The sequence below is a fragment of the Xiphophorus hellerii genome, chromosome 1 (assembly GCF_003331165.1).
Source record: "Xiphophorus hellerii strain 12219 chromosome 1, Xiphophorus_hellerii-4.1, whole genome shotgun sequence".
Taxonomy (NCBI): Eukaryota; Metazoa; Chordata; class Actinopteri; order Cyprinodontiformes; family Poeciliidae; genus Xiphophorus; species Xiphophorus hellerii.
Window position 1 is genome coordinate 11,246,743 of NC_045672.1, and position 62,935 is coordinate 11,309,677.

The 62,935-nt window shown below is 39.3% G+C and overlaps 2 protein-coding genes and 2 long non-coding RNA genes across 6 annotated transcripts; 1 reads left to right on the forward strand and 3 right to left on the reverse strand.

Moving 5' to 3' along the window:
• Positions 1 to 3,614: 3,614 nt before the first annotated feature.
• LOC116727907 (uncharacterized) lies at positions 3,615 to 11,194 on the forward strand. Its single transcript, XR_004340894.1, has 3 exons — positions 3,615 to 3,677; positions 10,994 to 11,059; positions 11,149 to 11,194. It is a non-coding gene; the product is annotated as an uncharacterized LOC116727907 (long non-coding RNA).
• On the reverse strand, positions 4,576 to 10,504 carry LOC116727899 (uncharacterized). 2 transcript variants are annotated; one of them, XR_004340892.1, is made up of 3 exons: positions 10,409 to 10,504; positions 4,751 to 5,272; positions 4,576 to 4,669 (listed from the first exon to the last, which is right to left on the reverse strand). It is a non-coding gene; the product is annotated as an uncharacterized LOC116727899 (long non-coding RNA). The 2 variants fall into 2 exon arrangements; XR_004340891.1 differs by having other exon boundaries at positions 4,576 to 5,272.
• A 4,139-nt stretch (positions 11,195 to 15,333) lies between the features above and the next one.
• On the reverse strand, positions 15,334 to 17,148 carry LOC116719798 (uncharacterized). Its single transcript, XM_032562505.1, has 4 exons — positions 17,134 to 17,148; positions 16,840 to 16,972; positions 15,959 to 16,143; positions 15,334 to 15,845 (listed from the first exon to the last, which is right to left on the reverse strand). The coding sequence occupies exons 1-4, from the start codon at positions 17,146 to 17,148 to the stop codon at positions 15,396 to 15,398; spliced, it is 783 nt and encodes a 260-aa protein (XP_032418396.1). The 3' UTR covers positions 15,334 to 15,395.
• On the reverse strand, positions 17,146 to 22,657 carry LOC116719202 (uncharacterized). 2 transcript variants are annotated; one of them, XR_004339141.1, is made up of 13 exons: positions 22,287 to 22,657; positions 22,063 to 22,168; positions 20,670 to 20,887; positions 20,306 to 20,437; positions 20,024 to 20,191; positions 19,668 to 19,804; positions 19,441 to 19,553; positions 19,286 to 19,366; positions 18,594 to 18,774; positions 18,423 to 18,512; positions 18,258 to 18,344; positions 17,518 to 17,578; positions 17,146 to 17,183 (listed from the first exon to the last, which is right to left on the reverse strand). XR_004339141.1 is itself a non-coding variant. In XM_032561665.1 (6 exons), the coding sequence occupies exons 1-6, from the start codon at positions 22,410 to 22,412 to the stop codon at positions 17,169 to 17,171; spliced, it is 597 nt and encodes a 198-aa protein (XP_032417556.1). In that variant the 5' UTR covers positions 22,413 to 22,655; the 3' UTR covers positions 17,146 to 17,168. The 2 variants fall into 2 exon arrangements, 1 of the variants encoding a protein (XP_032417556.1); XM_032561665.1 differs by lacking the exons at positions 18,258 to 18,344; positions 18,423 to 18,512; positions 18,594 to 18,774; ... (2 more) ...; positions 19,668 to 19,804; positions 20,024 to 20,191 and having other exon boundaries at positions 20,367 to 20,437; positions 22,287 to 22,655.
• Positions 22,658 to 62,935: the final 40,278 nt, after the last annotated feature.

The following is a 62,935-nucleotide window of genomic DNA, read 5'->3' on the forward strand; positions in this document are numbered from 1 at the left end:
TAAGGTCCTTGCCACTTGGCCAGTAGCTTACTGTCCTCTGAAGGCAGCATAACAAGCACTTTCTGGCCTGGCTCGAACCCTCTCTCCCGGGCTGCAGAGTCATACCAGGCCTTCTGGTTGCGTTGAGAAGTCTTCATGTGCTCCTGGGCCAGGATTGTCATCCTCTCTAGCTTCTCCCTCATCTGGAGCACATAAGATACAACATGTAAAGATTCCTTGTTAGTTTGTCCCCCCTCCCATAGTTCCTTTAGAACAGTCAGGGGTCCCCTCACTTCATGGCCAAATAATAACTCAAAGGGAGAAAACCCAGTGGAGGCCTGGGGAACTTCTCTGTATGCAAACAGAATGTATGGGAGCCATTGGTCCCAGTCAGAGCCTGTTTCACTCACAAATTTCCGTAGCATTTGTTTAAGTGTTTGATTAAACCGTTCAGTGAGGCCATCTGTTTGTGGATGATAAGGTGTTGTTCTCAGTCCTTTAATTCCCAGCAACTGATACACATCTTTAAGCAGCTTAGACATGAAATTGGTGCCCTGGTCAGTCAGTATTTCCTGAGGAAAGCCAACTCTAGAAAAAAATTGCACCAAACAGAATGCAACATTCTTTGCTTTGACAACTTTCAAGGGAAAAACCTCTGGATATTTAGTTGTGTAATCCACAATGACCAGCATAAACCGGTTACCTGCTTTACTCCTTTCAACCGGGCCCACTATGTCCATACCCAAGCGTTGAAATGGTGTACTCAGAACTGGAAGCAGTTGGAGAGGAGCTTTGCCAGGGAGTCTAGCCGATGTCATTTGGCATTCTGGACAGCTCCTGCAAAACTGCACAACATCTTTACGCAAGCCAGGCCAAAAAAACAGCGCTTTATACGGGCTAAGGTCTTATGCTTCCCCAGGTGGCCAGCCCAGGGAATTGAATGGCCCAACTTCAAAACAGTTTCTCTAACTGCTTTGGGAACCACAAGCTGTTTAATTGGCCATTTTGTCTACAAAGAATGTCATTTTGAATGACAAAATAATTTTTATTGACTTTGGCTTCTTTGAAGCATCTCACAAGACTTGAATCCTTGTGCTGCAGCTCCAATATATTACCAGGGATTTTGAAGTCTTGCTGTACCTCAGGCTCTGGTGCATCAGAAGGAACAACCACCGTCCCTTGAAACTTTTCCCTTCTCCGTAGTCTTTTGGATTTCCTGTCTTTAGTGTCCTCTGTGAAAAACTCCACATTGTGAAATGGTAAGGTACTGAGGTCGAAAACAATTTCCTCAGATTGCTTTGCTTGGGCTCGAGTTAGAGCAACATTACACTGAGGAGAATTCAACAGGTCAATCAGCACTGGCAGGTCATTGCCAAGAATTACTGGAAATGGCAAGTTATCTACTACCCCAACATTAAGCAGGTAAGTTTGTCTTTTTATAGTCACATAAACATCTGCTGTTGGATATAGTTTTCTGTCACCATGGACGCAGCAGATTGGAACGGTCTCACTGGTGCAAACAAGCTGGGGTGAGATGTACCTGCGCTGGACCAAAGTCCGTGTACTCCCTGTATCAATCAGGGCCCTCAGTGCCTGACCGTTGAGCTCCACAAAGGTCTCCATTAATTGATTCATTGCTCCAACATTCTGAGTCTCTTTCCTGGGCACAAAACACATCTGGGACAACTTGACAGCATTTTGAGGTCACATTGGTTTAGTATGACCCTCCTGTCCACATAAGTAACAAGTGGGTTTTTTCCATTGACCTTTTGAGCCAAATCTCTCTTTTTCAGGTAGCTTACCCACAGCTGAAACTGGTTGGGCTGGAGATTGATGGCGGCCATCTTTTTTCCAGCTTTGAAAAGCCCAAGAGTTCCTCCTCCTCACAGCCACAAACACATCTGCCAGTTCAGCAGCCTCCTTTGCAGTCTTTGGATTATGTTCTTTTATCCAAACCTGAAGTTCTGGTGACAACATTCTTAAATATTGTTCAAGAATCATTATTTCATTGATTTGTTCAACTGTCTTACCGTTAGGTTGCACCCATTTGATATACAACTCCTTCAGCCTTATGAAGAGCTCCTTTGGAGTTTCTTCTGGCTCCACCTGAAGCAAGCAGAATCTTTGCCTGTAGGTTTCACTGTTAATGTCATACTTCTGCAAAACAGCTAATTTAACTTGATCATAGTTCATAGACAAATCGACATCCATGTGCACAAAGGCACTTCTTTGCCTATTAGCAGAGGTATTAAATGGAAAGCCCAGTCAGTTTTTGGCCACCTGCAGGCAGAAGCTATTCTCTCAAAAGTAATGACAAAATGTTCAATGTCATCTTCTTCACTCAATTTTTGTAATTTAGGTGCATGAGAAACATACGCCTGTGAATATAGGTCACCTGATTGACTATGTTGAGGTGAAGCTGCCACTCCAGGATCTGGTGGTTGTGTAGGCCGCACTGGTGATGTCTGTGGAGCAGTGGGAGTGGTCTCAGGTCGGCTCTCCCTTTTAAACAATCTGAACTGTTGTTGTAGTTCCTCAAATTTCTGTTGTTGCTTAGCAGTTTCTCTGGTCCAGTGATCCTCTTTGGCCTTCTGATGTCCCATGTGGGCTCTGAGAAGGTTGGCCAAGTCTGCTAGTGTTGGTTCACTCCTCTCCTCTTCCATGTCAAACACTCCACCAACAGCTCCACCTTCCTCAACAGGCACTCTTTCATCCAGCTCAGAACCGGGTTCTCCTCTTGTTCGTCCTCTTCCCTTTCCAGGCATTTCGGAAAAAGAGACACTTCTGACACCAACTGTGAGGGACCAGACTCAAACGAGGACAAAAAAATGTTCAAAGTAGCAAAAATTCAATTTAATTATTCCAAAATAGCAAACAAAACATAAAGATTTAATGCAAAAATAAGTCAAAGAATAAATAACAATTTTGGGCCCAATTTAACTGAGGTCAACTGAATTCTAACTGAACACAAACAAAACTGACCTCCCAACAAAGAACAAAAGGCTGCTTAAATAGGGGTGGAGTAACCTAAATCTACCACATGAGGGAGGCACGACATAACAAAAGAACAAATAAATACAAAATTAACTAAAGCATTATATGAAATAAATAAAGCAAAACTAACTCTTACTTAGCAGAAATAATAGGTGAATATTTAAGTGACAAAATTAACTAAATAAAAACAACTTGAAACAAGTCTTCCCCCTTCAGTCTTTCAAAAACAAATGGTATGCTCCAGGTTTCCTCCTCCAGCTGGTTTGTCTCAGCAGCACCTCAAACAAAAGACAAGTGTAAATAAACCATTCAGACAGACATTAAATAAAGTGTGCACCCATTAGAAAATATATGTCTAAATGAGATAACTAACTTAAACGTGTAAACTGTAATATAATATAAAGAAAAAATACTAACACGATGTGGTGGTGGGAGGAGCATCCACCACAGTTGTGTTGATTAATATTAGCCTTAAGAAAACCTTTAATCGTTCACACTTCACAATGTGTACTTGAGAAATACTGTTTAAGCCATGTCCTGGATACTTGTACTTCAAGTTTTGATATTGCATTTTATTGTACTCATATTGAAGATATGTTTGAAAAACAATTTCAATAATTATATTTTATTCTTTGTATCAGACCCCGGAAGGAAAATTAGGACACCAACTGTGGAAGACATTTTGAATGCAATGTGTGCAAATGGTAAGTTCGTTGCATGTCTATCCTGAATGTCCTCCATTACAATGTTATGTATGTTATTACAAAGCGCACTACACCCTCGGTAACACAATATGTCTGGTCTTCCTTAGGAAAATATGTATTCCGGATAATTTATAGGTTTTCAGATACAAAAAGTGTGGGGAGTCCAGCTTTGTCTTTAGGTCACTCTGACGTACAACCAGATATGTTTAAGAAGTTATAAATATTCCATACTTAGATAAATCACATACGCTTTGGGGTACGTGTATTGGGTGATCTCATTAGTGAGGATGTAACACCTTTCAAAATGTTCTATATGGCTATTATGTATAGTGGGATTATAGCTGTACTGTCATGTGAATGTCTGCAAGATTCATCTCGGCATTGATATTGTGGTTGTACAAAAATTTATGTGTAATATAGTGCAAATGATGCGTTTCTCATGCTAAGACTGTTGAACAAATGTAGTTGTGACAATTAGCAAGTTGGCAAGTCTCACAACAGCTGATGTTCCCTCTGAACAATAGTCACATTCACAAATGCGGAATACAGAAATATTTTATTGTGAGCTGTTAAAAGTAATAGTTGCAGCTGGTGTCACAGCTGACATATTTCCGAATACTTTGCAGCACTATGTTTGGTTATGTTTTATTGCTTATTCAAACCACTTGAGGTGGAGACCATCAGTCACACAACAAAACACAGAAAACTCTCATTCCCTATGTACATCAACCACATTTCCAGCTTTAATTACACATGCAAACATTAAAGAAATTATTAAATTAGATGTACCACAAAATACAGTAGTACAGAACTAAAGCATAGATGCTTATCTTGCATCTGTCATGATGGGTTTGAGGTTTCTAGCCCACATGCAGAACACAAGACAGGAGAGTAGGAATCAGTTTAAGTGATTTATTAAGATTACACAATTATCAGAGTGTGGCAAGGTGGTCTGGTCCAGGGAATCAACGGTAACGGGCAGCAGTGGTTCACTGCGAGGGGAAAGAGCAGACTGGTGAGTTCAGGGGTCGTGGGAACATGGAAATCTCAGATCAAACGCAGGTTGTTCTTACTTGGTGGTGGTTGGATCTGAACCTTGGAGGGTAACTGAGTATGTCCAGAGTCTCGGACTCTCAGTGGGTCCAGGAACAACGGAGGAGTGCGGCGGAGAACGGACAGGTAGGCTCGGGTGCAACGGAGACACAGCGGAGTGGTTCGACCGCCAGCCGTGGGGTCCAGGAGATACTTGCAAAACAACGGAGAGGTGAGTCTGGGAACTCGGGCAACCAGTGGGTATTTTCCACGGCGTCACGAGGGAGGTTCTGAAACCAGGAAAACTGCCAGGGTCTAATCAGCGGGTCCAGAGTGTCAAAGGGATCACCTGAAGGCAACAGAGAAAACACAAAGAGAATCACTGGAAGGCTCAAGGCAACGAGGAACACAGAGACAGGGCTCAAGGGGGCTCAGAGGTACCGTGACTGGCAAACACTCAGGCGACGCTGGACTGGCGGTCAACTCCTTAAGTATGCTCCGCTGATGAGGGTAATTGATGACAGCTGTGGATGATGATGACACCACCGCACTCCAACCGGAACCTGTCGAGGGAAGCAGGGAGGTGGAGTGAAGATCGCAGCTGGAGGCCCGGTGGCTACTCTGACAGAGCGTGGTTCGGTCACGAGAAGCTAAGAAGTGGAAGAGCGGTTTAGAGGCATAATCTGGACTGTGAGTGAACTAAGATGGCTAGTAGTAGTGGAGGGTGCTCAGAGGATGAAGGAATGGAAACAAGTTGGTCGGTAGTAGAAAATAAGAAAGGTGGAGGAGGAAAAGATAAGGGCAAGAAAGGGATAAATACAGGAAAAAGATCTCTCGAAGATGAGGAGGAAAACGTCGAGACACGAAAGAAAGTAATGATGGAGGAGTTCAAGGTAATTTTGAAGTTCAGAGCTGGACAGGATTTGACAGGAGTGAGTCCAATCACTCTATCTATTGGTTTAAAGAAAGTAATTGGAGATGTGGAATTAGCTAAAGTGTTAAGAGATGGAAGCCTGTTGATTATCTGTAAAAATGCTGAACAAAAGAACAAAGCGTTAAAATTACAGTCGATTTGTAAAAGAGAAATAACGGAGAGGAAAATAATGGGAGAAGAGAGAGGAATAAAAGGGGTAATATCAGGGATTCCATTAGGAGAAAACTTAGATGAGTTGAAGAAAATCATTAAAGGAGAAGTGACAAATATCAGACGACTGCAGGCTTTTAGAAACGGAGAAAGAGTGGATAGCACTTCTGTGCTATTGGAGTTTAAAGGAACAGAAAAACCAGACAAAATAATGATTGGTTACTTGAGTTTCAGTGTTAGGAATTATATTCCTCCACCGATGAGATGCTACAAATGTCAGAGATATGGACATACAGCAAAAATATGTAATGGGAAGCAAAGATGTGGTAGGTGTGGAGGAGAACATTCTTATGGGGAATGTGGAGAGAAGCCGATAAGATGTTGCAACTGTGGAGGAGATCATACTGCAGCATATGCAGGGTGTATGGTGAGAAAAGAAGCAGCAGAAATTCAAAAAATAAAAACAGAGAAGAGAATGTCATATGCAGAAGCAGTAAAGGAGGTGAAAAGTGCAGGGGTAAGTCAAAGAGCTAAATTAGAAAAGAAGACGATAGATAAAGATCAAAATATTGTCACGCTAGAAAAGCTGATCCCGTTCTTAGCCTACATTATAAATTGTTCAGAACAAGCGAGGACTAAAACTGAAAAAATTAAAATCATAGTGAAAGCAGCAGTAAGATTTTTTAATGTTACAGACTTATCATGGGAAAGAATTCAGGATGAACTCAGACAAGGAGAGGGATCAGGTGAAAATGAAGCAAATCAAATAGTCATATAATTTTAATATTACAATGGAATGCTAGAAGTCTAATTGCTAATGGTCAAGAGTTTAAAGGTTTTATTAATAGATTAAAGGAGAAACCAGATGTAATCTGCATTCAAGAAACTTGGTTAAAACAAACATTACAGTTTAGTATTAGTGGGTATTCAACTATAAGAAGAGACAGAGGAAATGGAAATGGAGGAGGATGTGCTATATGTATAAAAGAAAAGATAAAATTTATTAAGATACAATTGGATACGGAATTAGAGATTAATGGAATTAAAATGTGGACAAAAAATGGAAGTATAGAAATTATAAATTATTATAATCCTTGTAAAAAAATAGATAAAGCAAAGTTAGAAAGTATAATTAAACACAGGGGAGAGAAGCTAATATGGTGTGGGGATTTTAATGCACACAGCACTTTATGGGGTGAGAAAGATGATTATAACGGGGGTATTTTAGAAGGAATAATTGAGGAAAAAGAATTGGTAGTATTAAATAATGGGGAAGGAACTCGGTTGGATGTGGTTAGTGGTAAGGAATCTGCTACTGATCTCACTCTAGTATCACAAGGTATGGCAGATAGTTGTAAATGGAAAATAAATAAAAATAGTACAATAGGCAGTGATCATTATCCAATATTTATTGAAGTTGAGTTAGATATGGAAAAAGAACAGGTAAATACTCAAGGAAGATGGAGGTTTAAAGACGCTGATTGGAGGAAATATGAAGATATGAGTGAGAATAGATTGATAAATATAGATATAAATAAATCAATAAACGAATTAAATTTAGAAGTTAGTAAGAGTATTATTGAAGTAGCAAAAGAAGCAATCCCAAAAGGTAAAGGGATTAAAAAGAAAAGAATAGTCCCCTGGTGGAATATAGAATGTACAATGGCAATTAAAGCAAGGAATAAGGCTTTTAAAACACTTAAAAAAGATGTTAGTTTCCAAAACCTAATTAGTTATAAGAGGAAACAAGCAGAAGTCAGGAGGAAGATTAGAAATGCGAAAAAGTTTTATTGGAGTAAGTATTGTGAATCATTAGGAAAAACTACAGCATTAGATAGAGTATGGAATACAATTAAGAAAATGTCAGGAAAGTCAAAGGAATATAAATTCTCAATACTGAAAAATAATGGAAATATGATTATAGAAGATAAAGATAAGGTAGAGTTATTAGTAAAAGTTTTAGCTAAAGTGCATAGTAATGAAAATCTTAGTAAAGAAGAGAAAGAAGGAAGAGAATTAACGATGAGAAAATATAATGAAAGGATAAATGAGGAAATGGTTGATAATGATAATATAAATATGAAGTTTTCAATGACAGAGTTAAAAAAAGCATTAAAGAATACAAAAAATTCAACACCAGGGGAGGACCAAATAAATTATGTTATGCTTAAAAACTTGAATGAAAGGAGTAAATTAGTTTTACTAAAACTATATAATAAGATATGGGAAGAAGGAACTTTGCCAGATAAATGGAAAGAATCAATTATTATTCCTATATGTAAACCAGGTAAGGATCCTCAGTTAACTGAAAGTTACAGGCCAATAGCGTTAACATCTTGTGTCGGGAAAGTAATGGAGAGAATGGTGAATAATAGATTAATTTACTTCTTAGAATCGAGAGAAAAAATAAAATATCAATATGGCTTCAGGAAAGGAAGAAGTACGATAGATCCTATGATACAGCTTGAACATGAAATCAGAAAAGCACAGGTGAATAAAGAGGTTTTAATGGCAGTGTTCTTGGATATTGAGAAGGCATATGATATGTTATGGAAGGAAGGTTTACTGATTAAAATTAGACAAATAGGGCTAAGCGGTAAAATTTATAATTGGATTAAAGATTTTTTAACTGATAGAAATATAAGAGTTAAAATAGGAAATGAAGTAAGTTCAAAATGTTTAACTGAAAATGGCACTCCTCAAGGTAGTATTATAAGTCCAATGTTATTTATAATAATGATTAATGATATTTTTAGTAAAATCGAAGGTAAGTTTGGAATGACTTTATTTGCGGATGATGGTCTTATTTGGAAACGGGGAAGAAATATAAAATTTATAAATGATAAAATGCAAGAAGCGTTAGGTAAGGTAGAAGATTGGGCGCTAGAATGGGGATTTCGAATTTCAAGTTCAAAATCTAAATTTGTTAACTTTACTAATAGGAAGGTAGGCACTAAGATAAAATTAAAAATGTATGATAAAGAAGTAGAAAGGGCAGATAATTTCAAATATTTAGGTTTATGGTTTGATAAAAAGCTTACATGGAAAATACATATTAGTAAAATAATAGAGAGAAGTAAAAAAATATTAAATATCATGAGGTGTTTAAGAGGTAAAGAATGGGGAGCAGGTAGGAAAACTTTGAAGATATTATATATTGGACTTATTAGATCGATAATAGATTATGGATGTGTGGTATATAATTCTGCCTCAAGTACCTTATTAAAAGAAATAGATAAAATACAATATCAAGCGTTAAGAATTTGCTGTGGAGCAATGAAGACAACACCAGTGTCAGCACTACAGGTAGAAATGGGGGAAATGCCATTGGAGTTAAGAAGGAAACAATTAGGAGTAGGGTTCTGGGCAAATGTAAAAGGGCATAAAAAAAGTTATCCTATAAATAATATATTACAACCATGTCAAGAAAATGTTAAGAATGTAAATGTAAATAGTTTTGGATGGATAATAAATAAAGAAATAAAGGAAATAGGATTAAATCAATGTTTAATTAGCCCGGTGGTGGATTTTTCATGTAATCCGCCTTGGATACAAAAAGAGATGAAAGTTGATTTAACATTGTTGGAAGAAGGAAGACAAACAGTAGAAGGAGAGGTGGAAAGATACATAAGAAGGGAATATGGAGAATACTTACAAATATACACAGATGCATCAAAAATGGTAAATGATAGAGTAGGGATAGCATTTATAATTCCAGATTTAAACATCATGGAAAATAAAAGATTAACGGATAGTTTGAATGTATACACAGGAGAGTTACTGGCTATTTCAATGGCGTTAAAATGGAGTGAAGAATTAAGTGACAAGAAAGTGTTAATTTGTTCTGATTCAAGTAGTGCATTAATAAGTATTATGGAACAAGAGTCGGAAGCAAGACAAGACATATTGATAGATATAAATAAATCAATACATAAAATGGGGATAAATAGATCTACTGTTAAATTTATTTGGATTCCGGCTCATATCGGAATAGTTGGAAATGAATTAGCAGATACATTTGCAAAGAGTGCGAGTAAGAGAAGTGAAATTGAATTGGAAGTTAAGTATAGTAAAAGTGAGATAAAGAGTATAAGTAAAATATATTACAAGAAGAAGTGGCAGGAACAATGGGAGGGTGAAAAGAAGGCAAGGTTTTATTATAGTATTCAAAAAAAAAGTGGGGGAGTGTAGAAAGGAAAATAGGAATAAACAAGAGGAAGATATTATATCTAGGTTAAGATTTGGACATGTAGGGCTAAATAGTACTTTGAAAATAATAAATAAACATAGTACGGGGTTATGTAATTTTTGTGGAAAGTTGGAAACAGTTATACATATTTTTATGGAATGTAATAAATATAATCTAGAAAGAGAGGAATTAGTAGAAGAGTTAAATAGGAATAAAGTTAAATTAAATGTTAGAGATCTGCTACAAAAATCTTCTGGAGATGTGGTTTTTAATTCCGTGTTTAGGTTTCTTAGGAAAACAGGTCTAATAGGGAGATTATAGGGATTCGGCATCTGGTTCATACTCCAGTCCAGAAGGTGGCGGTAATGCACCTGAAAGTTGTTTGCCAACCGCCATAAAACAAAAAGAAGAAGAAGAAGAAGGAACCTGTCGCCATCTGGTGGTAAGAGGTGGAAAAGGCGCACAGGAAAAAACGCCACCAAGAGAACCAGAGAAGCCCGGAACATAACAGCATCACTTGTTTAACTTTAAGGAAGTATAAGACATCTCAAATTACGGAACTAATGAATGAGCAGGCAATAATTTGTTTTCAACATTATAAAAATTGCAGAAATAATTACATACAAATCACACTAACCAATAGTTTAAAGTAGGGGTTCCCAAAATTGTTCCTCAATGGCCAGCACCTTGCATTTCTTAGTTCTGTTCCTGGTTTAATGCAAGGCCTATGAATAGGTTGACATGATGAAAAGTTTGTAACTTCCACCGGTGAGAGAACTAAAACATGCAGGATGCCCATCCTCAGGGCCCTAATTTTGACAACAATGAATAAAAATAAAAAGTATTAATAACAAAACTGTTTCAATATGTTTAAATATGCTGTTTACACAGAACTGATAGTAACGCTTGAGTTCAACATATTCCCGTATAAAGTATAATATGTTAAACGTTACTTGAAGGTATGACCTACCTTGAGATCACATTGCAACTAAACTGTTAATTCTTCTTTAGATGAGCGGAGCGTAACAGAGCCTATGGGTTTGACGGAAGTGCTGTCAAGAGAACCGACTACAGATGGTATGCATTTAAATAAATTAAGGCATTATGCGTCTTTTATGTTTTTTAAACTACATTTGTCAATAAATGACTTATTTTTCTTTATTTAGATACTACGGATGTTTGCAACATCTGCCACTGTCTGTTCAGTGATGAGAAAAAAAATGCCAAGAAGAAGTGGCGTGAGTGGCGACGTTGCAACACATGTGAGCAGTGGTCACACCTGGCGTGTGGATTCAAGAAAAATTTGTGTCGTCATTGTCAGACTCCCAGAAGTTGAGCCTTGTTATGTCTTTCAGAGCGAAGGTGAAACATTAACATGTTTAACGTTGAAAAATTGTCTTATAGTACTACTTGGTTCTTTGCTGGAATAATGACATGGTGTCTCACTGTCCAAAATGTTCAAATCTGTATGTTCGAAGATACTGTCTAACATATGATATAAGTAGTTTTTGGCTTTTTATAGCCATGGATCTCCATTGTGCAACATCTTCAGGTCTGTGAAATCATTCACTTCTGTTTTCAGCAAAAATGTAAAACAAGCTTTTATTGGAGATGTATTTTTTTGTTGTGCTATCTGTCATTAAACATGTTTTTTTCAAAATGTATTATGTATCACTGGGACTGCAAAAAAGACTCTTCTAATTTGGTCACAGTTGTGACATCTGTTTATCCGAAAGCTGTCAATGTTAGCATTTCCTGTAGTTTGTCTTAAACAATTGATAAATGTACAATGCATCAATAAAAGCTTTTGTATTGAAACGATATTCTGTCAAATGTGAGTGCTTTAAATAGTAACAAACATTTGGGTATCAAACGAACACATCAGTGAGCATGTTAGCTGAACTCATTACTATTGCACTGGAAAAATTTCCACATGGTAGCACAGATAATACCCTTTAGCAAAAGAATGAGTAAGATCTTTCCTTTTAAATAAACAAATTGACCAGGTTAGAAGACGACATGTTCAGGTAAAGGCACTTTCTCCCTTCGTGAAATCGTTAGGACAGGCATGTTGATAGGACACAGCTGGAGAAGATCCCAGTGTGGGATGCAGTAGTTCCACAACGTCACATGTCACTATTGGTTATAAATGGGTGACACGCCATGTGACCAGTTACACACTTTTTGCCGCTTAATGAAAACTATTAATACGATTTGACATTAGGATTTCACTCTGTCTGATAATTTCAATGTATGACTGGAAAATGTGATTTACTTACTTTAACAGAATTTGCTACCCACTCAGACTGGTGAGTTCAATCATGACATCGCCCCGTGTGTCAATGATGGGGCGCATTCCATTTCAAACACTGAACATGTGCCGCAACAATAAGACCCTGTGAGCTGTAAGTGCGAGGCTGTTATAAAGTAATGTATATGGTCATTGAGAGTGTAATTGTAGTGTGTAGTGTATTAAACTATGATCAGGGCTTCACTTTTTTCTCATATTTAGTTTAGCTGCACTATTACAGATAGTATGTGTTAACAAGGAGAAGCTGTATGGGAGAGTGATGCAAAAGAAGCCTTTTCAGCAATTACGCCTCAAACAGAGCCGCTTGAGGTCTGCAAAAGCACATTTGGACGAGCCAGCTTCATTTTGGAATAAGGTCCTGTGGACTGAAGAAACAAAGATTGAGTTGTTTGGTCATAAAAAAGGCATTATGCATGGCGGGGAAAAAAAAAAACAGCATTCCAAGAAAAACACTTGCTACCCACTGTAAAATTTGGTGGAGGTTCCATCATGCTTTGGGGCTGTGTGGCCAATGCTGGTACTGGGAATCTTGTTAAAGTTGAGGGTCACATGGATTCCACTCAATATCAACAGATTCTTGAGAATAATGTTCAAGAAGCTGATACGAAGTTGAAGTTATGCCGGGGATGGATATTTCAGCAAGACAATGATCCAAAACACCGCTCCAAATCTACTCAGGCATTCATGCAGAGGAACAATTGCAATGTTCTGGATGGCCATCCCAGTCCAGACCTGAATATCATTGAACATCTGGGATGATTTGAAGCGGGCTGTCCATGCTCGGCAACCATCACACTTAACTCAACTGGAATTGTTTTGTAAAGAGGAATGGTCAAAAATACCTTCATACAGGATCAAAGAACTCATTAAAAGCTACAGGAAGCAACTACAGGCTGTTATTTTTGCAAAAGGCAGATCTAATAAATATTAATGTCACTTTTCTGTTGAGGTGCCCATATTTTTGCACCTGTCAAATTTTCTGTTAATGCGTACTGCACATTTTCTGTTAGTCCAATAAACCTCATTTCAATACTGAAATATTACTGTGTCCATTAGATATATCAAACTGAAGTAGCTTTTGCAAACACCCAAATATTTATACATAAAAATGATTAAGATTAATAGGGGTGCCCAAACTTTTTCATATGACTGTATGTTGCCGCTTTCTCAGGTAGGTTACAAACAGTTATGTCATAATGCCCCAGCCGGCATACCTAGGTGGGCCCCATAAGGAAAAAAAGAGGGCAGACAGTATAGGTCCCAAAATGGTTTGTCACCATTTTCCATAGTGGCCCATATATTTTTTTATGTAAGCAGAGACAAATCACATAAGACTACATGTCAGAATTTTCTGACATACAGTTGGTGTTATTCAGACTCTCTGTCTTTATATTCCTGCCTGATCCGTCCCGCTGTGTGCTTAAATTTTAATGTAATATCTGGTGTGAAGGACGTCAATATTCGCGTTGCCCTCCTGAAAAACTCAAACATCAACACTAATATTAACTGCTCTATAACCTTTTAAACAACCAGGAATGTACATGTCCTTACAGTTGCAAAACTAAATGCAAATCTAACAGTAAGATAATTCTCACTAGTCTGTGCAGCCATCTGAGTGGTGGAGCAGTGGAAGGAGCGCTTAGACAGCAAACACTCAACCTGGATGCTGGTGTGAGGGGTCTCCTAAAAAAGTAGTCAATCATCCAACTGCAGATGATACATTATGGTGCTGCTGGCATTCTTACTAAAACCAGGAAGGTAAATCAAATCAACCAGTTTGTAAGTCCCTACACAGGCTACAAATAGTCCATATTGTAAGTTTTGAAATCTGTCTGAAATATCACAGAAACACTGACGTAGCTCTTAATGAATTTTTAATACAGAGTAGTGCCCTTCAAAATAATGTAATTCTTGGATAACAGTCAAATATTTCTCAAATATGAACATCACAAAATTTTTGTCCACTACGTTTTAGTTATTTCGTTGTTGTGCCCAAATTTAAAGATATTATGTAAAGCACATTATGCAGCATCTCAAAATTAAGAGTTAAATTCAAACTGTAAATGAAGTTTAGTCATTGTTGTGCAGATCTGCTCATTAGTTCAGATGTGGGTGCATGAAGAGACATTTGTGTGTGTGCACACATACACACATTAGTGTGCCACTCTGCAGCACTTCTCAGCAGGTGAAAGAAATCTGGCCCAATCAGCAGCACCCTCAACTCAGGTATATAAGGAATCCACTAACCACTTTACTGGTTTTGCAACAGAGCTGAGGAAGGCAAACACAGCCTCCAAAGCAGCATTTCATGGAAAAGGACTTATAAGGACTACCGGTAAGCCACTAACTGGGCTTAATTGAATGTAATTTGACTGTAGTTTTGCATTTGAGAAATGAAATGAAGAATTTATTGAAGTAACAGTTTGCATTGCTAGTTTTATAGTTTGGTTCCACTAAATGTATGTTAAACTCACAGCAACTAATATTTAATGGAAAACCTCATGTCCTAAGGAAAAGAAAAAAAATGTAATTCTAAAATGTGTGGATTTGTTTGATTCAAATTCAACCAGACATGAAATTTAATAATTTAATACTGTGAATTTATGGTTAAAATTGTAAGAGAAATGTATGTTTAAGGTTAAAAATGGAATTAGTCATTAAGATAAATTATTAACTTTGACCCAAATGTCTAAAAATGTATGTTAAAATATTTTGTATGTGTTTTGTAGGTTTTTCACCTGTTCTGTTCATTGGTTCTCACTCATTGGTGAAAATAAAAAAGATTGAGTGAATTCCTGAAGTCTTCAAGTCCTCCTTTTCAAGTGTAGGAAGCCATGAAATTATAGGACACTTGACAGTCATTAACAATGTCATACTGAACAAGAACATTAATAAATGTGAAAAAGAGTACAAAGCTGTAATGAGTAAAACTAAAATGCCCTTGATTATATATAGCTTGACTTAAAAAACAGATATGTCTCAACAATATCAAAAGCAATAAACTGAGATGTTAGAACAAAAAGCTTATATGAAAATCGTCAAACAATGAACTTTTTATACTGGAATATGTGCTCTTCACATAGGACAGTAAGTGGCCATAAATCATGAAGATGATTCACAATCTATGCTGTTCTCTCCTTCGTCAACATTGTCGTCATCATCCTCTTCATCCTCTCCATCGTCAATGCTTTCATCATAGTCTATGTAATGTAGATCTGGAGACATAAGTGCTTGAGAATAAGAGTTAAACTCTGGTAGGTGATGATTTGGAGGAGGGGCACCAACTTCGATAAACCTCTTGAACATGTTCATTGCACTGTACATTTTCTTTTCTAACATGATAATGTTTTGATGAAGTACAGCTTTTGAACCAGGACCTGCAGTATCATTTATAGCTGAACGTAAATGTCCATGTTGTTGATGAAGGTGAAGAATGACAGTGTTCATCTCTCTCTTAAGTAGAAGCTTTTCTTCAGCTGCTCTAGTCTTCAAATGCAGGGCTTCTATTGCTCGACTTTTTAGGTTCTTTGGAACAACACCATGATCTTCAATCTTTAAAATAAGAGAACAATTGCAAGTGGAACCTTGTTAAAGCGTAGTAGCAACATAAAGTGAATAACAGCATGTAGAAAGTTGAATAAAACCTTTAGATCAATTCTACTCACTTGTTCATCAAACAATGTGTACAGCTGGGAGGAGGCATCACACAATTCTCGAAATTCTAAATGTGATGGAAAGATGCCAGTTTGTGGAGGCCACTGCAGATTATTGTACTCTGTAACAATCTTCTTCAGTTTCCTGTTACAGGCATTCACTTGCTTGGACAGCCTTATCGCAACTCCCTGTCCATCTGTAAAGAAAGAAGAAATATAAATACTAGTAAAAATAATACAATCAATATGAAAACATGATACAATAGTCATTTATTGAAGTATGTTAAACATAATAAAAGGTCAACATCTGAAATAGTGTTTATCTCAATTTGGATTTTGTGAACACAAGTAGTGGCAGCCAATTCTACACAAGATATTCAACATGACACTAAAGTTCGCATAAGGAAATCTCAGTTTGTAGGTCAAAATCTATTACTGCCAATAATTGAATGATATTTTAATTGTACTCTTAAAAAAGTTATCCTCAGAATATAAAGACTGATAGTTCTTACAGTGACTTAATATCTGCAGTAATGCATAAGATCATTGAATGTCCATTAGAAAATGGATGTATTACAATACTCACTTATCTGTGCCTATTTACAACGGGCATTAGGTGAAAGACAGGATACACCCAAGAAACATATTCATACACCAAAGATAAATAACCATACACATCAAAAGCACATACCCATGACAAAGGACAAGTTGGAATAAACCAGTCACTTCTTACACTGCATAAAGAAGCTTAAGTGCCCAGAGTGAACATATGCATGGTGCAGGGATAACATAAAGATTAAATTTAGGTTTACCACATGCTGGGATTCAACCACAAGACCTTTGAGCTTCAATTTTGCTAATGACCATACAGTCAAGAAAAGAAGTAGCGTTACCATTATATCTTCTTTTCAGGTTGAGAAGAGTGGCCCTCTCCCTTGCTTCATTTTGTGCTCGTCGTATCAGCTGACCTCTAAGTTCCTGGTCAACATCTCTCAGTGTTCTCTGGAAAATGTCATCCGAAGGGAGCTACCTTCGTTTTACACCATGGTGTCTCTCAATTATTCGAAGATCCCTGTCCAGCCTAACCACAACAAAAAAAAAACAAAAAAAAAAACAACACACAGTTTCTTTACTTGAGGCGAGAACTGTTGTTCAAATATAGAAGAGTACAAATTTCTGTCACTTACTGTCTGTGCAGCCATCTTCAATGAGTGACTCCTGTTTATGTGATCCGGATCTAAAAATGAAAACAAAGACTTTATATTGGCATAGCTTGTATAATTAGCTGAACTTAATACCTTGTCATTAATGTGGCAACATTGTAAGTCTTGTGTAAGTATTTCACAATGTTTATACATTATCTTATGCATGTCTGAGGTTAGTGCCTAGTAGTGAGGCTGCTTCCCATAGGTGAGGTTAAGAACATGGAACAACCACCAAATCGAGATATTTGACTAATTTTTTTTGTATTTACTACATGTCTTGAAAACTGCAGACCTTTGCAGCGCCCTCATCATTACAGACACACCACCAATCTGCCTACTGATTTGGTATTCAAAAAAGGATCATACCTGAGCTGGTTGATTTCGGTCAGCTTCATCACATAGTTCCTCTTCCATCTTGGAACAATCTCTGTACATAAGTCAACAATGTATGTTATTGAACAATCCAATATCTCTTTGAATAATTGGAAATAATACGAATTACATCAAAATTTAATTTCCCTTTAGGATAAACATCCGTACATCTTCTTCCGCTTAGCAGCAGTCGGCCTATATGACTAAGGCACCCTGCGTAGAAAACTGTTTTCGGCCGCTTGGTGCATGGTTGAAAGCACGGCCAACAGGCTCACTGAAATGTGCCACACCTCCAGCTCTGGCAACAAAACGGGAACCAGGTGAACGGCGTCCATGCAAGGGAAGACTGTCTCCAGTGGTCATGCATAAGGGGTGTTATGGCTGCGCTTTGTCTGGTTCCTCTCCTAGGATCTGTCTGCCTTGGGTGACCCTACCAGGGGCATAAAGGCTCCGACAGCATAGCTCCTAGGATCATTGGGACACTCAAACCCCTCCACCACGTTAATGTGGCAGCCCATGGAGGGGTGCTACACAAAGCATTTTTGAATTTCAATGTAATATAGTTCAATTAATTTAAGAACCATAAACAATCCAGTTCATTACAAGTGTCATAGTCAAAAAAGATATTCAAACTCTGTTTAGATGTAGTCAAAGCAGCTTTGAAATGACATTCACAACATTGCCACTTGACACAAACAAAAAAACAAATGAAATAGAACAGAAAAAAAACATACCTTTGTCTCTAGTTTTTAAATGTGCAGCTTGGGCTACATGTCTCTGTGTTTCCATCCATTGTTGTAGGTCATGTTCAGAAATGCTTACTTTGGACAAAGGAAAAATAAATAAATGAATACAAAACTTTTTTTGCAATCAAAAGGTTTCAATTAAGACAAGCTTACTCGGTGACTCTTTCAAAACTGCAGAAATCTCTTCCTCAGCAATACTCGCAATCTTCTCGGCTTTGTCCCACCTCTGAAGAAGCTGCACATCTGTAAATAACGGCCAGTGTTTGAAGTTCAATTAAAAAAGTTTCAGTAAATTATTAAATAAACTATGGACATATACTACACCTAGATCTGCAGATTTTCTTCTACCATAGTACAGGAGTGCGTCTATGAGAAGGTCAAGGCGATGGGAGGGAGTCGTCTCTTTAGTCACTCGAGAAAATATTCTCAAAAACGACCATAACCTCTCCATGCATTCACCATCTGTTAGTCCAAATCCAGGAACTCGTCGCGTGCTGTACATGATCTGATTAACATAATTAGTCATTACTGTAAAGTGTGCAACACCCAATATTGAGCCTAATATATTGGACATCATGTAGGCCTGTAACAATTACAAATGGACACCAAAGTTATTATCAATGGCAATGTTGTTTTTTGGAGGCCATATGAAATTTTAAATTATAATTAATAATGAAAATATAAGTAAATATTCTCCATATTAAATTTTTAATTATAAATAACACTTAACCCTGGAGCTGTAATACAATTAAAATATACAAAGTACATAAGCAAAAACACATAAGTGTCATGAAAATACTGCTGAGGCCTAAAAACCATACATAACACTGATGTTATCCAGTTTGTGTTGGAAACAGAACAAGAAAAGAGAAAAGGAATATATCATGGTATTTGAAACAATTAAGCTCATTTTCAATTGTCATGCTGCTTTATAGCAACAGGGTGAAAAATATGTATATATAATGTAACAAGATGTTCAATTTGGTAGACTAACTTTAGAACAACCAAAAAAATACCTGACACTGCAGTTTATGCCCATACACATGAAATGCTGGTACCGCCAGGGAAAGTCCTTTTGGGATTCCTTCTCCAGTTTTCTGTTCAATGACAGACAGTGTGTCACTATTGTTGTTATATTATAAAGAACTCGGACATTAAGAGTTATACTCACACGGAAATGTCTGGACAGGACACATGCAATGTCATAAATGACATGCAGATTAATGTTTTTTTTCTTTATATTTTTTCATCAGCTCTGTGATGACATATTTAGGATATGCAAGTCTGTTAAAAAATAGTTTGATAACAGCATAAGATAATGTATAAAAAAGAATCCAAGAGTCTTTCAAATAATTGGATGATATGTTAAAGTCATCCAAATACACTTTAAAAACTCACCTTTCTCCATGTGTCATGTTAAGAAATATCAGTGGAACCTCGTGGCGACATGATGCTCCAAATACACCAGTTATGTCTAATTTTTTTTGCTGGTTTTGGGAACGAAGTGCATTGCCAGCTTTAAACTTGCTACAGTTCTAAAAAATGAAGGAGAGGTCCTCAGTGAAACACATAAAACTTGAGGAATATACAAATTGTGTCAAAATAAATGAACGTGAAAATATTTTAAAATTAGAAAAATAGATATATATCTGTCATAAAATATTCCTTTTAAGGGTATTTTTCAAAAAGCATTGACTAAAAATAAATAACAAGAAAGTTACCAGAATGGAAAATGAGATATGATATTTACTCACCTCTGTTGGTTGACAGTTGTCAGGATTTGACCTGACATACTCTTCAACATCTTCATACCTGACAAACATTCTGTTACCCTGCAATGGCTCAGTGATACTACTTCCAGAGCTCTTTTGTCGTACGAGGCCAAAGTTGGCATCCAAAGCCACAATTACAGTGCCATCAGTCTGAAAAATAAACAGCAAGAATAAGGATAAGTCTGAAAGCTCTCAAAATGACATTTGTCCATTGTACTAATGTCTTCTAAAAGTATATTACGAATTTATCTCAGTGTGTCCAACCTTTATGCATGCCGGGCACACTGTGCCATCATCAAATTGGTCACAAAGGCCAACTAGTGACCTTTGTCGGAAGTGATAATGGCGAAACTGGGAAATAGACTCTCCTACTAGGGCTCTGTACAGCATATTAACCTGTAGTAAAAAGAGTCACAGTACTTATGTTTAATCTATTAATTCCAAAGGTAAAATAAATAAATACTGTAAAAAAAAAAAATTCTAAATGAGAAAGCAGTAAATAACACATCTAGTCTACTGGAAATGCCATCAGTGACATTAATTTAAAGAAATATTTAATATATTAAACAGAATAAAAAAGTTGCAATATTGTTGACATATTTACTAGGACATATCTTCTTCTCATTACCTCCATAACAGTAAGATTGTTTTTCCACCGTAAGGTGTTGATGAATCCCTCTACAGAGACCTGGCACTCCAAAGAAAGATGGACAAATAGCTCAAGAAGAGCCATTGAAAAAGCAGCCTGTGGCTTCTCCGGTGAAGCAGGCCAAAGGCCATACTTCAGAAGAGTGCAGACCTCAGGTTCGCATTTACAAAAAGAAACTGTGCAATTAATGAGATGACCTAAAAAGACAAAGGAAGAAAAAAGATTACTGAAGACTCATTCCATTTTTTATCTCACAGAGTCAATAAATACACTGTTTTATAGAACTCGGAATTAAATCAGTCCACAATATGTGTTATACTTATACTTCGATTTTATAAGTTGTATAACAAATACATGATATCCATATGAGGAGTTGATCTTTTTATTACTGCTCCCTTTAGGGACCACCGAGCCACATCTGTGCTTCTAAGATGGAATAGGACAGGGGTGACCAAAATTCGTCCTCGACCACCTTCATTCTGCATGTTTTAGTTCTCTCTGTGGTTGTGGTAACAACCTTTCCAGCAGGTCAATGTTCTTCTACTGAGCCGTCACTGGATCCAAGTGCATTAAACCAGGGACAGAACTAAAACCTGCAAAATGCTGGCCTTAGAGGACCGACTTTGGGCACCACTGGTGTAGGATGTATTGGGATTACACCCTAGGAGCTGGCCCAATTGGCTGGGTAGAGGGAAGTCTGGGAATCCTTAATTATGCTGTTACTTGGGTGACCTGACCCCAGATAAGCAGAAGGCAATGGATGGATGATATATCCCTTCTTTAAACATGTACAAACCAACGCAGACTTGCCACTTTAACTGTGTTTAACTTAACAAGTGTTGTCTTTAACTGAGCTTCCCCTCCAATCTATGTATTTATGTAGTTTTCTATATTTGTGTATCCAAGTATAAATAAATAACAACAAAGAAGAATAAAAAGTTATTCCACAATAAAAAGTCACATAAACATATATTCACGTGGGACAAGATTAATAATCATAAAGTGAAAACATAAATTTTACTAAATAAGATTTAGAATTTTGTAGAATATATATATATATATACACTGCTCAAAAAAATAAAAGGAACACTTAAACAACACAATATAACTCCAAGTAAATCAAACTTCTGTGAAATCAAACTGTCCACTTAGGAAGCAACACTGATTGACAATCAATTTCACCTGCTGTTGTGCACATTCAACTTTGTACAGAACAAAGTATTCAATGAGAATATTTCATTCATTCAGATCTAGGATGTGTTATTTGAGTGTTCCCTTTATTTTTTGAGCAGTATATATATATATATATATACATACATACACATATACACAAAATTAATTAATTAAAAAATTACATAGTGTAAAAACATACCTGTGTTGACAAAAGTCTTTACATCTCTGGAGTAAACAACATGGGTACTGTGATCCCCACTTAAATGCAACACCAACTGCTGGAAAGCAGCCTCATAGCAGGTTTTCTAAAGAGACACAAAAAAGGACAGAGAAAAACCGAATTTTATGCAATTAAGAACTCATTCTCATTCTATACATATCAATTACAATATTTATTAGTACATTCAACAAAAATGAACTTACATTCCACTTTTCAGGGAGGTGCAAAGAATTTATGTGTACTGTGTAGACACAATCCTTGCAAAAAACACTGCTTCTGCTGCATTCCAGACAGCGGTATACTCCAGGTTTCTTGCACACAGAGTACATGTCAGAGAAAGGAGCGGAGGACTTATAGGACTCTTCCAAGACCTGATCTTTTAGTGTATCCCATAGGCTCAGCTCCTTCCTTTTTGCCCTGGTATACGCGGTCCCTTCTTCCTTTGAGTTTTCAGTACAAATATCATGTGATGAGGGAAAAACAGTGTTGGTGTCAGATGAGCCTGCATGTGAGGGAATGTAGGAAGATTTCGCCCGAGCACCGATGGTTTTCCGAGTTAGTTTTATTTTTTTGGTCTTACAACGGACACTGCTCTTATATTTTGGCATGGTTCTAAAGTGGGAGAGAACAGAAAGAAGACAGAAATACTGTAACACCGAGAAGCATAAAATAATAATAAAAAAACAAAATTTTAGCACATTGTTGTTAAAGGTATGAAGGACAGCTACATTTGAACCTGACTGGCTTTTGAGAGGCTACTTTAGCGAGCTAAAGTAGCCTTTTTTCTACCAAATAGGGTTAAAAACGTGTCTAAATCTGTACAAACACATGCTGTGCCACATACTCGCTAACATTAACTCATAGAACTACCATCAGCAGATTTATAAATGTAGACTTTCGGTCTTTTGAGGTTTTTTACTACATTTTTATTTGACAGATTCAGGGGCTACTCACCAGCTCCGACCGTGGAAAGTGTCGCGTCGAATGACGTAAGCTTCTTCTTCTTCTCTAATGTTTTGTCGGGTGCAATCCGTAATTTATTATTATTACTACTAATACAAATATTAAACATTTTCATATGGTACAAACACAGATTTTCATATAATCATATGAGCAAATCCATCCGTATTTTTATTTTTAATTTTTTTAATTAAAAATAAGATTAGGGCCAACCCTAACTTCTTCTTATCATTATTAATGGATTGCAAGCAACTTCGGATGTACATACAGCCACCTAGTGGAAGGCTATGAGGTTGGACAACTCATAACACTACATAACTCTAGAATATACCTTTTAATTTCATTGTATGCTTATATATACATATATATATATATATAAATAAAATTGCACGACCGGAAGATAAAAACACGGCATGTATTGAGAGAACACGTCTTGTAAAGATCCAATAAAATTAACCAAGTATGTTAAATTTTGGCATTTATTTTGAGTGAATTATTGGAAAAAATCCAAAGAAATAAAAGGCATATTGGAAATATAGGTCTTTAAAAAAGCGAACAAAAATAAACAAAACAGAAAAAAAAAACCCCTCTGGTTTTAGATTTTAGTGAGTTGTTTTTAAATACTGTAACGATTATTACAATACCTAATTAAAATCTTATGACGGATACGTTTGGCTTTTGTATTTTTAGTAAATTCTTAATATCCTGTTCAAATTCGCAGATAAATTATAAAAAAAGGTTAAAAAAAAAGGTTCTATTAGCGACAAGCGGCTGTTATCACCGATAGAATGGTTGATAACAGCCTGCTAGCAGGCAGAGCAGGGACCAACTGAGGCCATTCAATGGGGCTGATAACCACTGATAATCGCCATTCTATGGGATGATAACATCCGAAGTGGTATACATTTGGATACCTGTATCTGGGTTGTAGGCATTTCCAATATTGGCAAATACATTTCTGAATACCAGAATCACATCAGTGTTAAATGGGCCAATATGTCCTGTACCCGAGGCTGACAAAGAGGCTGAGAAAGCCACTCGTTTCACTGTAAGACAGAAACTTAAGTTACCTTCAGTTTTTGATGCCACATCTTTGATTCTCAACGTGAGGGTGTTACAAAATATTTCCATCTCCAAATATAAATAGTGATAGGGTCTCTATCTATTTACGTAGGACTGTAAGAATAGGGTCACACCATTTGGTTGCTTTAAAGGATAAAAAACTGTTTTTACGTTGAATTTTTGTAATCCAATCTTAAAGCCTTTGTTACCTAGACATACGGTCTCTCCCTCTCTTTCTCCCTCTCTCTCTCTCATTATTTCCAGCAGCGAGACCAATTCATAAAGTTTTTATTTCTTTACTTTTTCAATCTAGTAAATAGATAAATCTTCTTCTCCACCCTCTTGCAGCTCTATGTTTATTAAGTCCAACTCACCCTGAGAAATAAAGTAATATGGAATTAAGTAATTTTAACAGGATCTGAAAGGTAAAATTAGGACAATATAAGTCAGTTTTAAGCATTAATACTCTCTTTCACTCACTTTAAAACATGTAAAGCACTTTTCACATGGCCAGTCTATAGCATAGCTGGCTGCAGCTGCAACATGAGAACATGCACAGGTGTCATGCCGTAAAACTCCCCACCACATTTAGTTACAGCATCCAATCTATTTCAGAATAAAACCTAGCTGCAACATTTTTTAAATAAATTACTTAAATCAGCATAGATGAGACATCTAAAGTGTATTTTTTTTATGCTCCCTGAGTTTAAAACATAGTGAGTCATTTGTGTTTGCTGAAATATGAAAGCTAAAAATATAGAACGAGCTTGAACCTTCAGGCTTATCAGAGCAATTCGAAGGTAAATGATTGTGAATTTTGCTCAATTGCGAGGTAAATTATAAATTAACTTACCTGTTCCCTCCTTCCACAGAACCTCCACTTGGTGTTCAGTGCTGTTTGCCACGGCTTTGATTGTGGTCACCTCTTCTACCTGTGCTGGAGATTATGTAAAATAAATAAAAAGAGGAGTCAAAGGAAAAAAATAGTCTTCATTTTATTATTTGCATAAGGATTAGTATTTTAAGAAGTTTTTGTTTAGTACACACTACTAACTGTAATACAAGTTCATCTTGAGATCTTTTAATAATTAAATTAATTAATACACTAATTGCTCTGATTCTTGGAAATCAAATATGTGACCTCATTAGATTGTAACATGTTATTTCCTTTTTCATGTAATAGATACCTTGGTACTGTTGTTTAATCATATCTAACTCATTCTTTAGCAACTCCAGTGCGCTGGCCTTAGCTGTTGGTGTAAAAAGGAAAAAACAAAGATATAAGCCGCTTTTGACTCAGCCATGCTTCTTTCAGCAAATAAATCTATTAGGTGATTTTACCTAACCTTGTTTTGCAGTGGAAATAGTTTTATAACTTAAATTTTGTGTGAGACTTGGGCTTTTTTATTATCTTTACAATCAGTTAAAATGCTACCATGAGACATAAGCCATTATGCAACATTTAGAGACAAAGGTATAAAATGAATGTGGCAATGATTTGGCAAAAAGGTGAATTGACCGGGAGGAAAGGCATCTCACGAATAAATGCAATAACGGCTTAAAATGATAAATTTCAGTGGACAGCAATGTTAGTGCAAATGATGCTAGGTAAATGTGGTGTTAGCGAGCTCATAAACTCTTGAGCCTCAGAGGCTCCATTAGATTTTCATGTAATAGATACCTGTGATGTGATGTTTTCCACCAGAAAACAAAAACCATAGATACAAAGTTTTTACTTGTGAAAATATTCAGGAGTCAACTGATGCTCCAGGCAGGTTAAATTGTTCAGAACTGGTACCTCAATAAACTCTACAGTTTTTGGACTAAGAAATAAAAACTAAGAGTCTGAAGTAATATCTTGAGCTACAGACTGATAGGAGGAACCAAAGAGCTCTGTAAAGGTAAAGGCAAATCTTCTGAAGCTGGGATATAATTAATTTAATTTCACATAATTACCACGGTAGAAGCCATTTGTTTGTTAAAATTTTATGAAATATATTTGTTCTATTTGATGTTTGTTGTGAATGACGTAAACTCACAAACGAACGAGGTAATTAGTCCAACATTTAGAAACTACAGCGACTGTAATGCGCCACAGCAAAGGTAAACAAAGGTAAAATAACCCGAACAGGTGATCAACTCAAAACCACTCCTACCTTTTTACTCTCTCTCTCTCTCTCTCTGTAGTTTAAGCGCACCTGTTACCGTGGCAACCGCCTGCGCCCCGCAAGACGAGCAACGATTACGTTAAAAACATAACATTCAGTCCTTTACGATATCACGTTTCCAGGCTTGATATTTATGTCTCGATTATTAATCAGCGCTTCCCTGAACACAGCGATGGTTGATTGACTAGCTGTACTTGGTGCTAACGTGGCTAACACGAGCAACAGTTTAGTCCAAAGCCTTTTCTGCTAAAATAAAATCTTTAGTGTATGTCAGATACAGACACATTGCATACTGATCTGTTTAGCTAACGTAAGACTGTGTAGCAGACAGGCTTCAAGGTGTAGAAGTTGTATCAGTTCTGCCGTTATGCTGTACTTTTTTTTTTTTTTTTACTTTTTTAAACTTACAAAGTAGAAAAGTACTCAACTGAGCGCTCGTATACTCAGGAAAATTGCAAAATAAGAATGCTAGCACTGAGAGCACGGCACAGGGTGACTTACGCTGCCGCCATCTTTTTCCCATCCGTTATGCTGTACTTCGCTAACGTGTGTTTGTGATACTCACGTGACCACTAGAATGGGCATTAGCCAATGAAAAGCGGCCCCTCTGGTAAGGTCCATTGGAGATATGTGGAAACAACATTAATGTTTATTCAACATTTCATGCAAAGAATATAAAAATGAGGACTTTACGCTGACACTAGCCACATGCATTGCAGGTAGATTGTAGTAAAGCATTGATTAATGCCTGGTTTTATTGTAGTAAAGCATTGATTAATGCCTGGTTTTAAAATTAGTTAACTGAACTTGTAGCCATTATTTTGTGCCCATTGTTGGACACCACACGGCACGATTGAACCGATCGAACCGTTATACCTAGGATTTCTGTGGGCTAATGTGTGGTCTCTCAGGTATTGAAAATGGGCCGACAATCGGCCGATAGCTCTAAGATCGTGCAAGATAAGATAGTGTGCGCTGGGCATTACACTAAGGAAATGAGGAAGGGGGTTCAGTGGAGAGCACCGGACTTGAGCCATTTTTCGTTCAGTGTCATCAACAAAAAGAGAAAAAGGCCGAAAGAGACGATAAAGCCGATAATTAAAATAAGGTTGATAGTTTTAATTTATCATCCGATTAATTGATTTATCGTTTATCGCGACAGGCCTATTAGGTCATTTAGTTTTACCAGTGTCCCTCCAAATTAGTTCCTTCATTTGTACCAAGTTTCTTAATTTGTTCTTGTGTGCATTTGGATAGATTTCTCTTAGATCTGTTAGTCTTTTTCGCCCTTGGTTTATAGATCTTTTTTGAGTTTTAGTTCAGCTCTCTTTATTCTCTCTCTGTTTCCCTACTTTCCTCCTGCTGCGGTTGTTTGGGTTAACTTGTGTTAGCATTTAGATTCTCGGTTTCCATTCAGTTTCTCTCTCCATATTCTGCCTTCTCCCAGCTCCCTGCTCTGATTCTCTCCCAGCTGTTCTGCATATATTGATTTTACTCACCTGGTTGTAATGCCACAATCACATATCTGCTGTTTTGGTAAATTGTAAAAATCCCAGTGGAAACATGCAAAAAGCTCCTCAGCACCTGTTGGAAGGGTTTGATTTCTGTAAACCAAATATCAATATTTCTGTTAATTTTTGAGTAGGGTACACGTCATTTTAGATTTTTCTGAAATATCATTACACAAGAACAATAACTTTTCAAATTGTTTTATAATCTTTTGTATGATGTTTGTCTCATTTCATTTCACAGACATTTTATTTGAATAAAATAATCTTAGTTAATAATCTGCTAGGAGTAAATTTGCTATATTCAGAAGCTGATTTTGAATCTAAATTTCTGATCTTTGCTTATGTTTACTTTTATGCTATTCTTGATACATTCACTGGTTATTTTTTTAATGGAACCACAGGCAGATGTCAAATGTGATCAATAGTGAAGATTTCCACCAGAAAACAAAAACCATAGATACAAAGTTTTTACTTGTGAAAATATTCAGGAGTCAACTGATGCTCCAGGCAGGTTAAATTGTTCTGAACTGGTACCTCAATTAACTCTACGGTTTTTGGACTAAGAAATAAAAACTAAGAGTCTGAAGTAACTGAAAACTGCTCACAGTTTGAAACCTTTATATATCTATTTTAAAAGGACGTGCTCTCCTCCATACTACCTTGATTTAAACCTCAGCTGTTTCGTAGCGGATTTTATTTCTAGTGCACTGACTGAAAACCACTTAATTGCCGCCAGCCCTGCGCTGTCAGTGGTGTTTGCACAAGAGGTGCCAGCATCGTCGCACAGATCGCTTTCATTAAATATAATCTGCGACTGATCAGGGGCTCCGTGTTTATTCAAAGGTAATTTCCACAAAGTAAAAATCCAATAGAATTGATTGGTGTTGGTGTCAGTATACAGCCCAGCTAGCAGTAGGCCACTAGATTAGTTTTAAAACGACTCAGCTACTGAATGTATTCCCGTATTTGTTTAGGCAAATGTTGGGCATTTATTGAATTGCTGTTTTATTTTGTGCTGGAAAGCAATATTTTCTAGCGACTTCAAAAAAATCTCAATCCTGAATTTGTCAAAAGTGGAAAAGCTTCTCATCACTGGTGCCATTTACTGCAATTGCTTGGTATCATTTTGTTTCACCTGAAAACCTACTAAAGTTTCTACACTAGACCCTTAAAAACATTCAGGTTAGCCAGCACATTACTCTCTTTTGTAGCAAACAAAAACTGGAGAAGTAAAATAATCCAGCTCCGATTTACGCTGTCTAATCTGTTAAAACCCTGCTCTGAAGTCAGTCAGAGAGGATTCCCAGGTCTAATCTTTGCGTAGAGGTGACTGAGGGAATATTGGGGAAAACTGAAGCAATAAAAGCGAGACTGAAGCACAGAGATTTCCTTATTAATTGTCTGTCTGAATATTTCTTTTCGTACCCAAACAGCAATACACTACATCGTCAGTTCTGTGAACTCACGAAACCCCTTGCAAAAGTTTTCACAAACCCTATGGAAGCCTGTTTCTGCCATTTATTTATTTAAAAATAAATAAATAAATAATCTCATTATAATGAGATAGTATCTCAAAAAAATGATATACTATCTCATTAGTATCTCAGATACTATACCCCATATTTTGAGATTGACGCTTAAAATAATGAGATATCTCATTATGTTGAGATATTATCTCATTATAATGAGATTATTTATTTGTTTTTTAACAGAGTGGCGGAAACGTATGGAAGCCCGTTTCCACCACTCTGTTAAAAAAATAAAATAAATTATCTAATTATTTTGAGATTGACGCTTAAAATAATGAGATATCTCAAAATATCTCATTATGTTGAGATATTATCTCATTATAATGAGATTATTTATTTATGTTTTTTAACAGAGTGGCGGAAACGTATGGAAGCCCGTTTCCACCACTCTGTTAAAAAAATAAAATAAATTATCTAATTATTTTGAGATTGACGCTTAAAATAATGAGATATCTCATTATGTTGAGATATTATCTCATTATAATGAGATTATTTATTTGTTTTTTAACAGAGTGGCGGAAACGTATGGAAGCCCGTTTCCACCACTCTGTTAAAAAAATAAAATAAATTATCTAATTATTTTGAGATTGACGCTTAAAATAATGAGATATCTCAAAATATCTCATTATGTTGAGATATTATCTCATTATAATGAGATTATTTATTTATGTTTTTTAACAGAGTGGCGGAAACGTATGGAAGCCCGTTTCCACCACTCTGTTAAAAAAATAAAATAAATTATCTAATTATTTTGAGATTGACGCTTAAAATAATGAGATATCTCAAAATATCTCATTATTTTGAGAAGGCATCTGAAAATAAGATACTATTTTGTATCTTATACAAAATAGTATTATATAGTATTATATCTACAAAATAGTAAAAAATCTTATATTTTGTATCTTATTATACATTATTATTTAGTATCTCATTATTTTGAGATACTATCTCATTATAATGAGATAATTTATTTATTTTTTAACAGAGTGGCGGAAACGGGCTTCCATATTGTATTAACATTTTAATGCAATACAAAAAAGTTTTAAAATTAAAAAAAAAAGGATGCAGACCCTGAATTCGGACACAGCTAATATCAGTGTGGTTGTTGGAGGACTGAGCTACTTCCTCATGGGGGCGTCATGTCAGTCCTGTGTGTTTCAGTTCAGTTAGAAAATAAAAAAAGCGACTTAAACAGCAACTCTGACAGATCATCAGTAGAGCGGTAGCTAATCTACCACATTGATCACTTATTAATAATCTTAAATAAACATCAAGCAATAAAAACATAAAACTGTAATGGACTGCATATTCTGTTTTTTTGTGTGGCGATATTAATATTACTCTTATTATTATTAAAAAACATCCATTTATTATCTAGTGTGAACAAAATCTTTTTGTACTGTGGGAGGAAGCCGGAGCACCCGGAGAGAACCCATTAATCAATCAATCAATCAAATTTTATTTGTATAGCACATTTCAGCAGCAAGGCATTTCAAAGTGCTTTACATCATATCAAACACAGAAACACAATGCAACATAGAATCAACAATCAAAATAGGACATTAAGTCAGGTTCCATCAATAAATTTGTAATTGATTACGTTTCAAATACAATCCTAAACAGGTGGGTTTTTAGTCGAGTTTGCATCCATAAAAGGTTTACCTGTTACACTCCTACTGTGTTATATGGAACAAAATACCTATTGCTATTTTTATTCCCACTCACAATCACACAGTTTAAAACGATGTAGACAGCATTTTAATGGGCTTCTGGCACGAGGCTCCGTACTCCTCGTTCACAGAATTTCGAGCAGGGACTCCGCCGTCCCTCACAGATTTTTGTGCAATTCGTTTTGTAATTATTTTTTTATTTAGAAAGAGAGATTCCCATCACATTCGTTAATTACAGCTTTACCTATCTAAGATTGTACATGAGTATACAACCGGAGAATCCAAGTGTTTTTGTCCATACTGCCTTTCTGGTATTTTCTTTTACAGACTATTACTAAATTTTGTTGTGAACAATAACAAAAATGAACAGAATTGAATAATAACGGGGATTGCACCATCTCGAGCAATAAAAAAAACACAAGAACATACAAGGGCAGGGCACATAGTTCTCAAGAACAATCAAATGAAGTCAGATCTAATTGGTTTTACATACTCAGTCCAATTGGTCCAGATCTTATAAAACTTTCCTCTTTCAACTTGGAGGGAAAAAGAAATCTTTTCCATAACATAAATCTGATCAACAATTTCAATCCATTCGTCGATAGTGGGTGGGTCTGGTTTTAGCCATTTCCTTGTGATGGCTTTCTTACTGGCTGCCAGTAGTATAGCCAGAAGTTTTTTGTCTTGGTTGGTCCATGTGTCCAACTGTAGGTTGCCCAAGTACAACGTTTCACATTTGAATGAAATTTTTACATTGAATATATTTTCAATATGTTTGTGGAACTCTTCCCAATATGGTTTTATTACTTGGCAGTCTCAAAAAACATGGAAGTGGTTGGCTCCTTTAGACTGGCAAAGTCTCCAGCAGGCGTCCCCGTTGTTTTGATATCGTCTCTGAATGGGTGTAACAAAAAATCATGCAATGTTTTTCCAACAAAACTCCCGCCATGTGTTTGATCCGGTCGAAACCCACTGCAGTTCACATATTTCTTCCCATCATCTTGTGAGATTATTACCTTAATTTCCTTTCCCCATTTCCTCTTTATGTATTCTGTATTCTCATGTTTAGATAGCTGTATGGCATTGTATAACTTAGAGATAATTCTGCTGTCTGATCTGGGTTTAATTAATGTTAGAAATACCTCCATGAAACTGGAATCATTTTTTCTCAACACCTCTTTAAAATTTCTATTAAAATAATGTCTCACCTGCAGGTACCTAAAAAATCCTCTTTTTCCAGTCCATGATCCTTCTGTAAGGTTTCAAAACTCTGAAATATCCCTTTGTGGACAAATGAATAATAGGTAGTTAAGCCTTTTGAGATCCATAACTTGAATCTGTTATCATTTCTATTTGGTGTAAAATCCGAATCATAGGCTCACCTCCTCATAATTTTAGATGCGTCTCCTGTTCTGCAAATTTTAGCCAATTCCTGCCAGGACTTGAGAAAGCTACCTGTTATGGCGTCTTCTGGGATCTGCTGTTCTTCTTGTAACTTATAATCGCTAAGTAGGGCTGTTATTGGGATTCCTTTTATCGTCGTGCCTTCTAGAGGCATTCAAACTGTGTTGCAACAAGGTTTATCTATTTCACATCTGAGCAATCGTCTCCTCCTTTCTTCATGATATCTTCGTTCTGCTTCGATGGGGTCGAAGATGAATGGCATGGGAGTGAGGGGTGGGTAGCGTTTTCGGATCCATTGATCTTTGGGAGGTTTGTCCCCTACAACAGGTTTCTTTTCCTGGGTCTCTTTGCTTGTCGCTGACTTTTCTGAAGATCTTTTTTCTTGCCCGAAAGTGTTAAACAGGTAGTCAGAGTAATCCATGTTCTCGTCTTCAGAGCTGCTGCAATCAACGGTGACACCAGGAAATAGTGTGGTCACAAGTTTTCTCACACCAGTTGTTATTAAATACCCAGCACCAAAAGACACTGGAAAAAAGACGGCGGCTGTTAAAAGTTTCTCCATATTAAAATCGTAGTAAATGAAATCGAGGGGTTGAAATGCTGTCAAAGTGCTATTTGTAAAATACCTGATGTTTTGAGATGGACGCATTCATAACCTCAGATATTCTTTGATCTATGACATAGATCTATGTCATAGATGTCGTCATAGCTACAATGAGCTCACTGTAGTTCTGGGGGAATGTCTTGCTTCTGAACGTTGCTATGGAAACGGTCAGATCAGTTCTGCATGACTCAAACTATTAACCCTTTGCAAGTGTATATTTCAGGAGGCTGGGGATTAAAACAGGGATTTTAATAGTTAAATATTAAGTTTAGTTTGACAATAGTATATTAAAACCATTAATTGAAGTACCGGTAATTAAAATATGGTATTTTGAAAACATTTCATTTGACTCAACAGTGTTTCAAACTTAGCGAAATGGACTGAAATTGATTAGCATTGAAGTTTACCAATTTGAATCTCAAGTTTTGGACAATTAGAAGTAACACTGTAGTTAGAATGAAAACTTTATCTGTTGAACATGATAAACTTTGTTCAGTTTACTGAACTTTTTCTCACTAAACATTTAGTGACAAAATAACCAGATTACTGACATCAATGAAATGTGGGCCCAACACAAAGTTCAAGATCAGCTGTCAACAAAGATTGACAGTTTTTATTTGCATCTGCGGGGTAATTTCATTCTCACTAAAAGAAGACATAGATCCAAGTTTATTGCTGAGAAAGAAAAGCTGTTAATGATTTATTATACAAAAGAACAAATAAAAATGTTATTACTATCATCACTGAAATGTGGGTCAACTCATAAAGTTCAACAAAGAGAATATAGAGATAGATCCAGGTTTATTATCACTGCTGACAAAGTAAAGCTGTTAATGATTGATCACACAAACAAAAGAACAAACAGAAATGTTGGCAAATTCTTAATCTTCATTTGTGTTTTATTTCCATAAGCAAAGAGGGAGTTGAAGTATGTCTATAATACACCTAAGTAAATTTGTTAAACAATCCAAATACATATACATATTAAGTAATCCCAAAATTTTGATATTAATGCAAGTCCAAAATTCAGAGACTGGTCAGAGGGACAAAGCCAATAAAGTCCCTCCCGATCTATGGACAGCGTCTCGTTTTATACACATATTTTCCAACGTAAACATATGGTGACATTCACATGTTCCACGTTGACGTGTTGTTTGGGTCATGGCCGTATTGTCTCTTCTTTCCTCTGGGATCCATAGATGAACTTCCTTTTTAAACTGAATGTGTTTTGTGTGTTCAGACGCTACATTGATCATGGCACACAAAGGTCTCAGCGTGTGTGTGTTACTGAGACGTAAATATTTAACTAATATGACAATCTTTTTTTATTAAAATGTTAAAAATGTAAGTTCAGATCATTGAGTGATGATTCAATCCAAGAAACTTTATTTATATAGAACATTTTTATTCAATTATTCATCCAAATGCTCATAGAATATTGAGTGAAACTGTCAAAACAATAAGACCTGCAAAGACAAAATAGCCAATAACTCACTCTTGAATTGATTTAAAGCTACAGAAATAAGATTTTTGCTCAGTCTAATAATTACTTTGTGTTGACGTCCGTCATGTAGGGGGGCAATTGGGTTCACACATTTAAAGAAAAATATTTTAATGTCTTGTTAAAACATATACAGTATATATGTTTTAAATGTGGGTCATTATATCATCATATATATTTATCTTTCTTATTTTCTTGTCTTAGTCAGATTTAAGTAAAATAAATACACAGTTTAATGGCATTTTGCTTGACCTGCTTAGTTTTTACATGCAAGGAAATTAAACTTCTGAAAGTTTCTGAAATGAAATAAAGAAATGTGTATTTATGTGATAATATAACTGATACTAATCTGGACTGTTTCTTGCTCTCAGGGCGATCACTGATGGTATCATGATGATTTTGGTTATCATAAATCCTTGAGCTTTGTAACCATTTCCAGGCTGACAGATCTCAGTAAGTTTTCTTTCTAATTTTTTCCTGAATTTTGTTGGATCTCAGCATGATGTCCACTTTTTGAGGAGCCATTGGTGTACTTTGCTTTTCCAGGCAGCTCTTATGTGATGTTTTAATTGAGAACAGGTGTGGCAGTAATCAGGCCAATCGCTTTGTCACACAGGACTAGGTGGGCTTGGATTATTTTCTGCCTTAAGAATAAACATCCTCATTTCAAAACTGCATTTTGTGTTTAGTTCATTTGATTTGATGTTATGAATCACTGAAGTATAAAAACGTGCAAAATAATAGGACATCAAGAAGAGAGCAAATACTTTTTCACACCACTGTAGCTCCGTGTCAGTTCTGATATGTTGTAGAGTTGATGGTGAAAGTCAGCACTGCTTGCTGCTCACATGGTGAAAAGCAGATGACCACTGAAGATATTGTGACGATTTTGGTTATCAAAAATCCATGAGTTTCGCCACTGACGCAAAAATATAACATCTCCAACCTCTAACAGCAATGTGACACCATTAGCAGCATATAGTAGCAAGAGAAGACTGATGTTCATATGCAATAAAAATATGCTCTTCGTTCCTGGTCAACACAGCAGCTGCAGGATATGAAGCATGTCCAGCTCCATAGATATAGAACTCAAAGTGGTAGGCTCCTTTGACTGGAGCTGTGAAAAAACCTGAAATCCAAAATAATAATAATAATAACAACAACAACAATAATAATAATAATAATAATTAATAATAATAATTAATATAATGTAAAATTAGGTACCTGTATTTGAGTTGTAGGCATTTCCGATGTTTGAAACAACATGTCTGAAGACCAAAGGTGTGTTGAATGGACCAAATGTTCCTGAACCAGAGGTCAACAAGGAAGCTGAGAAAGCCACTTGTTTCACTGTGAGACAGAAAGTAAGACTTAGGATCCATTATGAATTTATTCAGTGCACATTGATTCTTTTTGAATAAAAAAGACAAATCCAAAATGTTATATTTTGCCAGATTTTTTACAACAGCAATGCAGTCTTTATTTCTAACAAATGTAAACTTTTTAATAAATGTGATTGTTGCAGTGGGGAGTTTATTTCTGAATTCACAAACCTTCTCCTTCTCTCCTCAGAGCCTCCACCTGCTTTTCAGTGCTGTTTGCCCTGGTTTGAACTCTGAGCAGTCCCTCTGCATGAGCTGAAATCATACAAAGCAAAAGAATAGCTATCAATGTATGATTATTAGATTAATTATATGATTCCTTTTACATTTATCCAAAATCAGCATGAAAGACAGAAGAATTTTTTCTGGTTTGTGAAGTCAGGAAGTACCTTGGTGCTGTTGTTTCAGTTTGTACAACTCTTTCTTCTGCACCTCCAGTTCTTTCGTTTTAGCTGTGTGGAAAAAAATGATCTATTTTTTTAAATGTCAATGCAATGAAAGATTTACATTCAAATATTTACATTGCTATATTTCTAAAATGTGTATTTTTCCCCACTATATAATTCATCAAAATTGAAAACTTGTAGATAAGGAAAGGTGCTTCATTTATACAGGGTGTGTCTTTATAATATTATGCAGGTTTTGTATCTCGTGACAAGGATTACCCTCAAAAGTCAAATATGAAACATCTGGAGCCTCATGCATAAAGTGTGCGGCGCCATATTTTACACACAAGTCGGCATGTATAAAAATTTACTTTGCGTCAAAGTTTGCGTAAATATACGCGCACTCTTTCGCTGGCGTGAAAATGTGCGGCAGTCACGCGAACTTTTTATGTTTATATCAAACTACAAAGCGTCAAAACTCACCTAAATAATCTGACTACATTCTGTGTTATTTAGACCAAGAAGCACCAAACCCGATGGTTTTCATGATTTTAATGTTTTATTGTTTAACAGTAAACGATGAAACTGAACCGCATTTATCCTTAGACAATAAGCTAACACGCACACACATGGAATGCATCTGCGGGGTCATTTTATTCTCCCTAGAAGAAGAAAACAGGGTTGGATCAGCAGATTAACTCAAACCTGCTGATTAAAAATAATCAACAGGTTTGACTAATCAACAGGTGAGTCGCGTAATTGTGGAGCGCTTTGGCTCTGATGGAGAACATCGCCAATGGAAGGATTCAGAAGGAGCGCTTGATCAGAGATCATATTGATCTGCTGGGAAATGTTGATGATGGTTTATGAGCGTTTAGATTGCTCAGACTGATCATCCTGGATCTCTGAACAAAACTTAAAGAAGGAGCCGTGCGGTACCGACACCGGTCCAGCTGCAGTCATCTTTCAGTATTTTCAAGTGAATGCGCCTTATGAACATAAAGCCTCTTTATTCTGTAAATGTACAACTCATGCACATGATTCTACTATTTAGAATAAACGTCCACTTTCCCCACTCAAAGGACTCTCTGACACGCTGTCTGTCTTTAAATCCCGGCTGAACGCGCTGCTGTTCAAATAGGCATTTGCACGATCTTAATTTGGAATTTTTTTAATTTTTTCATGTAGGTTTTTATTTTTGTGAGGTGACATTATGTGCCCTCACAGCATCTTTTAAATAAAATATATAATTATTATTATTATTATAAATACTTATACTGCTTAAAACAAGGACGTTGCCAAGGACGTCGTCACGTGGTGGCAGACTTCCGGGTATTTATACTAATTTACATATTTATTTATGGGTGCCGACAGGGCTGACCAGCAGCTGCGCTGTTTGCGCGGCCACGTGCGTGCGCACGGCTTTTTGCATCCGATTTTTTTCTTTTTTTGTGCTCCGCACTTTTCTAAATTTTTCCGTACGCCAAGTTTTAGTGTGAAAACTGCGCGCTCTTTTATGCATGAGGCCCCAGAGCTCTCTCGGATTATTAGCTAATTGCACCATGACCGGCGAAATATAAAAACATCCTGAAAGCTGGCCAATGACCACATTCAAAAAATTGGTTGGCTTTTAAAAAATAAGTTCAGACATATTAGTCTGTTCTTTGTCCACAGGAATCCCCATCTTCCTGATTTTTGTTTCTGAGTCACTGATATGTTGAAAGGGACATTTTAATACAATTGAGAATGCAAGCCTTGGCAATTGTAGCATGAGGGTGCCCTGTAATATCATGATGTGTTCAATAACAATTTTTAACATTCTCTTTCATTCTTCAGAGCTTTCATTTGAGCTGCAGTGATGTTTGCCAGGGCTTTAACACTGCTCTGCTCTCTTGCCTGAGCTGGAAATATAATAATAAAAACAAGCATTTTACCATCACTAATATTTATCATCTGTCCATCTCCAGATCTCTCTCTATAATTTAATATTGTAATGACGCCAACACCGGAGATGTAGTCCCGCCAAACAGGGTTTATTAGAAATAGGTACAAGCTGCTATTCCTGAGGCTGCAGCTCACGCCTCTAACAAACGGGCACACTCAACTGTTAGCTTCATTGCTAACTCCCCCTGAACTCTCCCCCACTTCCGGTCCTGGTACTCCCGCTCCACCGATCCCCTGCCCACATGACAGGCCTATCACATGAGAGTGGGAGCCAGCAGAGTCAGACAGGAAAAGCCCATAACACTCTAACAGAAAGGATCACAATGCAACTTATAACAAATACAAATAACCATATGAACCCCAGCAGAACTAAAACACAGAATCGTTACACTACCCCCCCCACTACAGAGTTCCTCGCCCACGAGGGAACAAACAAAGTCATCAAACCGTCTTGGGGCCCTCCTCGTCCGCTCTGGGCTCCCTGCGGCGCTTCAGACGGCACCGCTGGGACATCATTCGGCAACAGCGGTATGGCTTCTGGAGAAGCTGGTAGCGATACCGACGACCCCGACTGATGATCTTCTGGGGCCTGTGGTGCAGCCCTGCCTTGGTAGGGGGCCAACCTGTCCCTGTGCAGTGCTAGTTTTCTCCTGTTCTGGAGCATCTGCACTCTGTAAACAACCTCCCCCATGCGCTCCAACACTCTGCAGGGGCCCACCCACTGACTGTCCAGCTTCGGGCAACGACCCTTCTTTCTCCGAGGGTTGTAAACCCAGACCAACTCTCCTGGTGTAAAGTGTCGGCCCTTAGCTCTTACATCATAGTTCCGTTTTTGACGCTCACCTGCTTGTTCCTGTTGTCTCCGAGCAAATACATGTGCTGTCTCCAATCTATCCTGAAGCTTTCTGGCATACTCAGGACCAGCTGAAACAGCAGGTGCATCCGGAGGGCGTCCGAAAGACAGTTCAGCTGGTGTGCGCTACTCTCTCCCCAACATGAGGAGTGATGGAGTGCACGCTGTGGAGTCCTGTACAGCTGAGCGGCATGCCATTAGCACCAGTGGAAGGTGCTCGTCCCAGTCCCGCTGATGCTCCGCTGTGAGAATGGCCAGCTGCTGTCCCAAGGTGCGGTGGAGTCTTTCCACCAGTCTGTCGCTCTGGGGATGTAGTGGTGTCGTTCTTGTTTTCTGGATGCCAAGACGGCTGCACATGACAGAAAAAACCCGTGACTCAAAATTTCTGCCCTGGTCACTATGAATAATGTCTGGCACCCCAAACCTGCTAATAAATCCCCCCAACAAGGCATCTGCCACTGTCTCTGCCTCCTGATCAGGGATGGCGTAGGCCTCTGGCCATTTTGTAAAATAGTCAATAGCTGACAGAACATAACAGTTTCCCTTGTCTGAGAGTGGCAGTGGACCCATAACGTCCACCGCCACTCTTTCCATAGGGGCCCCTACAACAAACTAATGCAGGAGGGCATGCGACTGACCAGTCGGCCCCTTCCGTGCTGTGCAGGGGTCACAGCGGCGGCAGAAGTCCTCCACGTCCCTCCTGCACCGGCCCCAATAAAACCCCTGCCGGAGGCGGCGGAGTGTTTTTGTGACGCCAAAATGTCCGGACCCAGATGCTCCATGCATGGCCTGCAGGACTATGTCTTTCAGGCCTTTGGGGACTACAATTTGGCTAGCTATCACTGAATCATCTGCATATTTTAATATTAACCTGTTGTCATGTCGGCTGCGGCAGTCATCTGTATGCAAAATGTAAAGAAGAGGGGAAAGGACGCAGCCTTGAGGGGACCCGGTAGACAGGGACATCTCTCCGGACATGCATCCATTCACTCTGATTTTTTGCGTTCTGGATGTTAAAAAATCAAGAATCCAGCCCACCACATTAAAATCCAGATGAAAGTTATTAAGAAGTTTATCAATCAAAATATGGGGCTGGATTGTGTTAAAAGCCGATGAGAAGTCTACAAATAACAACTTAACATGTTTTTGTTACTTTCAAGATGTTTAAAAACACAGTTTAGTAAAGTGGCAGTGGCATCCTCAACTCCCCGACCGGCCCTGTAGGCAAACTGTAAAGGATCCAATAAATGTTCAGTCTTGGTAAGAACATGTCTCTTAACCAATTAAGGGAAGTCAATGCAACAGGTCTAAAATCATTCAGGACTTTTGGGTGGCTCGTCTTTAGCCACAGGGATCACTATGGACTGCTTCCAGCACCTTGCCACCCTCTGTTGGTTAAGTGACATCTGAAAGATGAAATAAAAAATAGGAGCCAACTGTTTCGCACAAGAGGAGAGCAGTCGACCACTGACATTATCTGGTCCTGGACTTTTTCTAACCTTACAGCGTTTAAAAGATTCAGCTACAGAAGTAACATCAAAAGGGATATGACCACAGCAAAGAAATTTGTTTTTCAGATTGCCATTAGACAAGGAGAAACACCACATGAACTGAGTGAAAAATAATTAGTTTTTTAGTTAGAATTATAACAGTTAAAATGATTTTAATAGGACATAATTTGTGTAATTCAACAAGGTTGGCTTTGAAAAATGGACACACAATGAGAACCCCCTGATGTAAGAGATTGTTTTGTCCATATGATCATAATTGTATGCTTTTTGTGTAAAACAAAAAGACCCTTGGACCTTTAATAAAATGTTTGAAGTTAAATGCCATGTTCTAAAATGATTCAGTTATAACCTCATGAGAGTAAAAAAAAAGAAATGAATTGAAAAAATGAATCCATATCCATTTTTCTGACTAATATATCAACAATATTTTTTGGGGTGTCCTAAGGTCTTTTCAAAGACATAAAGTAAAATTTTCAGGGATTATTTCACTACTTCAGGTAAATATTTTGACTGCTTTATATTACACCACCTTTCACACAGACAAAGAAAAAGAAAATTTATTGACAAACCAACAAGTGCAAAACAATTTACCATTAGAACTGACATTGTTGAAGAATTGGACATCAAATGCACCATTAAAATTAAATATATTTGTTTGAAAGGAGCAGTGTACTCATCAAGAAATAAACAAGATAACTGAATTGACCAGCAGGTTGTTTTTTCTTTATCTGTGCTGGCTTTGACCAATAGTATCTACACAATATTTAAATGCTAAGATGTCAAAAAAAAAAATTACATGAGTCATGTGGCTATTAAGGGCAAGTGAGTTTCTAATTTCAAATAGCCCAGTCAAAGCTTCTTGAGAACGTGCTTAAGATAAGATAAGATAAGATAAAGACCGGCTGAAAGATCACATAATGGATTCCCATTAAAAAAGAAACAGCCTATCCCAGAACTTAAACTTAAAATCCATTTTGTTTTGATAAAACAATATTGGCTGTTTATAAGAGATATGTAATCTATTCCAATTCTAACACTTGTTAAAGTATCATTTCTGAGCCTTTTTTTCAAGGTGAATATAAATTTTGTTTTTACACTTGAAAATATATTCTCAATTTCATAGCCAGCCGTAGCCATGTACTGCGATTTGTGAGACACTGCCACTCCCTTGTTTTTGGGAGGCAGAAAATTGAACTTGCATTTATTTGGTCATCTATTCAACCATCTCCTTGAAACAGGATAATATATGTAAATGTGTAAACAGGAATTATCTCCAGTGTTTCTTTTAATTAATTGCTTCAACCTCAGCTAAATAATAAACAAATTGTGACTGAGCCATGAGGTGCTTGAAAATGTATTTCAGGATGCAGAAGTTAAAATTCACTTTCAGCTAAACAAATATCATTTTAAGTAGGACTATTACAGTGATTCCCAATGTGTGGGGTGCGCCCCCCGAGGGGGGCGCAGTGCCATTGCAGTGGGGATAGGAGGGGGGAGCGGTATGTATGAAAAATAAAACAACAGTTACACTGAAGTGTTTCACTGTAAATATGGTTTGTAGTTTGTTTGAAGTGTGAAATAAACTTCAGTGGAGTTTGAAAACAAAATATGTGTATAGGTTTATGTCTGGTTGAACGACGTGTGTGCCCAGTTGATTTTTTTTTTTCTTTTTGGAGGGGATTTTATTGTAATCCATAGGGGGGCCCAGAAAATCTTTGGGGACCACTGGACTATTAGATGCTCACATGGTGAATAGCAGATGACCACTGAAGGTGGTAGCATAGTAGGGAGCATCATAAATCCGTGTGTTTTGCCACTGATGCACAAACACAACATCTCCAATCTCTAACAGCAATGTGACACCATTGGCAGAGTCAGCCCCACCATTAGTTTGATGTTCATATGCTAAAACAATATGTTTTCCATTCTTAATCAATGCTGCAGATGAAGCAAGTGACACTTAAAATAATGAGATATCTCAAAATATCTCATTATTTTGAGATAGTATCTCAAAATAAGATATAATACTATATAATAGTATTATATAGTATTATATCTACAAAATAGTAAAATATCTTATATTTTGTATCTTATTATACATTATTATTTAGTATCTCATTATTTTGAGATACTATCTCATTATAATGAGATAATTTATTTATTTTTTAACAGAGTGGCGGAAACGGGCTTCCATATTGTATTGACATTTTAATGCAATACAAAAAAGTTTTTAAAATTAAAAAAAAAAGGATGCAGACCCTGAATTCGGACACAGCTAATATCAGTGTGGTTGTTGGAGGACTGAGCTACTTCCGCATTGGGGCGTCATTGTCATGTTGGTGGCGAGTTTTCTAACCCACATGCAGAAACACTCCAGAGACAGGAAATACAATAGTGAGATTTATTTACAGTGAACTCAAACAAAAGGAATCAGGATCCCAGTTCGTCTGGCAGATCTCAGGGCAACTAGGGGAGGACAGAGATGATTAGTCAGGACCCAGGAAATTTGACGTTTGGTGGAGGTTGAGGATATACCTGTTCGGGGGGGAGTATTGGACCGGGAGAGGACCTTGAGGGTATAGAGGCTGGTCAGCGGGTTGAGGGTCGAAATCAGAGGCGGCGGTGGCGGAGGACGGACAGGTAAGGCTCAAGGCGGTGAGGATTCGGTCTCGAGGGCGACTGATGACCAGATAGCTCCAGACCAGGGTAGCTGGGAACAGAGAGACAAGAAGGGTCAGAATCTGGGGGACAAATCCTAGTAGAAGTAGCTCAAGGTAAGCCGGTACCATTACAGGCTAACACTCTGGCAGAGAAGTGTCAGCATCCTCCTCCATTTATATGCCTCCAAATGAGTAGATGGAGGACAGGTGTGCAGACGCCGACTCACACCCTCAGAAGGTCTCCGGCTCCCTCTGGTGGAGAACAGCTGACAAACCTCAGGACCCCGACAGTACCCCTCCCTCAACGACCGCCACCCGGCGGTCCAAACGAACAGGAGGGCAGAGACGAACGATAGTCCGAAATCAAGGAAGGATCCAAAATAAAAGAACCCGGAACCCACATCCGGTCCTCCGGGCCGTAGCCCTCCCAGTCGACCAGGTATTGCCAGCCCCGGCCCCGACGACGGGAGTCCACGACCCGGCGAACAGTGTAGGCTGGGTGCCCATCTATCTCACGGGGGGGAGGAGGGGGGTCGGAAGGAGGGCACAGTGGACTGGTCAGGACGGGCTTAACCTGGGAGACGTGGAATGTGGGATGAATCCGGAGAGAGGGAGGCAGACGTAAACGTACAGCAGAAGGACTGACAACCGACTCAATTTTATATGGGCCAATGAAACGGGGAGACAGCTTTCGAGACATGGACTTCAATGGAATGTCCCTGGTGGACAGCCAAACCTGCTGTCCCGGCGAGTAGGTGGGGGCTGGGCGTCGTCTTCGATCCGCGAATCGCCGGTTTCGATCAGATGAACGATTCAGAGCTGCTACTGTGTCTTTCCAGATTGAGCGGCAGCGGCGGATGTGATGCTGGACCGAAGTGACCGAAATTTCCTTCTCATCGGCCGGAAACAGTGGAGGTTGGTATCCTAGCGAGACTTCAAAAGGGGACAGACCAGTAGCAGATGAAACGTGAGCATTATGTGCATACTCCACCCAATGCAGAAACTGACTCCAGTCAGAGGGGTTGGAGGAAGTGACGCATCTGAGCGTGGACTCCAGCTCTTGATTCATTCGCTCAGTTTGACCGTTTGACTGGGGGTGGTAACCAGAAGTTAGACAGACCTTCGCTTCTAGGGCAGCACAAAAATGTTTCCATACCTGGGCGGTGAACTGTGGACCTCTGTCAGAAAGTATCTCCTGTGGGATTCCGTGCAGTTTGAAAACGTGCTTCACCAGCAGCTGAGCGGTCTGAAGGGCTGTGGGAAGTTTCCTAAGTGGAATGAGATGACAGGCTTTTGAAAATCGATCAATGACAGTGAGTATGGTGGTCATGCCCTTGGACGCAGGTAACCCCGTCACAAAATCTATAGCGATGTGTGACCATGGGCGTTTGGGAATAGGCAATGGATGAAGCAGACCTGAGGGAGGCTGATGAGATGATTTATTCCGGGCACAAACAGGACAGGCTAGGACAAACTCTTTTATGTCTTTATGAAGTGATGGCCACCAGAACCGACGGGAAATCAGGGCCACAGTTCTACTGACCCCAGGATGAGCTGAAAACTTCGTGGTATGCATCCAATGAATTAATCTAGCCCTCACTGCAGAAGGAACATATGTCCTATTAGGCGGGCCTGTGCCAGGGTCTGGTTCAGAGGTCTGAGCTTGTTTAATTAGATCTGAAGCCTCCCAGGAGACTGTGGCTACAGTACAACTAGCAGGTAAGATGGCAGCTGGTGTCTCAGGTTCATCAGAGGCGTGAAGACGGGACAGAGCATCTGGTTTTATGTTCTTCGACCCCGGGCGGTATGAAATGGTCAGATTGAATCGGGAGAAGAATAATGACCAGCGGGACTGACGGGGGTTTGATCTTTTGGCGGATTGAATGTAGGAGAGGTTTTTGTGATCTGTCCATACCAAAATGGGATGCTCGGCGCCCTCCAGCCAATGCCGCCATTCCTCCAAAGCCAATTTAATGGCGAGGAGCTCTCTATCACCAACGTCGTAGTTCCGTTCAGCTGGGGTGAGTCTGCAGGAGAAAAACGCACAAGGATGAGTTTTCTGGTCAGATTCAGAACTTTGAGAAAGTACGGCTCCCACCCCTGAGTCAGATGCATCCACCTCCAGGATGAACTGTTTGGAGGGGTCAGGTTGAATGAGGATGGGTGCGCTAGAAAACAGAGTTTTGAGTTTCTTGAATGCCGCTTCAGCCTCAGGTGGCCAGTGAAACGTCTTCTTAACTGAAGTTAACGCTGTCAGAGGAAGGGCTGTTTGACTGTAATTTCTGATGAACCTTCGATAGAAATTGGCAAACCCCAGAAACCTTTGGAGTTGTTTCCTGTTTTCTGGAGTGGGCCAGTCCAAAACCGCCTGGATCTTGTCCTCTGATGGTCTCACCTGCCCGCCCTCGAGCACGAAGCCCAGAAAGGTAACTGATGAGCAATGAAACTCGCATTTCTCAGCTTTGACGAACAGTTTATTTTCCAAAAGTCGCTGAAGGACTAAGCGAACATGTCTCCGATGTTCAGAGATGGTCCTGGAATATATCAAGATGTCATCAAGGTAGACGAACACAAACACATTTAAAAAATCCCTCAAAACGTCATTAACTAGCGCCTGGAAACAAGCCGGTGCATTAGACAAACCGAAAGGCATGACAAGATACTCAAAATGTCCCAGGGGTGTTTTGAAAGCTGTTTTCCACTCGTCTCCTTCGCGGATTCTGAGAAGGTGGTAAGCGTTTCTTAAGTCTAACTTGGTGAAAACTGTGGCATCCTGAACCGGTTCGAAAGCCGAAGCTAATAGAGGCAGCGGGTATTTGTTCTTGATTGTTATTTGGTTTAGCCCCCGGTAATCAATACAGGGCCGCAGAGAGCCGTCTTTTTTACTTACAAAGAAAAAAACCCGATCCGAGTGGAGACGATGATGGTCGGATGATTCCTGCCGCAAGAGACTCGTTGATATAATTCTCCATGGTCTCCCTCTCCGGTTTGGAGATATTATAAAGCCGACTGTTAGGCAGTGGCGCTCCAGGGAGGAGATCGATGGCGCAGTCATAAGGGCGGTGCGGAGGGAGAGAAAGAGCACTAGATTTACTGAACACTGGAGCCAAATCATGATAATCTGGTGGAATGGCAGCGAGGTCGGGTGGATCAACCTCCTGACGGTTTGCCGGTGACTGACTCGGAGGGGCGGCTGAGCGGAGGCAGGAGCAATGACAGGAAATGGACCAGGACTCCACATGTTTCTTAGACCAGTTGATATGGGGATTGTGGAGTTGAAGCCAATCAAAACCCAGAACTACAGGGGAGCTAGCAGCAGGAAAAACAAAAAATGATATCGTTTCCCTATGATTCCCAGAAATTAAGAGGTCTAGGGGTCTGGTCTGGTGAGTTATGTGAGGTAGTTGTTTACCATCCAATGCCGTAACTCTCAGGGGGTTAGTCAACAGAGTAGTTTCGATATCTAATTGTTTGACCAAATCGGAGCCAATTAGATTTCTCTCACAACCTGAGTCAATCATGGCTGACAGAGTGAGAGACTGATTATTATTAAACAAAGTTGCTGGTAACAGGAGACGAGGAGAATTTTCTGTTTGGAGATGGTCCGCCAGTCTCCTCATTTCCTCTGGCGGACCCCTGCTTTTAACTTAGTGGGACAGGTGGTAACAAAATGTCCGGGTTCACCACAGTATAAGCAGAGGTTTTCTTTGAACCTCCTTTGCCTTTCTTCTGGCGTGAGTCGGGTGTGACCGATCTGCATTGGCTCGGCTTCAGTGAGAACTGTGGATGAGGAAACGGCATCATTAGATCTTTCAGGTAGCATTGTGACCGGGAAAATGCGGCTCTTGGATTTTGCATTGGATCTGGCCCGCAGCCGGTTATCTAAACGGATAGTCAGTCGTATCAGATCTTCCAAAGTGTTCGGTTCATCTAATGTTGCCAACTCGTCTTTTATAGATTCGTTTAGAGAGTGAAAATAGGCACTCTTAAGCGCCGTTTGCCCCCAGCCTGAAGCAGCCGCTTTAATCCGGAACTCAATAGCGAAATCAGCCACCGTCCGGTTACCTTGCTTGATTTCTAACAAACCACGGGAATCTGCGGTCTTATCTGTATCTTGGTTGAATGCTTGCTTAAACTCCTTTATAAACTCGTCAAAAGTACAACCATAATCCACTGTGGAAGAGTATTTGGCTTCTGCCCACTCCAATGCTTTACCAGACAGGTGTGATAGAATAAAAGAAATTTTTCTACCATCCTGAGAGAAGCTCTGAGGAGAGTGATTGAAAATTATGGAGCATTGAAACAAAAAACCTTTGAACTTACTTGCTTCACCTGAGAATCTCTCAGGCAGGGATGGGCGGAAATCAGAAACTGTGGAGTGGACTGTATTCTCTGACCTGGAAGGTGGATTCGGATCCGAGGCGGGAGCCGGATCGGCAGCAGGAGCTGCAGCAGCAGCGGATGCCTGAGAACTGGATCTTTGCAAAAAACCTGCGATCTCTTGCAGAGTGCGGTTCGTCTCGGCTTGGCGTTTACTCAGCTCTTGTAAGGCGGCGTCGTGGTTTTGAATGAGAACATGCTGCTGCTCCAAAGCCCTTCGGAGTGACTCTGCGGGGCTAGGTTGTTGGCCAGAGTGTTCTGTCATGTTGGTGGCGAGTTTTCTAACCCACATGCAGAAACACTCCAGAGACAGGAAATACAATAGTGAGATTTATTTACAGTGAACTCAAACAAAAGGAATCAGGATCCCAGTTCGTCTGGCAGATCTCAGGGCAACTAGGGGAGGACAGAGATGATTAGTCAGGACCCAGGAAATTTGACGTTTGGTGGAGGTTGAGGATATACCTGTTCGGGGGGGAGTATTGGACCGGGAGAGGACCTTGAGGGTATAGAGGCTGGTCAGCGGGTTGAGGGTCGAAATCAGAGGCGGCGGTGGCGGAGGACGGACAGGTAAGGCTCAAGGCGGTGAGGATTCGGTCTCGAGGGCGACTGATGACCAGATAGCTCCAGACCAGGGTAGCTGGGAACAGAGAGACAAGAAGGGTCAGAATCTGGGGGACAAATCCTAGTAGAAGTAGCTCAAGGTAAGCCGGTACCATTACAGGCTAACACTCTGGCAGAGAAGTGTCAGCATCCTCCTCCATTTATATGCCTCCAAATGAGTAGATGGAGGACAGGTGTGCAGACGCCGACTCACACCCTCAGAAGGTCTCCGGCTCCCTCTGGTGGAGAACAGCTGACAAACCTCAGGACCCCGACAGTCATGTCAGTCCTGTGTGTTTCAGTTCAGTTAGAAAATAAAAAAAGCAACTTAAACAGCAACTCTGACAGATCATCAGTAGAGCGGTAGCTAATCTACCACATTGATCACTTATTAATAATCTTAAATAAACATCAAGCAATAAAAACATAAAACTGTAATGGACTGCATATTCTGTTTTTTTGTGTGGCGATATTAATATTACTCTTATTATTATTAAAAAACATCCATTTATTATCTAGTGTGAACAAAATCTTTTTGTACTGTGGGAGGAAGCCGGAGCACCCGGAGAGAACCCATTAATCAATCAATCAATCAATCAATCAAATTTTATTTGTATAGCACATTTCAGCAGCAAGGCATTTCAAAGTGCTTTACATCATATCAAACACAGAAACACAATGCAACATAGAATCAACAATCAAAATAGGACATTAAGTCAGGTTCCATCAATAAATTTGTAATTGATTACGTTTCAAATACAATCCTAAACAGGTGGGTTTTTAGTCGAGTTTGCATCCATAAAAGGTTTACCTGTTACACTCCTACTGTGTTATATGGAACAAAATACCTATTGCTATTTTTATTCCCACTCACAATCACACAGTTTAAAACGATGTAGACAGCATTTTAATGGGCTTCTGGCACGAGGCTTCGTACTCCTCGTTCACAGAATTTCGAGCAGGGACTCCGCCGTCCCTCACGGATTTTTGTGCAATTCTTTTTGTTATTATTTTTTTATTTAGAGAGAGAGATTTCCATCACATTCGTTAATTACAGCTTTACCCATCTAAGATTGTACATGAGTATACAACCGGAGAATCCAAGTGATTTTGTCCATACTGCCTTTCTGGTATTTTCTTTTACAGACTATTACTAAATTTTGTTGTGAACAATAACAAAAATGAACAGAATTGAACAATAACGGGGATTGCACCATCTCGAGCAATAAAAAAAACACAAGAACATACAAGGGCAGGGCACATAGTTCTCAAGAACAATCAAATGAAGTCAGATCTAATTGGTTTTACATACTCAGTCCAATTGGTCCAGATCTTATAAAACTTTCCTCTTTCAACTTGGAGGGAAAAAGAAATCTTTTCCATAACATAAATCTGATCAACAATTTCAATCCATTCGTCGATAGTGGGTGGGTCTGGTTTTAGCCATTTCCTTGTGATGGCTTTCTTACTGCTTACCGCTTACAATGATGTCTCATTTTTCCCTTGATACAAATTTCAGATCAAAGAATAACCAGTATCAAATATTTTCAAGTCTTATCACCTGCACATTTTTCTAAAAAAAAAAAAATGTTAATCATTACTCACTGATAATAAATGCAATATTTAAGGCTTGGCTTGCCACACAACCCACAGACTGACCCAGGGAGGCTGAAACTAAAAATGGAGATGACAACATTTTTTCATGCATTGATTCTGATCTGCTTTCTCTCCACAGCTCAGCTCCAAGCTGTGGCCGACAATGAAATTATTTCACATTTAAGACAAACTGGATCACAGGCAGCAGATGCAGGGAATCTCTCAGACAATCAACTAACTTTTGCACAGGACATCCATGCAGTGCTGAGAGAGATGAGCGCCTCATTGGCTGGACTGAAGGTTGGTATGGAGTATCTGCAGAAAGATAATGAAGGTATGTTAACCAGAAATTACTGCTGTATGAAACTAAAGTCTTTATATTAAAATAATCACAGTTCAATGTTTTTTTTATTTTACTCCTGCAACAGCCAAGACAAAAGAACTGGACTTGATAAAACAACAATACCAAGGTATTTATAAGACAAGTAAAACGCTTAAGTTATTAAGAAAAAGGAGAATGTTTAGCATAAGAAGGACATTATATTAACTAATATGAATTATCTGTTTATTTTTACTATTTTAGAGCAAGTGACAAAAGTAAGAAGTCTTGAGCAGCAGTACCAAGGTATTTATAACTTTCCTCTAACAATAAATTATTTTATGTGATAAATGACACACTAAGACTATTTTTTTCTCAAATGTTTAGAAGCAAACAAAGCTGATTTATTTAAACAAAAGAGTTGAAAAGTTGTCTGACACCAAAGCTATCGGAAACCGATCTTAGACAGAGCTCCATACACATACAATAACTTCACAAGAGACATGTCCGGATCCAACACAGAGAGAGCACTCAAGTCCGGTTACAGAAGTGTGGAAAGAGAAGAAGAAGGAGAATTGTAAGGTGGGGGCTTAACTCCCTTTGTTTTAGAAGCAGTCACAGAAGCAGAAACATTTTCAGATTTAATCATAGAAATAGAAGCATTGTCATGTCGCCCCGCTATTTTCCCAGAATCATCCTCACATCCAGCCATTTGTTTAGCATTTTTCCTCCTTTCCCTACAGTCTTGTTCTTTCATCCAGCATTCCAAACTCTCTTTATGTTTTTCAAGATCAACAAGACTCCTAGTCTCTATCTGTTTTTTGTCTCTTAAAGTACGTTCTCTATTTTCTATTTCTCTTTGTACTTTTTTCTAAACAGAGAGTTTCAATGAACCACCCGCAGGGAAAACACCACATTTTATCCATTCATGCACTCCATACACACATTTTTCTCCATATTTTGTTATCATATAGTCAAACAATTCACCCTGAGGAGGAGATTGCGTTCTGGAACCACGTAGACCCATTCTTCTTGAATTGGGTGGGATATCCTCTTTAGACTGCAAACGTCTTCGCAGAATCCAACAAATCAGCTTTGTGGTCGCTCTGCCTCTTACTCCTTTAAGAGGGGCCTTTATTTCCGATAAAGGTCTTTAGGATTCTCTAAAGGTTTAGTTCCCCCAATTTAGAAAACCAAAACTCAAGAAAATACCTGCCTTATTTACCGATAAGGTCTTTCACTAGGACCCTCAGCCTAGAAACCCGTGGTTCCCTTTTTTTTTTTTTCCCGTTTGAGACTGAAACTCAAACAATTCCAGAGGGACTCTTTCCCATCCGTTGTTTTCTCATTTTTTACATTTTTATTTTCCCCGTGGGACTTTAACCCAACGTTTCCTGTTAACACCGTCAATCTCTATTCCCCAGGGTGAAAAGGTTTATCGGATCCTTCACTATTTTAGATTTAATTATTTAGAATTTGCAAAATTTAATTTATTAGCCTGAGTGAGTATCCCACCTGACAACAGTGGTTTTGAGTTCATTGATCCCAGCGCTGGAGCCGTGGAGCAGACCAACAGCCCTCCTCTCTTAAATCGAGCTTTGAGGCTGGAATTTAGTCCAGGTTGGCCAAACGCTGTTTGTCGACGTCCTCGGATGTCCAGTTGAGGGATCCGGGTCACGGCACCAAACTGTCGTGGAAAAAAACTATTTCCAAGCACTGTTCAGGTGAAATCACTCAATCAGGTTTATTCATGAATTGTGCACAACTCAGAGAGCTTGTAGGACAATCAATAATGAAGCAAGTCTGAAACGGAAAGCTCCCCCAGGCAGAGACGACACATGAGTTTTGTACAAAGGGATAAGGGATCCAAAGCATGGGAATCAGACTGGTTCCCATGCAGCTGGGAAAAATAACGTCCAACCTTGTGCATGTAGCCCAAACAGCTTTAACTTGGTGGGAATATACAGAACTTAGAATAAACATATAGCAATACAACTGGCAGGTGTGACCTTACTTTAATTTTTCCACATCACTTTCCAAAAAAAAAAAAAAAAATCATTGTGTTTTTTCTCCAATCCAAATCAAAATATGACTTGTGCATCAGCCGGAAAGACTGAAAATATGCTTACATACCAAAAAAACAAGCTAAGTGTTTTTAAAAACATCTCCACAAGTTATTATCATAAACGTGACTCACTTGTGTTTTGCTCAGTGGCTGAACTGAAGGTGGAGATGAGGTACCTACAGAGAGATTATGAAGGTAACACAAGTACAGCATTTGGAATAATTTCTATGAAAGACTGTGCTAATATGTTAGTGTTAACATAGAAATAAGATTATATTTCACTGTTTTCTTTTTATTGCCACAACAGTAAAAGCGAGAGAACTGGAGCTGCTGAAACAACTGTACCAAGGTTTGTATTAAACTATAATTAATAATAATAATATACTAACTGATCTGCATCTATTCATGTCCAAGTAACTAAGTTTAAACAACCATAGCAGTAGTGCCAAGGAACATATTGTAATGAGTTTGTGTTTTAGTTCTGCTGGGGTTCATATGGTTATTTGTATTTGTTATAAGTTGCATTGTAATCCTTTCTGTTAGAGTGTTATGGGCTTTCCCTGTCTGACTCTGCTGGTTTCGAATTTCAAGTTCAAAATCTAAATTTGTTAACTTTACTAATAGGAAGGTAGGAACCAAGATAAAATTAAAAATGTATGATAAAGAAGTAGAAAGGGTAGATAAATTCAAATATTTAGGTTTATGGTTTGATAAAAAGCTTACATGGAAAATACATATTAGTAAAATAATAGAGAGAAGTAAAAAAATATTAAATATCATGAGATGTTTAAGAGGTAAAGAATGGGGAGCAGGTAGGAAAACTTTGAAGATATTATATACTGGACTTATTAGATCGGTAATAGATTATGGATGTGTGGTATATAATTCTGCCTCCAGTACCTTATTAAAAGAAATAGATAAAATACAGTATCAAGCGTTAAGAATTTGCTGTGGGGCAATGAAGACAACACCAGTGTCAGCACTACAGGTAGAAATGGGGGAAATGCCATTGGAGTTAAGAAGGAAACAATTAGGAGTAGGGTTTTGGGCAAATGTAAAAGGGCATAAAAAAATTATCCTATAAATAATATATTACAACCATGTCAAGAAAATGTTAAGAATGTAAATGTAAATAGTTTTGGATGGATAATAACTAAAGAAATAAAGGAAATAGGATTAGATCAATGTTTAATTAGCCCGGTGGTGGATTTTTCATGTAATCCGCCATGGATACAAAAAGAGATGAAAGTTGATTTAACATTGTTGGAAGAAGGAAGACAGACAGTAGAAGGAGAGGTGGAAAGATACATAAGAAGGGAATATGGAGAATACTTACAAATATATACAGATGCATCAAAAATGGTAAATGATAGAGTAGGGATAGCATTTATAATTCCAGATTTAAACATCATGGAAAATAAAAGATTAACGGATAGTTTGAATGTATACACAGGAGAGTTACTGGCTATTTCAATGGCGTTAAAATGGAGTGAAGAATTAAGTGACAAGAAAGTGTTAATTTGTTCTGATTCAAGTAGTGCATTAATAAGTATTATGGAACAAGAGTCGGAAGCAAGACAAGACATATTGATAGATATAAATAAATCAATACATAAAATGGGGATACATAGATCTACTGTCAAATTTATTTGGATTCCGGCGCATATTGGAATAATTGGAAATGAATTAGCAGATACATTTGCAAAGAGTGCGAGTAAGAGAAGTGAAATTGAATTGAAAGTTAAGTATAGTAAAAGTGAGATAAAGAGTATAAGTAAAATATATTACAAGAAGAAGTGGCAGGAACAATGGGAGGGTGAAAAGAAGGCAAGGTTTTATTATAGTATTCAAAAAAAAGTGGGGGAGTGTAGAAAGGAAAATAGGAATAAACAAGAGGAAGATATTATATCTAGGTTAAGATTTGGACATGTAGGGCTAAATAGTACTTTGAAAATAATAAATAAACATAGTACGGGGTTATGTAATTTTTGTGGAAAGTTGGAAACAGTTGTACATATTTTTATGGAATGTAATAAATATAATCTAGAAAGAGAGGAATTAGTAGAAGAGTTAAATAGGAATAAAGTTAAATTAAATATTAGAGATCTGCTACAAAAATCTTCTGGAGATGTGGTTTTTAATTCCGTATTTAGGTTTCTTAGAAAAACAGGTCTAATAGGGAGATTATAGGGTTTAGGCATCTGGTTCATACTCCAGTCCAGAAGGTGGCGGTAATGCACCTGAAAGTTGTTTGCCAACCGCCATAAAACAAAAAAGAAGAAGAAGAAGAAGACTCTGCTGGCTCCCACTCTCATGCAAGTACACCCAAGTACACCTCGCTGCAGCAAACAGAATGGGGCGGGGTCGGACAACTGTCAGTCTCATACCTTATATGGAAATGGTGGGGACGGACCACTGTCCGTCTCATACCTTATATGGAAATGGGACTATTTCATTCCGGAAATGAAGGGGGCGCTAGTGACACTATTTCCTGTACCGATCGTGTTATAATAATTATACTAATAATAACGTATTTTATTTGACAACGCCTTTTAAAACACCCAAGAACACTTTCAACATTAAAAATACAAATTAAATAGTAAAAAAATGGCTACAAAACGTGATATGTCACGTGGTATGTCTGTCACGTGGTAAGTCACTTTTTTATTTCCAAATCTTTATTAAACCTTTATTTAAAATTATATTAGTAACAAACAATCTAGAATAAGCAATAAGGAAACATTATGGAGATGTATTTATCTATCCTTACACCCAATCTATCTCAAACAAAAGTAATAAAACATAAATCAAATCAATATTTTGGAGACAAATGTACATTACATTAAGAGCACATTTATCCATCCATTAATTATCATGAATTATCCCTATAGTGGGTCATGAGGGCTGCTGACCCTGGACAGATGGCCTGTCCGTCGCAGATTAAGAAAACAGATATAAACAAATGAAGTTCAAATAATATATTTTGATGTTGTGAATGGTACTCTTAAAATAAATAAGTTACAATCTAAAATATAATAGCCTCTGGCTTATTAAATAAGAACTAGATGGAAAAGAGGTTTGGTCGGTAAAACATTTAGTCAACAATTTTGGCCAACTTAGTATGTCCATTCACAGAGCACTTTTGTTGTTTATTTGCCAAATATTTTTCTTATTATTCACATTGTGAATATAATTTACAAACAAACCAAAGGACTTCTGAACTTCTAACAAGTGAAGTTCAGAAAACTAGAATATTTTTGGTTGCAGGTGACCTGGCTCAGCTATTATCATTGTTTATCATAATGTCTCATTGGAAACTTTTGCTATAAGGACTCCAGTTCAACCAGTAAACTGATTGGTGTCCCACTATTCCATTTATAAATTCCATATCAATTCTATCAATTGCAATCGATTCATAAAATAAAGACCTTAAATATCCAATTGTTGCAAAACCCAAAGAGATTAATTAAAACTTTAAATGTAGCTTCAACCTGGAAAGACTCACACAGAGAGAAAGTAGGTTTTAGAAAGTTTATTTGACAAGAAATAATCTTTGGGGCTCGGACCCCGGCAGTAGACACTGCGCTGGTAACTGCCAGAGAGAATGATCTTTTTTCTATATGAAAACCTTTTTGAATAAAGTCACTGGTTACATAAATTAAACCAGTGTGTCATTTCTAACTATAACTGTCTTCATCTCAGCTGCTCAGCCAATCACCTGATCATGTGTCTCCATCCCAGCCTAACGGCGCCGGGCTCATCTCCTCCACCCTTCATAAAGTCCGGCTTGATGTGTGCAACTGCTCCTCATCTGAGCTATCATCACCTCCACCCCGACTACACCTTCGCTCTGCTCGTTTAATCTTGTTTGTAACCGAACAATATGTTTCTGTATGTGCTTGCTTTATTACAAAAAAAACCCAAGTTGATTCTGTTAAAACATAAACAACTTGGCTGTATGTCAGGTTTGTAAAAAAATTTGTATTGATTCCAGTCATTGTTCAAAAAGTATAGGAAACATTGTATTTACACATAAAATATATTGCAAGTTATTAGCTTTGTTATTAGCTTTGCTTGCATTTAAAATGTTTAAAACAAGGTTATCCTATTGTTAAATAACGCTGTTACAATATATTTACAACTACTTTATTGGTTCTACTCTCTCCAACAAATTACAGCCACAATGTAATTTTGTGTGGAAACGGCACCATTTCTGTGAAAACTAAATAATGTAAATCAACTGAGCTAAAACAAAAGGAACATTCAAAAATGTAAATAATATTGAAAGAACACATTATTAAAAAGGATGACTGCACAAGTCAAAAGGCAAATATTATTTAGCAGAAATGATTTAAAATGGCATGTCACAAAAAAAAACGAACAATGTGTGACAACTGAAATGTGTGAAAGACTGAGGAAAGCAACTAATATTCTCCTTGCATTCAGTATTGACAGTCAGTGCAGTGTCCAGGTCGGCCATCACAGTAGTAACCAGGGTACTCTCCTCGTCTTCCGTTGCCGGTGAAGCCCACAGTCTTTATATCACCGGTGGCAGGAAGAACACGTTACAACCGCAAAAGGAATCCGGTTTTCTGCCTTGAATGACTCTGAAAATTTTCCCCAGTTGATCTCACCTGTTAATGAAAAATCGATTTCATGTAGTTGAAATCTAATTTCACATGTTTTAGGTGAAAAAAGTCAAAGGTCCTTACCATCCAGCCAAGCAAAGTGAGTCTTCTTCCTGAAAACTGGCTCAGACTCAACGGCTTCAAAGCACTTGCAGGTCAATGCCAAGGTGAGGTAAGCTGAGTCTCCCTGTGCTGGTATCACCTCCTGGAGAACAGCTTCAAGAACATTCAGAGGCATCTGAAAAAAACAAAAAAACAAACAAAATAAAAAATCACATTGCACATTATGATCAGTAAAACAGTAGTTAATAATAGCCATTTCACCAAATACGTTGTTACTCTTACTAGTGTAGTTTATTGCAGTTACTTACTAAAACTATATTGAAGTAGTGCTACTCATCATTAGAGTATCACATCTGGGTACTACACCCAAATATAATGGCAGCTGTTAGTTTATAAAATATATTAGACTTTCCAGAAATTTAACATTGGTGTACAAAACATATTTAAAAAAGATCAACCTTTAAAAATAAAAGAGAAACACTAGAAAACTGGTATGTAAAAATATTTTATATTTTTCAAGTGTAGTTTATACATACCGTTATGTTGAACCATAGCAGTTTGTGCTAAATGGTTCTGTAGCTTGTATGAGCAAAGGGGACAGCAATATTTATGTTCATGTTGCAAATAGATACGTGGATCTGTATAATGAAAATAAAAAACAGTTTGAGCATAAAATACATTTCTCAATTATACATGTTATCTACTTTTCTATTTTTATCTAATGGTGCCCAGCGGGATAATAATTAGCTATGCTACATGCTAAAATTAGCCTTCCCCTGTATGAATTACGAATTTCACTAGTTCTTAATTATATTTTCAACCTAATCTAGAAAAGCGTATTGATTTACTATGTGAAAAAATTTAAGAAGGTAAAAATACCTTTTGTTGACTTTGTGAGTTTTGCATTGTTGATCGTGTGCCGAACACCAGTGGAAGAACCTCTCAAACTTCTTTCTTTCTTCTTCTGTTCCTCTTAACTCCGCGTCTTGAGGTATTTATACTAGTGATTATGAAAATAGCACCCCCTTCATTTCCGGAATGCAATAGTCCCATTTCCAAATAAGGTATGGGACTGACGGAAAGGTCCGTCCCCGCCCCATTCTGTTTGCTGCAGCGAGGTCCTTCTCCTCTCATGTGATAGGCCTGTCATGTGGGCGGGGTATCGGTGGGGCGGGAGTACCAGGACCGGAAGTGGGGGAGAGTTCAGAGGGGAGTTAGCAATGAAGCTAACAGTTGAGTGTGCCCGTTTGTTAGAGGCGTGAGCTGCAGCCTCAGGAATAGCAGCTTGTACCTATTTCTAATAAACCCTGTTTGGCGGGACTACATCTCCGGTGTTGGCGTCATTACATTGGTGTCAGAAGTAAACCATTACGAGCGGAGCCGAGTGGGTCTTGTTAGCTCGTTATCTCCGCCGGCTGCACTAGCATCATGGACGGCACGTTTCCCCACGTGAGAGTTAAGTCGGAAAGAGAGGAGGACAGTGAGGCGTGGGGTGCAGAGCTTAATAAATGGCTCGGGCAAAAGCTTCCCTGCGCGGCTCCGCAGCGAGGATGGCTGCCGAAGCAGGTCTGGGTGCCGGTGCGAAGTTACGCCCGTCGACGCCATTGTCCCAGGAAGCGCCGAACGATCTTGTCAACAATTGTGGTGGCGGGCAGGACTATTGCAATGATGGTGGCGTCCATAGCATCGCTGTTCCGTTGAAGACGCCCAAGTACTCCGGTAGGTCAAGCTGGGAGGCGTTCCATGCACAGTTTGAGCTGCTGGCACAGGCTGGACATTGGACAGTGGAGCATAAAGCCCTGCAGCTAGTTCTCTGCCTACAAGATGATGCATTGGACTGCTTATTGCTGCTCGGTTCAGAGGACAGAAAAGACTATGATGCCTTAGTCGGAGCTCTAAAGAGGCGGTTTGGACAATGTGTACAGCCCGACATCTTTAAAAATAAACTCAGTGGCAGGAGCAGGTTGCCGGGTGAACCCTTGCGTGTTTTAGCTAATGACATTGAGAGCCTCACACGCAGAGCGTATGCACACATGCAGTCAGGTGTACAGAACGAATTGGCGAAAGATCAGTTCATCAGAGCTCTGTCACCTCTGGAGCTGCGTGTGCAGGTCCAGCTGATGCACCCCCAAACCCTGCAGGATGCTTTGGATTTAGCTGTGGAGAGGGAGTGCTTGGTTGGAGTAGCAGCTGGAGAGGACCAGAGAGGACAACCACCAGCATGCAGATCTGCGGAGGGAGCAGAGTGGAACCTGGAGAAGCCTGCTTGGGCCTCAGAGTTGGCGGAAATGGTTCGAGCGGTGTCGCTGCAGTCGACGAGGGACTCCTCCGCAGCCCCTGTCCTTTGTTGGGGCTGTGGTCAACCAGGGCATCTCCTCAGACGGTGTCCTAAAGCAGTCAAGAAGCAGGGAAACGATACGGGGTCTGCATGGGGGAGGCATCGCAGACCCTTGCCGTAGCCTCCACACCTTCATTGCCAGCAGGCGGGGCCCGACAGCGTCATCAGGGGGTCCTGGCCCAGACGTCCTGGCCCAGACTCCCCCAGACATGCACTCTAGCCAAAGCCAACCGACCATGGTTGCAGTGGTTGGCCGCACCTGTGTTGGGGATTTTTGTTATGTCCCAGTCACAGTGGAAGGAATTCCCTGCACAGCCCTGATTGACACTGGTTCCACAGTAACGCTAGTGAGGCCTGATGTGGTGCCAGACTGGACTTGGATTCAGCCCACCACAGTGCAGCTGCGCACAGTCACAGGGGACATGGCACCTATGAAGGGGAGGGGGACAATGACTGTTAATGTAGGTGGCCGATCTATCACCCACCCCGTGTGGGTAGCAGAGGTGCAGGACATGTGCATATTAGGATTGGACTTTTTAAGGGCTGTGGGGTGCCAGTTGGATTTGGGTGGGGGGACATGGAGCTTTAAAGAAGGCCCCCTCATTCCGCTGATGCCCGCAGTTTCTGACCCAGTTCTGCTGGGGCCTGTGGTCTGTCACACAGAACCTCAGATTGCAGCTGTTGAGCACATCTCACCTCAGATCAACCAGATTGCTGCCGCAACAGTCCCCACACCTACATACCCTATACCCCCAGTTTGGATGCCTCATGAGACAGAAGATGCATCGGTGACCATGATGCAGAAGATCTGGGCAGAGAACTGTAGGGGTTTGGACACCCAGCAGCAAGAAACACTGTGGCAGCTGCTCGTGGACTTTAAGGACAGTTTTGCTCTGAGTGAAGACCAGGTGGGGCGGACTCGGTTGGTTGAGCATGACATTCTGACAGGAGATGCACCCCCGATAAAATGTCGGCCCCGCCGGCTCCCCCTGGCCCGGCAGGAAGCATGTGACAAGGCAGTGTTGGACATGTTGCAGGCTGGCATTATTGAGCCTTCGTACAGTCCCTGGGCGGCTGCTGTTGTCATGGTGCCCAAAAAGAATGGAGAGTGGCGCCTGTGTGCTGATTACAGGCCGCTGAATGGGGTGACAGAAAAAGATTCATATCCACTACCTAGGGTCGATGAGTCACTGGACCTAGTGTCAGGCTCCAACTGGTTCTCGTCTCTGGATCTTCGCAGCGGTTATTACCAGGTCCCCCTATCAATGAGTGCCAGACCAAAGACTGCTTTTTGCACGGGACGGGGACTTTGGCAGTTTAAAGTGCTCTCATTTGGGCTGTGCAATGCACCTGCCACCTTTTCCAGACTGATGGACCGGGTGCTGGCTGACATCCCTCGCCAAGAGTGCCTGGTGTATCTGGATGACATACTGGTCCATGGCACCTCTTTTGCAACGGCCCTGGGTTCACTCCGTCAGGTGCTGGAGAGAATTAGAGCAGCAGGGCTGAGGCTCCACCCAGATAAATGTCATTTCATGCAACAAGAAGTGACATTTCTGGGTCACCAGGTTGGAAGGGAGGGAATCAGCACGATGGAGGACAAAGTAAAGATGGTGGCAGAGTGGCCAATCCCCTCAACCCAGAGAGATCTTAAAAGTTTCCTGGGCCTGGCTTCTTATTACAGGAGGTTTGTGCGGGGGTTTGCAAGTATAGCGGCTACCCTGTTCCAACTCCTCCAGAAGAACCGAGACTACGTGTGGACTGAACAGTGCCAGGGAGCATTTGACTGTCTGCGGCAAAGTCTGACTGAGGCCCCAGTGCTCGCTCCTGCTGACCCCTCTCTCCCTTTCATTCTTGACACGGATGCAAGTAACGTGGGAGTCGGGGGTGTCCTTTCCCAGTTGGGGGAAGAAGGCGAGAGAGTGGTGGGGTATTTTAGCAGGGCCTTTAACAAAGCAGAGAGGCGTTACTGCGTGACAAGGCGGGAGCTGCTGGCGGTGGTGCTTTCTCTGCATCATTTTAAGTACTACCTGTGTGGCCTGCCTTTCACTATAAGGACTGATCACTCTGCTCTCCAATGGCTGGTGTCTTTTAAGGAACCTGAGGGTCAGGTGGCCCGGTGGCTGGAAGAGCTGCAGTCCTACAACTTCTCAGTTGTCCATCGGGCTGGAGCTAAGCACGCTAATGCCGATGCCCTCTCCCGTCGCCCTTGTGCTGCAGGGGGATGCAGTTACTGTGACCGGAGGGAGAGGTTGGAGGAGGAACAGCTGCAACGGAGCCAGCCAGGATCATGTCGGGGTGACCCAGTAATCTGCAGGGAGCTGCAGGCGGTTGGCACAGACAGCTGGAGGCATCAACAGGAACAGGATCCTGACATCCAGCCTGTGTTACAGTGGGTGGAGAGACAACTGAAACCACCATGGGAGGAGGTGGCTGGCCTCTCGCTGGCAACTAAAGGATTGTGGTCCAAGTTTGAGGCTCTGCGTCTGGAAGACGGGGTGCTGCAGAGGGCATGGAAAGACCCTGTCACGGGTGAGGAGCGGTGGCAAATTGTAGTCCCCAAAGGCCTGAAAGACATAGTCCTGCAGGCCATGCATGGAGCATCTGGGTCCGGACATTTTGGCGTCACAAAAACACTCCGCCGCCTCCGGCAGTGGTTTTATTGGGGCTGGTGCAGGAGGGACGTGGAGGACTTCTGCCGCCGCTGTGACCCCTGCACAGCACGGAAGGGGCCGACAGGTCAGTCGCATGCCCTCCTGCAACAGTTTGTTGTAGGGGCCCCTATGGAAAGAGTGGCGGTGGACGTTATGGGTCCACTGCCACGCTCAGACAAGGGAAACTGTTATGTTCTGTCAGCTATTGACTATTTTACAAAATGGCCAGAGGCCTACGCCATCCCTGATCAGGAGGCAGAGACAGTGGCAGATGCCTTGTTGGGGGGATTTATTAGCAGGTTTGGGGTGCCAGACATTATTCATAGTGACCAGGGCAGAAATTTTGAGTCACGGGTTTTTTCTGTCATGTGCAGCCGTCTTGGCATCCAGAAAACAAGAACGACACCACTACATCCCCAGAGCGACAGACTGGTGGAAAGACTCCACCGCACCTTGGGACAGCAGCTGGCCATTCTCACAGCGGAGCATCAGCGGGACTGGGACGAGCACCTTCCACTGGTGCTAATGGCATGCCGCTCAGCTGTACAGGACTCCACAGCGTGCACTCCATCACTCCTCATGTTGGGGAGAGAGTAGCGCACACCAGCTGAACTGTCTTTCGGACGCCCTCCGGATGCACCTGCTGTTTCAGCTGGTCCTGAGTATGCCAGAAAGCTTCAGGATAGATTGGAGACAGCACATGCATTTGCTCGGAGACAACAGGAACAAGCAGGTGAGCGTCAAAAACGGAACTATGATGTAAGAGCTAAGGGCCGACACTTTACACCAGGAGAGTTGGTCTGGGTTTACAACCCTCGGAGAAAGAAGGGTCGTTGCCCGAAGCTGGACAGTCAGTGGGTGGGCCCCTGCAGAGTGTTGGAGCGCATGGGGGAGGTTGTTTACAGAGTGCAGATGCTCCAGAACAGGAGAAAACTAGCACTGCACAGGGACAAGTTGGCCCCCTACCAAGGCAGGGCTGCACCACAGGCCCCAGAAGATCATCAGTCGGGGTCGTCGGTATCGCTACCAGCTTCTCCAGAAGCCATACCGCTGTTGCCGAA

Coding starts and splice junctions, on each gene's coding strand:
- LOC116719202 (XM_032561665.1), bottom strand. CDS start 22,412: ATGTACTCTGTGTGCAAGAAACCTGGAGTATACCGCTGTCTGGAATGC. Junction 20,888..22,062: donor AAAGACTTTTGTCAACACAG/GTATGTTTTTAC, acceptor TTGTCTTTTTAG/GTCATCTCATTAATTGCACA. Junction 17,579..20,366: donor CATTATCACTTCCGACAAAG/GTCACTAGTTGG, acceptor ACTTATGTACAG/AGATTGTTCCAAGATGGAAG.
- LOC116719798 (XM_032562505.1), bottom strand. Junction 16,144..16,839: donor CCTGAAAAGAAGATATAATG/GTAACGCTACTT, acceptor CTTTCTTTACAG/ATGGACAGGGAGTTGCGATA. Junction 15,846..15,958: donor ACACATTGTTTGATGAACAA/GTGAGTAGAATT, acceptor CTTATTTTAAAG/ATTGAAGATCATGGTGTTGT.